This window comes from Hibiscus syriacus, unplaced genomic scaffold (genome assembly GCF_006381635.1).
Source record: "Hibiscus syriacus cultivar Baekdansim isolate YM2019G1 unplaced genomic scaffold, ASM638163v2 tig00110411_pilon, whole genome shotgun sequence".
Lineage (NCBI taxonomy): Eukaryota > Viridiplantae > Streptophyta > Magnoliopsida > Malvales > Malvaceae > Hibiscus > Hibiscus syriacus.
In genome coordinates, this window is record NW_024062727.1 from 12,785 (window position 1) to 84,873 (window position 72,089).

At 34.3% G+C, this 72,089-nt stretch overlaps 2 protein-coding genes and 1 pseudogene across 2 annotated transcripts; all 3 read right to left on the reverse strand.

Moving 5' to 3' along the window:
• Nucleotides 1–2,268: 2,268 nt before the first annotated feature.
• Nucleotides 2,269–2,965, reverse strand: LOC120124088. The gene is made up of 2 exons (XM_039142840.1): nucleotides 2,692–2,965; nucleotides 2,269–2,604 (listed from the first exon to the last, which is right to left on the reverse strand). The coding sequence occupies exons 1-2, from the start codon at nucleotides 2,917–2,919 to the stop codon at nucleotides 2,470–2,472; spliced, it is 363 nt and encodes a 120-aa protein (XP_038998771.1). The 5' UTR covers nucleotides 2,920–2,965; the 3' UTR covers nucleotides 2,269–2,469.
• A 4,117-nt stretch (nucleotides 2,966–7,082) lies between these two features.
• LOC120124087 (polyubiquitin-like) lies at nucleotides 7,083–7,930 on the reverse strand. Its single transcript, XM_039142839.1, has 2 exons — nucleotides 7,396–7,930; nucleotides 7,083–7,206 (listed from the first exon to the last, which is right to left on the reverse strand). Exons 1-2 carry the CDS (start codon nucleotides 7,843–7,845, stop codon nucleotides 7,153–7,155), a joined length of 504 nt encoding a protein of 167 aa, XP_038998770.1. The 5' UTR covers nucleotides 7,846–7,930; the 3' UTR covers nucleotides 7,083–7,152.
• Nucleotides 7,931–8,727: 797 nt separating this feature from the next.
• On the reverse strand, nucleotides 8,728–23,257 carry LOC120124086 (annotated as a pseudogene).
• Nucleotides 23,258–72,089: the final 48,832 nt, after the last annotated feature.

Here is a 72,089-nt window from a genome sequence, read left to right on the forward strand (position 1 = left end):
AACTTTTTTTTCAAAAATATTAACCGAACCGAATAAATTTCGGTTAATTAGGTTAATTTTCGAATTAACTGAAATTTTTTAAAATTTTCTAATTTATATAAAAATTAAATATTTTTTAATTTAAAAAACAGTTTCTAATTAATTTAAATATATATAATTATAAAATAAAAATTTTATATAAAATTTTTAATTAATTAATATTGATTTAGGTTTAAAAGTTATTAGATCTTAAATTATTAATTGAGTTTTAAATGATTTAGGCTGAGCCCATATGTTATATAATATATTTAATATTTTTTAATTTAAAAAAGTTTATAATTAATTTAAATATATAATTATAAAATAAAAATTTTATACAAAAATTTAATTAATTCATATTGATTTAGGTTTAAAAGTTATTGGATCTTAAATTATTAATTGAGTTTTAAATGGTTTGGGCTGAGCCCATATGTTATATATAATATATTTAAAATTTAAAATTTAATTTTGGTTAATTCGGTTAATTAACCGTTTTCGAACCGAATTAACCGTTAACCGAATTCTAAAAATTTTCTTAATCGTTAACCTACCTAACTAATTCGGTTCGGTCGATTAACCGAATTAGTTCGAAAATTTGAACACCCCTAATTATAGGAAATTGTCCTAATTATATGTTTAATTTACGATTATGATTATAAATCTTCATTTTAATTCGTGATATTTCATGTTTTGAATAAAATTAATGGATTCTATAAAAAATAAAAATTATCAAAAAATTATCGACAATATTAAAAAATAATTTAAAAAGTGAGAGTAGTAATTAAATAAATTTTAATGGATGCTAATCTAAAATTTGGAAGACACATAATTCCTCCTTATTTAAAAAAAAAACTCCAACTGCTTTCTTTTTCCTCCCCTCTTTTTACTTATTTAATTTTGTTTAACCGACGGCGGTGTCAGTTTGAATGCTGGTTGTCGCCACCAGTTATCTTTTTTTTTTCTTAATTTTTTAATAAGAATAATTATGTCTTTGTGACATGTTTTTCTTTGTCTTTTTAGTAGCTTATGATTTTTTGCTGTTGTTTACGATTTTTTACCGTTATTTTTGTTTTTCTTTTTTTCTAGGGTTGGATTTGATATCACCACGATTGATCAAGATGACGCTTATTTGTTATCATGATGATCTTCTCTGCTTTGAATCATCGGATTGATTTGAATATGTGTTTTGTGTTTGTGGATAGTTTACTCACGTCGCTTGACTCTGATTTGCGATTTATCGGTGATCTTTCAGTAACTTTATCCCCTTTTATGGTTTGCTTACCGATGAAGTCAGATTTGTTCATATCTTTATTTTATTAGAGTTTTTTTGTTATATTTTTTAACTTTTTCATTCTTTGGTCCTTATGTGATCTAAGTGACTAATTTTTATCTCAATGGTAAATGAAAAATGTCATAATTATATTTTAGGTTTACAATTATACTTGTAAATATTCATTATAATTTTAGATATCTTATATTTTTAATAAAACTAAAGATTTTCTATCAATTTTTTTTAATTGATGCCAACCATAGTGGTGCATAACACTAGTAAGTCCACAAATGCAAGTTGTCCCGTACAAGCATTGGTCGGTAGACCAAACTAAACAAAAAATCATGCCCATTCCCATGCCAAAACATGCGACTGTTTTTCATAGCTAGCATGGGACGCCATGATTAAACGTGACAAAAGAAAACAACAACTTTATTAAAAATAGTAATGAAACAGATCATGTACCAAACAAACCCCGTTTTCCTGCCCGATTTGATATGTTAAAACATGTGATTCCGACTGATTTGATTTGTCAAAAAACATGAACAAAACTGAAGATGGGAACACAGAAACCGAGTGGACTCAGGTCATTTGTGTGCTGTTACAACTTACAACCCATCTTTTTTGTCATTCTGTCTTTTACCCACAACTTGGTAGGACCGTCCTCAAAATGCCTTATCTCTTCGCATTTCTAAAGATCCTGTTTTTCCCAGTTCAAAAATGGTGACAAAAAGAGCCTTTGGCTCGTCTTTATTTATAAACTCTCTCATTACAGTTTTTTTAACAGTTTCATCAGCTAGTTAGGTTTAATTTACTCTTAGCATTCTTGCTGTACTACGTACGCAACAGTTTGAGCCCAACACTTGAGATGTTTCTTCATATCAGCAGCTGCAGTCACCCTTGGTAATTTCAGATTCAGCAATGGTGAATCGGGTCTTTAATCAGCCAAGCCTCTGATAAATACGGTCTCATAATATCATCGTTACGCAGTTCATGATCGGCACCGGGATTCGATTCGGTTTCGAAAAATCCGAGCCTGAGCAAGCCGGGGACGACGTTAATCATTCTTGAATCTAAATGTTCTTTCTTGAATATGAAACCCAGATCCATGAACCCTTTTACTTCTTCCAGTTCTAAATCTTTCAAGCTCTTACAACTCGTGGATTTCTTCAGTTTACCCCCTAGTGCACATGAAGTTGAATGCCTGTGAATGTGATTCCTTTGATTCTTTTGAGCTGATGGGGATGAAGAATGTGAAAGGCTTCTGGAGCTAACACTCCCTCTTCTAGCTCTTTCCTCCACTTTTCTTCTTCTTCCTAAAATGAATCACCATGAAAAAAAACCCATGAAAGCCTAAACTTTGAGAAACATATTTAAACAGTGTCGAGGATCTTTATTATTACCGATGGAGTTAATGGTTCAGGGTCAGGGACGGGGCAAAAAGAGGCTGGTATATTCTTTTCTGCAAGAGATGATTCCGATCGGCTTGATAATGGAGATTCCGAGTAGGGCTGCTGTGGCTTAAGGGTTTTATTGGGAAATAGTGAAAAGGGTTGTGAGTGAAGAATAGTTTGGTGAAACCAAAGACGATCCATGGCTCCTATTATACACGAGGAGAAGTTGTCGGCCATTGCTAGACTCTAGAGAGTGTATGGGGAAGGGGGGGAGAGAGGGAGAGGGAGAGAGTGTGTGTGAATGAGCCAGAGTTATTTAATATGAACAAAATGAGTGGATACAATTGTTTATATATTATTTTGGATTTCGGTTATTTAAATTATAATAAATTTCTTATATGATTTATAATATTTATAATAATTTTTTGTGAATTTGTTTAAAAATATTTAATCTTTAAAAATAATGTATACACTCAATTGCTCGTCGAGACGTTAAAAAAACACTTTTTAAAGAGTAAACTAGAAAAATGGTTAATTTCGTTTGAGTTTTATAAACTTTTTCTCGTTGAATTCATAAAAATATAAGATTTGATCAATTTTGTTTCGTTTTAATTAAGTTGTGGTCACTAAAGGCTAACGGTCGTTAAGCCTTTAACGATTTACTGACGTGATACGATATATATATAAAATTAAAACTACATCACAATACATAGATTAAGTTTTGGTCATTTTCCTTTCATATTTGAACACTTTTGCTCAATTATCGTTTTATTAAGTTTCGGTCACTTACGTTATCTTTTTATTTAGTTTTGGTCACTTGGAAATGAGATACTTGGAGGCCAACATTGTGGCAGTAGTGAGACAGATCATGTAAAATGCAGGGGTTAATGGTGATTCATAAGGATCTAGAATCGAAAAATTATTTGATCATAAGCAAAAATAAAGATTCGATGTTGAAGATCATGGATTTTGTGTTGAGTTTAGTGGATGAATTCACGGTTCCAATTATCGGGTTGTTGGATTTGGCATTCTACAATCTCAATCTTTGGAAATTGCATTCTAGTTTGTATAACTGAGATTACCTAGCTTCATTTTATCTCTAGATGCCTGCCTACCCTCTCATTTTTCTTTGAACTTGTGGTGTTATATTTGTTATTAGAAGTTGAAATTTTTCATTATTCTTGAAATGTAGCACGAGTCCTTGAAAGAATGTAAACGAAGCAATTGAGCAATAGAGCAGAGATGTTATAAGAAGAAGCATGGAGAAGATGAACAAAAATGGGATTGGGAAGAAAACCTATTAAAAATGGATAAATTGAAATATTGTCCCTAAGCTAATTTAAATTTACAAAAAGACTCATAATCAATTTTGTCTAAAGTGTAGGGGTTAAAACAAAAATTAAATCATTTTACTAACATATCACGTAATCAAACTAATGTCGTTCAATGTCCAAGTGGTCAAAACTTAATAAAACGATAACGTAAGTGGCCAAAAGTGCACAAATATGAAAGGAAAGTGGCCAAAACTTATCCCGCATACTATCGACGTGAAAATGATATAATTTTAATTTTATATATTTACCATGCCACGTTATCGAACCGTTAAATGTTTAACGACCATTAACCTTTAGTGATCAAATCTTAATTAAAACGAAACGTAAGTGACCAAATCTTAATTAAAACTAAATGAAAGTGGCCAAATCGTTTGTTTTTTGAATTTAGTGAAGAAAATTTATAAAACTCAAACGAAAGTGACCATTTATGTAATTTACCCTATTTTTCACTAAGATCATTGAATGGTTTGAATTATAATTTTTATAATCATCTAAAACTAAATTAAATTTAAAATTAAATTAGTAAATGCAAATTTTAAATTTGGGTTAAACTTATAAGTTATCAACATAATTGTAGGAGGTGGAAAAAGAACAAGATAAAAGAAGATGCAAAGGAATATAGCATAAAAAGTAGAAGTGATGGAGAAGGAGGATATGGATTCCCCCAACTCCACATCTTCCACAAGCTAAATTAGAGGGAGCATCGGTCCCATGTTTTGATGTGGATACTATTGGTTATATTCGTATAACTCAATTCCAAGGTCATACTCAACCATAGGGTAGTGTCAATAATAGTGGACCCTAAACCAAAGCAGACAAAATCAAATTAAGAACAACCAGGTGTTGTAACATGATATCTCTCTCTCCAAATCTATAAATCAATTTATCCAGATCGGGTACTGTAGGCAAGGACGACCCTCCCAACCCAGTTTGCTCTATTTGCAATCGCCAGGATTCAAACCCCCTAATATTACTTAAGAGATCTAGTGTCTTATCCCACTAGACTAACTGATTGTTGGTGTAACATGAACTCTCTTAATCCTTCTGAGGAGATCAAATGGTCAAATCGACATATGTGTCATATACGTGTGTGTGTTTTTTTTCTTTTTATTATATCTTCGGAGATAAATTTTGAAAAATTTCAAATCTCCTTTAGATTAAATTCATTAAAATTACGTGTTTTCACTAACTAAAGTCTTCATATAAATTTCTTTATCCTCCAAAGCTTTCGACTAATTTACATTCTTAGAATACATACTTCTAGTCAACTACATTATAAAGACAAAACTTCTGACATGTCTGTATGATATGTTAAAAAAAAATTTAAAGTCTAAAAATTAGATTTGTCTTGTTAATCTACAAATAGTAATGATGACCCTTGCTAAGGCTAACAACTTACGCACTAAGCATCAATAACTCCAACCAAGATTGGAAAAGAGGCCGAAACCTTTAAAATCTCTATATCATCTCCTTAATTCTCATGGTATTCTCTTTTTCATCCAAACATCGATCAACGGTCGTTTTCTTATTGATTATGGCTCTCCACTCAAATAAAAAAGGATGAATCGTTAATGACCGATGAAATAAATTTATTGTTAATGACTGATGAAATAAATTTATTGTCATGAACACTTTTAATGGAGAAAATGTCATCTCTTAAGGTGAGATGATCAAGTTTCGGAACGGGATTTAAACAAGTGTCTGAAGAAACATTTCTGCTCCAAATCCACAGCCATTGGATTGCTGTTTTGTAATGGAAAGTTGCAGTGCAAGCTAAGGTGACATTTAAGTAGCTTGCAAACGTTGTTAGTCTTGATAATCCGAACCTTTCAAGATGTGTTTATAGTGACACATGATAGTCATGACAGATATAACATATGATATGTGTTTTTGGACCAGAAACATATATTTTATAATTATTCAGTTGATTATGGAAGTAAGGGAATAGAATGATACAAGACCGAGTTGTTGGTACGAGACTCTTAGAACATGTGAAATGGTCTGAGAAGGAAAGAAAAAAAATATTTGGTATTGCAAGCTTTGTTTCACACTTCGGCAGTATCTGATGGCATGTCCCCCAAGGTCATGTTGTAAAGTCAATTTTGAGGGATAAAGGTTTCTACAACCCACGTTCGTTACCAACCCTTTTATTTTTAATTTTTTTCGATATATTTCGTGTACGTGAAATTCTAGATTTAAGTATTTTATTTTTTAATTAAGTGAATATTTTTACTTAATAAAAATGAGAATTATATATATTTATTTCGGATCGGGTTAAGGGTAGAATTTTATCTTATAAGTCATATTGAGTATTGGTTCAAGTGAAGCTTCCCTAAACTTGGATCAAATCGCCCTAAACTCGGATCAAGTCGGGTAATAAGTGAAGAGATGTTATACTCGAATCAAATTCAAGTGAGCTAAACACATGGTTGGACCTTACCCATATTAAATTTGATATAATGACGAATTAGTCTCCCAATGCTAGCACAAATGATTACTTTGACCATATTCTTATTTTTAGAGTATTTAACTCCAATGTTATTTTTTGTTTAAATAATCTCAGTTTGATGAAAACTATTAAATGAGTATAATTAATGAATGTCGTTGATGTGTCATTTTTAACATTTTTAATTATTGATGTAACATATCACATCACTAAAGTAATGATGCAACGTATGTCACGTTACACAAAGTGATGACATAATATGTTATATCACCTAATATAATGATGTGTATGTGTTACGTCACCCAAAGTGACAATACGATATATGTTGCTTCACCTAAAGCGATAACATATTATGTATCAAATTACCTAAAATGATGACATAGTATGTATCATGTAACCTAAAGTGATGATATGTTATGAGTTACATCATCAATTAAACACAAGTGAAAATATTACGTTAGCAATATATGTTAACCGTTAATCAACTGACAATTTTCATCTAACAAGGATTATTTTAATAAAAAATTAAAATGTTGAAGATTAAAATATTAAAAAAAAGTAAAAAATAAAAATGATCATTTCTACGGATATTACGCATGTATACTTCAAAACTGCAATGATGCCTATGTTGGACATTGGTGATATTGGATAGCGGTTTCTTTCCTCCACGCAAGCAATGGTGTTTGCATATTAGATGGTAAAACACTTGTTACGGGCATAGATCATAAAGCGGAGATTGACTGCCTGCAAATAGAAATGTGATGGATGCCATGAATATGATCAACTTTACGGAAAAAGGAAAACCAGATTATATCAGCAGCATGATTTCAAGTTAATATACGCGATGCAAGGAGGAGGGGTTCATATATTTTGAACCAGATTATAACAGTGGGCAATGAAACAACACAAGAGAAAAGAAAATTTACTGCCCACCACGGAGACGAAGAACGAGGTGAAGGGTGGACTCTTTCTGAAATTATAATCAGCCAAAGTCCGGCCATCTTCCAATTGTTTACCAGCAAAGATAAGCCTTTTCTGATCAGGTCGGATCCCTTCCTTGCCCTGAATCTTAGCCTTAACATTATCAATCGTATCCGAGCTTTCAACTTCCAAGGTAATCGTTTTCCCGGTCAAGGTCTTGACAAAAATCTGCATCCCACCACGCAGCCTCAACACAAGGTGAAGGGTCGATTCCTTTTGGATGTTATAATCGGCCAACGTCCTTCCGTCTTCCAGCTGTTTTCCGGCGAAGATGAGACGCTGTTGGTCGGGTGGGATGCCTTCCTTGTCTTGGATCTTCGCCTTGACGTTGTCGATGGTGTCGGATCTCTCGACCTCGAGAGTTATGGTCTTGCCGTTGAGGGTTTTCACGAAGATTTGCATCTTTAAAGCTGGGATTTTTTTTTCGCAACGATTTTCGATTAGAGATTATATGAATTTGTATGGATTTGGTTTGAAGGTCCGGAATATACGAGAAAGTTGCGCTCAGTTAATTTTGGCCGTTCCTTTATTGTTCTTCATTAGTTAATAAATGGAGTCAATTATTATAATTTTCTAACTTATTCATCAAATTATTTTGCCTATAAATTTTATCATTGAAGTTGAATTCTTTTATTTATAGTTAAATTTCTTTTAGAAAATTAATAAAAATGAATATATGGAATAATATAATGATAGTTTTAATCATTAAAATTTATATATTATATTAAATGAGTTCTAGTTCAAAATTAATTTATTAAATTAAATTTTCATATTTATAAATAATTTAATTTTTTTTTTGATTTTAACAACTCTAATATTCAAATAAGACAATAACACATGTCGTCATTCTATTAGAAGAAAAAAAAATTCAAGAAAACAAGAATGAATTTAAAGGGGATTAAACATCTATATTTTCTCATTCTTTAAGTATTATTTTTCTTTTTTGCAAACGGATTCAAGCACCAATAAAATATTTTTGATTGATTTTTATTTTTTGAATTTTATAGTATCATATAATTGACTCTTATCATAAATAATCAAATGATAAAAAAAACAGTTATTAGAATAGGTGGGTGGCTAACTACATAATTTACCCTAAAATGTATTCTGGACCCAAATAATGCCCCAAGCAAAAGCAACTTCCAATGATTAACCTAATGGGTGAGGCAACTTCGTGCATTTTATTTTTTTTCTAGCACATATGATATGTTAATCCAACGTTAGGCTCTAAATAATTGAAATAGAAACCAAACAAATGGATTGAGAATTAATGTTAATCTAACATTACAAATTGCCCTAAACAATGTTTGTGATTCTGTTTGAACAAGTCTAGCATATAGTGGCAGACCTATGTGGCCTAGGAGGTAGTTACATACTTATTTTCCTTAAAAAATACTTACACTAAATATATTATATCAAGACTTAAAAATTCTGCACATTATTTATTTTGACTTTTCTACACACTTTGTTTTGAAATTTGTGCTCAAATTACTTCGATAGGTCAAAAGTTTAAGGAATACGAAAATAATATTCACGAAACTCTTTCTGACGACTAACATATGGGTCTTCCCATGTAGATGCAATGTCACTTTTATATGTGATCCAAAGTGGCTCTGATTGTGGTGGACTGGACCAAAGCGGGAAAATCGTAATACAACCTCCGACGTTTCCTCCATTAGCTAGACTTATAACAACTCTATTGTATGCAAAAGCAATAATCAATCCCATGTTTGGCATTTCCATCCATTTTCTGGCTAATTGTACAGTTTTATAGTTTTTTTATAACCTGTCGTTCCAAATATATACTTATACTTTTGATGGTAAACATCTAACTCCCGCACCAAGTCTAACCGAATTCGAAGCCATTGATCCTCAGATAGACCAAGAGCGGCAACGACTGATCGAAATCCTCAATTTCTGTTCTTAGCAGCATAAAGGTTAATTTTTGCCTTTTAACTTCAAATTCTCATGTTCTAGGGCTTGAAAGATTGGGGGTTTTTGGGTTTTGATTTGGAAGTCAAGCTTTCTGTTCTTGGAATTGTTTTATTTTCTACTTTTGATGTTTTGGATGACTTGATTTGGAAGTCAATCTTCATTTGATAAACTATATTTACATGTTAAATTAATTTATTTTAAATAATAATATTTTTTTATAAATGAATCTTAAAAAATTAAATTAATTTATTTTGTTTAACCAATTTTTAATACATAGAAATGACACGATGAAATGTCCACCCTATAACTGTGTTTTTAGGAGTACTTAAACTGACACTGAAACATTAGTCAGATCATCTAACGGTTAATAACACGATGGCCAAAAATCAATGGATGAGATGGAATTGCGCACGCCAAGCTCAGACCAATGTGCGCCACCATATCTGACCTACTTAACTTTAAAAAATTTAGTAGTGCCCTAGCAACTCCAATAAAAGATTCCATTATAAATATTTTTGGGTTAACTTGGTATAGTGCCCATTTTTTTTATTGTTTGACTTGGTATATTTAGTAAAAGTTGGTAGATTTAGTAGTGCCCTTAAAAAATTATTGATTAAAATAATATATATCATTTTTAATCATTCATTTCACTAAAGCTTCTGTTTTGTGTTTTAATTCAAACCCACACAGGCCTCAACCCCACTGCTACTCAACTGTCGGTCTCTTGTTTGAGCCTAAACCAATTGTCACGACGTCGTTTACCGACAATTTTTCGGTGAACTTCCTCAATCAAGTTGCCTGTAAGTTGTTGTACATTTCTTTTCCTTAGATAGTTAGGTTCTTCACTCATTCTTTTACCCTCTTAAATATAGTTAAATTTATATTTGAGTTTTTAGGTTTTGAAATTTATTTTTTAATTTTAGTGAGTTGAAATTAAGAGATAAAATTAAATTTTGAATCAATTTAATAGATTTTAGTGATTTTATGAAGAATATTTTAATGTTAAATTGTGATATGTAAAATTAATTATATGTATTTTTGAGAAGGAGAAAAAAATGGTATACTAAATTTGTGTAATTTAAGTAGAAGCAATTTAGATATTTTAATTTTTAAGTTGAATCCATTAAAATTATTTAATTAGTAATTAAGATCTTACTTCTTTGATAATAAATATAATTACTAATAGTGAATTATAATCAATAATTAAGGTGATTTGTAAATTTTGTAATTGTAGTAGTAAGAAGATGAATGATGAAAAGATGAACTCTCAATGAAAGAATAATAATGAAACGTTGGATTGGTTTGTTCGACAGTCCAAAAAGAATTATGCAAGTTCTTCCCAAGTGCCAATTTGTGTCTCATCACCGACTCAACCTTCAACAACTCAAGTCGAACAAGAATTTTCTTTCCCTTCAAATAATATGCCCCAAACTCAAGAAACCAGAATGAGATCTACATGTATTACACAAGATGATAGTACAACATTTGCATCAAGAGAGATGGAAAGCCAAGTTAATGACATCTCCATTCCACAGGATTCGGCTAAAAGGGAAAAAATATTGATTATCATCCAATGGATCGAGAAGCAGCGAAGAAAGAATACATACAAAGAGGTTCTTATCAACCAAAGAAGCACAAATTTCCTCAAACGGACTTCGGAGGAGGTACATTACATCGATTTAATAAATCTTGGTTTAATAAGTATTCTTGGCTTGAGTATAGTGTTTCAAAAGATTCTGCATTTTGCTTTGTTTATTACTTGTTTAAGAATGAAACTACCAAAACTGTAGGAGGAGATGCATTTTTTGTTAATGGGTTTAGAGGTTGGAATAGACCAATTCGGTTTAGAAAACATGTTGGTGGAATTAATAGTGCTCATAATCAAGCTTTTCAAAAGTTCGAGAATTTAAAGAACTTTAAGTCATCCTTGAAAGTTTCTAAAGACCAACAAATCGAGCAAGCTAAAAGTGACTACCGAATCCGCTTGACTACTTCTCTTCATTGTTTGAGATTTCTTTTACATCAAGAATTGGCATTTCGTGGTCATGATTAATGTGATGAATCAAGTAACAAGGGATATTTTCTTGAACTTTTGAATTGGATTGCGGAAAAGAATGATGATGTGAGAAATGTTGTTTTGAAAAATGCACCTAAAAATAATCAAATGATTGCACCTTCGATTCAAAAAGAGCTTATCAATTGTTGTGCAAAAGAAACTACCAAGACAATTGTGGAAGATCTTGGTAAGGATTATTTTAGAATACTAGTAGACGAGTCAAGTGATGTGTCTCAAAAAGAACAAATGGCTTTGTGTGTCTGTTATGTTGATAAAAAGGGAATGATAAAGGAACGGTTTCTTAGAATTATTCATGTTGGAGATACTAAATCTTGGTCTCTTAAAGAAGTTATCTTTTCTTTGCTTGATGTGTATTCTTTGAGTTTTTCAAGAATTCGTGGGCAAGAGTAAGATGGAGCTAGTAATATGAAGGGTGAACTTAATGGTCTCAAAACTCTAATCATGAGAGAAAATCTGCATACTAAATACATTGTTTTGCTCACCAACTTCAATTAACTCTTGTTGTCGTTTCTAAGAAAAATTAAGATTGTGGTTGGCTTTTTGATACATTTGGAAATTCGTTGAATGTTGTTGGATCATCATGTAGGCAAAAAGATTTGCTTAAAGGAAAACAAGCCAAAAAAAATTGAAAAAGCCTTTGAAAATGGTGAAATTGTGACTGGAAAAGGTTTAAACCAAGAGCTAATTGGTTTAAGTAGGCTGGGTAATACACGTTGGGGGTCTCATTATAAGTTGATTTTTAATGTGATTAATTTGTATTCTACAATACGTGAGGTGCTTGATTTGATTGGTAACGATGCTCAAAATGGTGATGATGCTCGAAAAGCCGATAATGTGAGTTTTGCAATAGAGTCATTTGATTTTATTTTCATGATTCACTTGATGAAGAGAATATTTGGGATTATGAATGAATTAAACAAAGCTTTACAGAGAAAAGATCAAGATATTGTCAATGTTATGTCACTTGTTACTTTAACTAAAGAAAGAATGCAAAATATGAGAGAAAACGAGTGGTAGTTTTTTTTGTTGCTACAATCACTTAATTTTGTAACAAGAATGACATTGATATTCTTAATATGGATGTTGTGTATACTCCTCCAGGAAGAAAGAAACGTTGTCGTTTTGATACTACTAATATTCATCATTTTCGAATTCAAGTGTTCTTGAGAGTTGTTGATCTTCAGCTTCAAGAGTTAAACAACTGATTTGATGAGGTTAGTATAGAGTTATTGACTTGTATGGCTTCTTTGAGTCCACTTGATAAATTTTCTTCTTTCGATAAACAAAAGATACTTAGATTTGCTGAATTATATCCCGATGAATTTACAAGTGTTGATGGACTAGCCCTTGATGATCAACTTGATAATTATATTGTTGATATGCGGAGGAATGATAGATTTTGAGTATTGAAAGATATGAGTGAACTTTCCATGAAGATTGTCCAAACAAAGAAGTATCAAGTGTACCAACAAATTTATTTGCTCATAAAGTTGGTATTGATTCTCCCCATAGCGACCGCAAGTATGAAAAGATCATTTTCTAAAATGAACATTTGAAGAATAAGTTGTGAAATAACATGGGTGATCAATTTCTAAATGATTATTTGGTCACTTATATAGAAAGAGATGTTCTTGTCCAAATCGATGATGAAAAAATCTTGAAACGATTTCAAGGAATGAAAACTCGTCGAGAACAATTGTAATTGTTAATGTATAGTAATTTTTTGTGCTTTTTGATTGAATTGTTATTTTGGATTTTTAATTATGTAATTTTTTTATTAATGAATATTATAATATTTATTTTGGACCCCCATTTTTTAATTCCTAGATCCGCCATTACTAGCATGTATATACAAGAATGACAAATGATGAACCATAACCAGTCATTATTTCTCCCTCGTATCATCGGCCACAACCGAAGCTTTGCAGATCGGACATGTATTCTTCATCGACAACCACTTTTTGATACAAGGGGCATGGTATTTATGACCACAAGTCTTCAATGCCCCAATTTCATCCATGTCCTTGTAGTCTTCCTGTATATTACCAAAATCAAAGTTTTTAGGTGATACAGTTTGGACAAATGATATCATTGAATAGTAGTAGCGAACCATAACCAACGTGTGCTCATCCGCTCTCGATAGTTCTTCGTTGAAACATAATACAGAGATATTAACGCTTCAAATGGAATAAAATTCTTACCAGGCAGATCACACAAGAGCTCTCATCCTGGTATTGATCTGAACAGTGGTAAATTGTTTCGGCTAAGCACTTAGATATTGAGTCTTCTGACAAGCCTGTATTAACACTCCCTATCCTTTCCCCTAATGCAAGTAGTTCCTGCTCGAGAATTCTCCAAGGTTATTTAAAAGAAAATACTAAGAATGTAGTAATATCATAATAAAGTGAAATGGGTACATGCCTCGTAAGTCATGTTGTCTATGTTTAATCTCATATCCCTATGCTGATCAAACATATTTCTGGATCCATAAAAAGCGGCATTGTCCGCAATCATAGAACCCTGCAGAGTGAAAAATAAATTATAAAATACGGCTAATATGCAAGAATTTTCCCAGCATCTCATTGGCAAAACACTTGGAAGTAACGGAGTAAAAAAAGTCCAAGATAAAAAATACAACACCCTCGAAATACAACATGCTGAAAGTTATTGTCAAATGGGTTTCCAATACATGTAAGTCCACCTCAAGTGATGATATGAAAGAACGTAATTCCTTCATAAGCAGCAAATACCTGAGAAGAAAATCGACCATGGAAAGCTGCATCATCAGCTAGAGACCGGTATCTATCGTGAGATATCCTTGTCCTCCCATTCCGCTCATTATTACGCCATGTCAGAGCTGACGATGACTGAGGGTGCCTGGATGAATAACTTTCAGATACAACCTGCATCCCTTCTTCTGAGGGTGCTGCATGTCCCAAGTGCACGCTGCTGGAAGAAGCCCTGAAAGTTGGGCCAGATCTCTGAGAATAGTTTGTTCGAACACCGCTTACAGATTGTTGAGTTTCCATAGAAACCCTGGGGAAGAACAGGATTTCTACCAGAAATGAAATCATGCTGCGGTGCACCGACCTCAAGAGAAGCATTTGTAGCACTACCACCTGGAAAGCGGTTTATATCATTATTAAAATCATTTGAATCTGCAATTCCACCAGCAACGGACTCATAAATAATGGGAGATCAAAATCAAGAACCACAGAAAGGTTAAACTAACCTTCAGGTAGAATCCTTCCATGAGTAGGAGACGTTCTCAAATGGCCCCCCTCCCTTGAAATTGCATTAGAGCTCTGACCTGAGATATCCACTGAGCTAGAATGTTCAACTGGGTGGCTCGTAGGATAAAAAGTATGAGAACTATAGCTTGATAAATGGGTCCTAACATGGTTGGAATCAAGATCAAGTGCTGGACGGCTTCTCACATTCCTCATAGAACCCTCACCCCTAATTGAGAAACCATTGCCTCTACAACTCGGGGGAAAGCCAACATGATCCCAAAGCTTGTGCTGAGGATCTAGATTAGGTTTCTCTTGCCAAACAGAAGGTACAGGAATATCAGATGAACTTCCAGCACTAGCATATCTGCTTGACCTCCCCTCTCACAGACTGAAGGAACTCCCGGGCTTTTTCTCTTGTGAGGTCCTCTACCGCTGCTCTGTTGGAAGCGTAGATGGGCTCTCGGTAATTTATAACACTCGAACTTTTATTGATACGAAACAAAATACGTTACAACGACACTACCTCAATATTACAATACTAGCTGCTGCTAGTTTACAATCACCTTATAGCTTTGCTAAGCTCTCTCTCAATTCTCTCTAATATTTTTTTTCACTCGTATTTTTCATGCTCATGCTGCTACAAATTACATATATATATATATATATAACTAGTAAACCAAAATATTTGAAGACTCAAGATGCTTCTCAATTATTGTCTTGCTTGCCGTAAACAAATTTGTGCTGCCACGTTTCAAACAATTCCAAAATATCTTTGCCGACATACACTTGTGGTTTAGTGTACTGCCACATAATTCCATAGCATTTCCACTTTGCTTTGTTTTACTTGTGAATACATCTCCATTTGCCACGTTTTGATTCTTCATAATTGAGTTTGACTTCCAACATGATACATGGGAGCTAACAAGGCAACCAGAAGGTCATAACCCAATTGGAGTAAAATGGGTTTACAAGACTAAGACCAATAAAGAAGGAAAGGTTAAGAAGCACAAAGCGAGGCTAGTTGTCAAAGGCTATAAGCAAGGACAAGGAATAGACTATGATGAAGTATTTGCTCCAGTAGCAAGGATCGAGACCATCAGACTTCTCACAGCAGTTGCAGTACAAAAAAGGATGAAAAATTTATCAAATGGATGTGAAGTCAACATTTCTAAATGGCTACCTAGAAGAAGTTTATATTGAGCAACCACCTTGATACATTAAAAAGGGACATGAAGACAAAGTTTATCGATTGAAGAAAGCACTATATAGTCTGAAGCAAGCCCCGAAAGCATGGAACACGAGAATTGATGAATATTTCCAGAAAAATGAGTTCATGAAGAGTCCATACGAGTATGCCTTATACACAAAGAAAAATGAAGACGGTAATATCATGATCGTGTGCTTATATGTGGACGACATGATTTTCACAGGAAATAATCCAGATATATTCAATGATTTTAAGAAAGCTTTGACTAAAGAATTTGAAATTACAGATATTGGAGAAATGTCATACTTCCTTGGAGTTGAAGTGAAGCAAATGCAAGAAGGAATATTTATATCACAAAAGAAGTATGCAGAAGTAATTTTAAGAAAATTTAGAATGGAAGATTGCAAGCCGATAGCTACTCCAGCAGATCCAGGAATCAAATTAAGTATAAATTCAATAAGAGAAAAAGTGAATCCGACGTTGTTTAAAAGCATAGTTGGAAGTCTAAGGTATCTGACTATCACACGACCAGACATAACATACGTTGTGGGATTGGTAAGTAGATTCATGGAGAATCCGAAACTAGATCATTGGATTGCAGCAAAAAGAATCCTTAGACATGTCAAAGGTACAACAGATTATGGTTTGTTCTACACGCAATCAGAAAATTCGAAGCTGGTTGGTTATTCTGATAGTAATTATGGGGGAGACTTAGACGATCGAAAAAACACAACTGGATATCTATTTCATATCGGCTCTACAACATTTTCATGGTCATCAAAGAAGCAACAAACGATAGCTCTTTCAACATGTGAAGCAGAATACATAGCCGTAGCAGCATGCACTTGCCAAGCAATGTGGTTAAAGAATATTTTGAACGAGCTAAATTTGGCACAAGAAGAACCAACTACAATTTATGTCGACAACAAGTCTACAATTTCTCTTGCCGAGAATCCAGTCTCCTATAGCTGAAGCAAGCATATTGATACAAAGTATAACTTTATACGAGAACAGGTGAAAAACAAAAATGTGGAGCTAATTTATTGCAGAACTGAAGATCAACTAGCAGATATTTTCACAAAACCATTGAGAGCAGATATATTCAACCGACTCAAAGAAAAGCTTGGAATGGAAAGTCGAGTTTGAGGGGGAGTGTTGGAAGTCAAACTCAATTATGAAGAATCAAAATGTGACAAATAGAGATGAATTCACAAGTAAAACAAAGCAAAGTAGAAATGCTATAGAATTATGTGGTAGTACACTAAACCACAAGTGTGTGTTGACAAAGATATTTTGGAATTGTTTGAAACGTGGCAGTACAAATTTGTTTACGGCAAGCAAGGCAATAATTGACAGAAATTGAGAAGCATCTTGAGTCTTCAAATATGTCGGTTTACTAGCTATATATATATGTGTAATTTGTAGCAGCATGAGCATGAAAAATATTAATGAAGAAAAATATGAGAGAATTGAGAGAGCTTAGCAAAGCTATAAGGTGATTGTAAACTAGCAGCAACTAGTATTGTAATATTGAGGTAGTGTCGTTGTAATGTATTTTGTTTCGTATCAATAAAAGTTCGAGTGTTATAAATTACCGAGAACCCATCTACGCTTCCAACATGCTCATTGTGAGATCAACAAAGCCACCCTCAATTCCATGGAAAGTCTGCCTATCACAATCGGAAGAAGATGCACTATGCATGTAGTTCTCAGGGGCAGCACCAAGTGTTCCAGGCGCCGATGGATGCAGAAAAAAAATCATGAGATGGTCCTGAAGTGTCAGGTTGGTAGCGTGGAGCTTCAACACTGTGGCTTGAGGTGGCAAAACTACTTGACATGGGCACAGGATTCCAGTGGGAGGAATAACGCACTGCATCAACTGACATTTTCTACCGGAAAGAAGGAACCATGTACTGTAGTGCTTGACCTAGCTGCAGGAAAAAAAAAGCAGTAATAACCATTAGAACAATAGCTTCAGAAGAAACCCCAAAACCTAGGTCCAACTCTCTAGATAGAAGAATATGATGAGTTCAAATCTAAACCACTTTGGGAACATGTTTTCATACTGTAAATCAATATATATTTTTCATCAACATCAAGCTTTTCCCCTTAAATAAAATGTAAAAGTAAAGGCAATAAAATAATAATACTTAGATTTGGATAAGGTTGTTCCTCATGCATATGATTCCACCCCTGCTCATGTTCATTCTGAAACATTTGGGATGAGCCAAATAAATGTCTATGCCCCATAACGAAGCCACTTAAGAGCAAAAGATAAATGTCTCAGGTGAAGAGTCAACCTGTAAAAATAAAATAAAAAATCAAATATGTAGAAGAGAATGGAATTATTAAGAACATTTAACTCTCAATCACTTTAAATAATTAAAACAAAGGATGAATTCACTGTTCCATGACATTTTTACAAGTAAAACACACTGATTATACAACATTCCATTCCTTATCAAGAACTTCCACAAGTTTGGCACAAATACTATCATGTTTTGGATCTCATATATCTACAGAAAAATGAAGAAAAATGCAACACTAAGAATTGCATTCTTTATTAGAGTCCTATAAATTAGTTGCTAATGGACAGAGAAATACTCGATATAAAGTTATACTCGTTGTGTTTCTACTCAGAACTGTTTAATCCATTTAAAAGAGTAGACAGTTTTGTCATGCTAGTAAAACCCTAATAGGATGAAATGGAAAACACTACAAAGAACTGGAATACACATACAACCTTATATATTTCAATCTTCTGAAATCAAATAATAGTAAAACTATACAATTAAAATTTATAAATACATCATGCAGGCCATTCCAGCAGAATTAAGGTCAGCCACCGCACAGGCACAGGCACTAGCACAGCACTAGCACAAACTGATAAGTGAAAGGGCCATCTAGACTAGATTTTTATGCAGCTACAGAAAAAATTACTTTGGACCACTAAAACAAAATTGTGCATCAAGAACAGTACTCACATGTGAGTTGTTCTTGGGAGTAGGACAAAATGAGCTGCAACAAAAGCGTTTAGGGTGCTTTTTGCCTTAGGCTTTTGCACAGGAAGTAGACAACCCTAATACAAGTGCAAAAATATGGTCTTCTTATAAACTGACATGTCAGCCATAGTCCTGCGTCTTGTAATTATCTGCTTATACATTGCTCTCCATTCCATAAAATTGGAGAGAGCATCCTTCATATTATGAGGCAAGAATAAGTGAAGGCAAGATATAGAATACTAGATTGTAATTTTTTTTTGGATAAAAATGGGAGGACTCTGTAAAAACCTCCTTCATAACCATCAAGCTACGAAAATAGCTTAACGGACATTGGAAAGAGGAAAAGAGTGATTCAAAACTTTATTACTTAAATACCAAGTACACCAAGAGTACATTACAACCAAACACAACCAGAACACATCCACAAAATGACCATAACAATCTGCAGACAACACAACAAAAACCTATCCCTAACTTTGCAATACTTGCCCGTCCTTACAAAATAACCTAGACATCCTATACACAGCAGAACAGTAGGCTACACTACAAACTAATACCCAATTCCCGACTTTGCAAGCTTATCAGCCTTCCAATTACAACATCTCTGAACATGCCTTACAATTACACTTTTATCCACCACCACAACACAAATTTCCTTAACCAAAGATTCGAACAAAGCTGGGCATGAACCAGGATTTTCGATCCACTCCAAAGCCTTCAAATAATCTGATTCCAAAATCAACCCCCTTTATGTTCCCACTCCTTCTCAAAGAAGAAACGTAATCTTGTTTTAATTGCAAGCAATTCTGCCAAAATAGGGGGGCCAAGCCCCACCTTATCCGAGAAGGATCCCAACAACTTACCATTTAAGTCATGAACAAGACCACCTATTCCACCTCTATGCCACTCCATCTCCACTGCCCCATCAACATTTATCTTCAAAAAACCGAAGGGAGGAGGGGGACCAAGCAGCTGAAGAGGATATCACCTTCTTGGCATTCCAATGAATATCTGCTAGCGATGGGTCACTCACCAAGCAATCAAACTGCAAATTAGCACTAGGAAAATTTGCAACAAACCATGAAACCAATCTAAATCTGATGAGGATGACAGTTGAACTGAATCAAATAAACCCTTCTTAAAAACAATTTCATTCCTACACTTCCACACAGACCACTTAATAGCACCTGGTATGAACATCCAAATGTGAGAGTTTTGAACTAAGTCCATCCAAGCCACTACTAAATTAGCAGGATTACATGGCAGCACCGCTGTAACTTTCCAAAAAACGCAGAAAAATACACCAAACATCCCACACAAAAACTTACAAGATACCATAAGATGCGAAACAGTTTCGGGTTCGAGTCGACAAAGAGGACACAAAACATCTTCCAAGCCATAGACGCCTCGTTTAGCAAGCTCCGATTTCACTGCCAACTTCTGATGGATTACTTGCCATACAAAGATTTCCACTCTCAGGGGTGCCACCCCGAGCCACACTTGCTTCATCCAAACTGAATTTATAGGCTGTCGCTCATACATTAACCTAACACATGACCTTACTGAATAAGTACCTTCCCCATTCCCAAACCATATGTAGCCATTGTTTTTCTCCTCTTCACAAGGAAGATTCTGCAGCAAAGAAATTAGATTTAACCATTGCTCTACCTCAAATGTCCACGCTACCATAACCCCAATGCAGGAGTACCTCAGATTTAGGCTAGAGGAAGCACAAGAAGCAGGATTACTCATCAGAACATCACCCGTAATTGATTTATAACTCAGCAGACGTGAAGGATGAAAATGGTAATAACTTAACCGAGAATGGATATAAAGCTTGTGAAGTCACAGTAACAGCAGAAGAATAAGGCCTCCTATTCCAGTGATGAAATTAGTAACCGAATGAATATAGAGAAGCCCAGTCCCTCTTTGGTTCAGTAAAAGAAAATAAATCAATTTGCATATAGGTAACCTTAATTTGTAATATTGGACTTCTGATCTGTAAGAGAGGACAATAACCTATCTAATTTGAAGACACGTTAGAAGAATACAAAAACATTACGATAGTAAAGAAATGAAGATTTCAAATTTAGAGTATGCTGTAAACTTTTAAGGGGTTACAAGTTGATAAACACTGGCAGTAAGATGTAACAGAAGCAAGCATCCTAAAAGAACTTGAAGAGGAAAAATACAAAACAGACTACAATCTTGAAACCATCCATCTTCATATGGAACTTAGTAAAATACCATGTGGAAGTATAAATTGTTTATTAGACACAAGGGAAAGTAAAGTAATTAGGCCATATGTTAATATACATAAAAAAGAGCACAAAGTTCCACCATCTCTAAGAGAGTACAGCCTGCTGTGATTACAGATGGTTACTTTCACCAACAAAACAAAATAGTGTAAACTTCACCAAAATAAAGTAGAAGTATCACTTAAACCCCGTAATTATATTTTCTTGATAAAATGACCAAAAAGAAAGGAAATAAGAAGAAAATATGAATGTTTATAATTTAATTAAAAAGTAGGTGACGGTCACCATACCCAATGTAACATTTCTCTGCACCGAAAATAGTTCTTGCTTCAACATGAAAGGTCTAGAGAGATTCCTACATTACCTTCTTATCATGCAACATTTGAATTAGAGATGAAGGGGTTACATAATTGTATCTTTTATATTGTGCGTCACAACGTCTGTCGGAAATCTTTCAAGTTCACACAATTAGGTAAGTATTAACAAATAAAATATAAACTATATATTATGTAAATTCATTAAAGAAATCTGCCATCAAATCAAGAGCTTGTTCAACAATTGTGAAATGATTCACCGGGAAGCTTTAGCAATAAAAATCAAGGGAAAGATATTACGAGATATAGAAAACCTTAAGATGTTACTCACGAAATAAAAAAATCTTCAAAATGTGTGAATAAACTCCCCAGAAAGAGGCATGTGTAAGAAAACCCAATAAGAAATCAGCAAAATCTTACAAAACCCAACTCCAGTCCAGAAGGTTTAATGCCTTGAATATTCAGAGTAATATTCGTAAGTTTTGGCTTAAACTAAGCCACTACATCCAAGTACAAATGAGCCGTCCGCCTCAATAAAAAATGGGAACCAATATTTACAGAATTATCCATCCTCCGAGGCAACAAGTCTCCAAAAGCACGATTTCAAGGGAAAATTCAAGATGCACTGGAGAATAAAATGCCAATAACTAACCTGCCTAAGGAAACATCTAAACCTAGTTGCTGCTAAGGCAAAGCAAGAGAAAACTATGTCCAATCCTATCCAGTATAGCATCTTGTCCAACAAGCAGTTAGTTACTGATCTTTAATAGAAGGTACAACAAGTCAGTCAACTAAGATTAAAAGTCAATTTTCTACCCTACAGCAGCCCAAGGGACACTTTATGATAATTATATTCTATTTCTTTCCATAAAGTAAATCTTCAAACTAACATTGACAGTGTCAATGTGCTGGACAAAAAATGAAATGTCAAGCTTAACACAGATATAGTGCAAGGAAACATTTGAGATTCAAAATCAGGAAAATTAGTAACGCGCAAATCGCAATACAGAGTATAATATGCCAAAAATCCAAATTCTGTTCCCTTGATTTGCTGCAATGAACTCATTTCAGGACATTAGAAAAAAGAATGCCCATTGACATATTGGCTAACAGCTTCGTATGTCAAAGCATTTCCATTTAACATATGAAAACTAACTCTGTCTGCGTTTCAAAATTCTTATAATCACAATTCTCGGAACAAAAGCCAGAAAAATGCTCAGTTAAGTCTACGAAGACCGAACTTGTAATTACTTCCTACAAATAGAATTTAACTACGATAACACCATTAGAAAACTCTTTCCTTAAGCTACGACAAGTACAATCACGTCAAATTTAGAAGCAACCGATTATCCTTTAAATCAAGCCCAATAGCCAGTGATCAAAAACTAAATATCCCAGCTGATGATATGGCCATTGACACAATTACGAGTTCGAAACTAGGAAACTAATTTGAACGGCAATTTTTTCTTCAACATCTAAAACCAATACAATATTTTAAGAGAATCTAAGAATTTAAAAAAAAAAAAAGAAGAAGCAGAAACCATTACAGATTAATATGAACAATCAAGATAAATTATTAGATTAACGAAACTAATCAAATGAACAATAATCATACCTTCGATAAACAAAGTTTTCAGGATCAAAGTAGGTTCAAAATTTATAACCAAAATAAATGAAAAGGAAAACCCACCTCGATTTTTTAGGATGAAATTCTGAGAGAAATACTAAAATGATGGCTTACGGAAGAAAAGGGAGAAAATGGTGAAAGATTAAGTCGGGGAGAAGGAAGAAAGCCAAAGGAAATAAAGCGTGAGTGCGTTTGTCTGGCCTTGTTCAGCATATTAGGCGAAAATTACCAGAGATTTTTTTAAAAAGTAATTTGCGTAATTTTTATTCATAAAATAATTGAAAATTATAATGATACAAAATTTAATTTTAATTTATTAGTCTAATTATTAAGTATAAAAAAATAATAGAAAAAATATATAATACTAAGTAAAACAAATAAAAAATAAAGATATATATGATATTAAGAAAAAAATTATAGAAAAAATAAAATAAAGTAAAAATATAATATATATAAATAAATAAAAACAAAAATAGAATATTAAGAAAATATATATAAAAACGTATAAAATATAATATTAAGAAAAAATATATACATAGTAAATGAAGAAAAATTAATATATATATATATATATAATGATATAAGATATATATAATAAAAATAATATAATATAAATAAAAAAAGCGGAATATAATAAATAAATAAATAAATATAATTAAAAATATATATATAGGGGACAAAATTAATATAAAAGTAAAATTAAAGGGTAAATTTCAAGGTAAATTAAAGATTAAGATTGACTTAGGGGGAATATTAAATACTAAAAAAATGAACATGCCTCGGGAGTAGATCTAGGTTCGAAACTCTACCCCTTTTTGGTCATCGGCGCAACCCACGCTTTGTGTTATTCAAACCAAATATCAAGAAAAATAACATGCATATGCGAGAAATGAACGAATCAATGTAAAAAAATATGCTACCTTTTATTTCCTTTTCGAATCGTTTACAATAGCTTTGTCTTTGTATTTTTTCGTGCTTTCCTCTGTATCTTCTATGTAAATCGTGTCTTACAAATGGGGAGGATTACATGTATTTATAGTGAAAAAAACTAACTATTTTTAGAATCCTATTAACAATAGAATCCTAATGCAACTAGACTCCTTGCTCGATTATTGCACGTTTGTTGGTGTGGTTGTTGCTTTAAAAGATATGGTGGTGGAAGAGTTCTCTTAGGAGAGAAACTCTTGCTAGTTCTATCTTTTAAGAAAATGGGTGTCTACAGTTGCCCCTCTTTGTCATTTTTCGTAGAACGAAAAATAGGACAAAGATAAAAAGACACAAATTTTCATTCAGTGGAGTTGAAGAATAACTCCTTGTCGAATTGAATTGCGGATAGCTCCTCCGTAGCGAAGTCGAGTCCATCTTGAAATGATTTGAATCAGAATGTGGCTTCTCGTTGTAGTCCACTTTGGTCTTCCTCTCGATTTAAAGACCTTGGCTAAAAATTCGATTAGAAAGTAATATCTTGACTCCATAATGTGGTTGATATGCCCTCGAGCTAAATGAAACCGAACTCGAAAAGTCTTCGTTGACAGATAGCTTTTCTCGACTTAAGCTATGTTGACGGAAAAAAGGCTTCTGCTACTAAGGCATGGCTAACCCATACCTTCTTCTCGGCTTGAAAAACCTCGATTGCAGCCGGACAATAGTGTGATTGAGGTGTTATCGAGCTGAATGGAATCGAACTCGACAATTTTATTGACAGATAACCCTTCTTGCCTTGAGCTATACTGTAAATGATGTGCCTTAAAGCTGAGCATAGTCGAACTCGAAGGTCTTTTGGTAACAGATAACCCTTCTAGCCTTAAGTTATGTTGTAAATGATGTGCCCTCGAAGCTGAGTGTAATCGAACTCGAGGGTTTGGTGTTTCAAGAGAAACATTTTCAAAGGTTTTTTTTTATGTTTCAAGAGAAACAATTTCAAAGGTTTTTTGTGTTTCAAGAGAAACTGTATTCAAAGATTGAAGTTTCAAGGGAAACTGTCTCAAGAGAGACAAAATTTGTTTCAAGAGAAACTGTCTCAAGAGAGACAAAAACTTCCAAAAGAAACTGTCTCAAGGGTGATGAGATTTGTTTAACGTAAAACATATTCAAAGATTTTGTTTCAAAGGAAACTGTTTTCAAAGTTTATGTTTCAAGAGAAACTGTCTCAAGGGAGACAAAATTTGTTTCAAGTGAAACTATCTCATGAGTGATAAAATTCATTTCAAGGGAAATGTTTTCAATGTTTATGTTTCAAGAGAAACTGTCTCAAGGGAGACAAAATTTTGTTTCAAGGGAACCTATCTCAAGAGAGACAAAATTCATCTCAAGGGAAATGTTTTAAATGTTTATGTTTCAAGAGAAACTATCTCAAAAGAGAAAAAACTTAGTTCCAAAAGAAAATGTCTCAAGGGAGACGAAATTTGTTTCAAGGGAAACAGATTCAAAGATTTTGTTTCAAGAGAAACTATCTCAAGAGAGACAAAATTCATTTCAAGAGAAATATTTTCAATGTTTATGTTTCAAGAGAAACTATCTCAAGAGAGACAAAACTTAGTTCCAAAAGAAAATATCTCAAGGGAGACGAAATTTGTTTCAATGGAAACAGATTCAAAGATTTTGTTTCAAGAGAAACTATCTCAAGAGAGACAAAACTCATTTCAAGGGAAATGTTTTCAATGTTTATGTTTCAAGAGAAACTGTCTCAAGGGAGACAAAATTTAGTTCCAAAAGAAAATGTCTCAAGGGAGACGAAATTAGTTTCAATGAAAACAGATTTAAATATTTTGTTTCAAGGGAAACTTGGAAACTGTCTCAAGAGAGACAATGGTGAGCACGATTCCCTTCGTCGTGAAGTTGAAATCGTGGATGACCCCTTAGTTGTGAATTTGAGCCTTGGAATTAGATATCATTCGTCATGAAGTTGAAATCCAAGTAAGTTGTATTGTTCCGAGTCCAATTTCCTCCGTCGTGAAGTTAAAATTGGCTCTGGAACTAAGAAATTGTTTGTTGACAGCTAGCCGCCCCTTTGCTGTAAAGTGGAGCTTGTGCTGTCTCAAGTCCAATATCATTCGCTGTGAAGTTGAAATTGGCTCCGAAATTGGGAAATTGTTTGTTGACAACCAGTCGTCCCTTCGTTGTGAAGTTGAACTTGTGTTGTCTCGAGTCCAATATCCTTCGTTGTGAAGTTGAAATTCGCTCTGAAATTGGGAAATTGTTTGTTGACAACCAGTCGTCCCTTCGTTGTGGAGTTGAACTTGTGTTGTTTCGAGTGGCACGATATCCTCCGTCGTGGAGTTGAAATCGCAGGTGGCCCTTTCGTCGTGAAGTTGAGCCTTGACTTGGATATCCTTCGTTGTGAAGTTGAAATCCAAGTATTGTATGTTGCGGGTGGACACGATTCCCTTCGCCGTGAAGTCGAAACCGTGGATGACCCCTTTATTGTGAAGTTTGACTTCGAGCTAGATATCTTTCGTCGTGAAGTTGAAATCTACTCTCGAGTGAATTGTGTCGCTTTGAGTTCAATATCCTTCGCCGTGAAGTTAAAATTGACTCTGACTGAAACTGAAAAGTTGTTTTGTTGTCAGACAGTCGCCCCTTCGCTGTGAGGTAGAGCAACCACCATGTGCTTTTGAATCGAGCATCCTTCATCCTGTAGTTGAAACTTGACTCTAAAAGCTGTAAAAACTTATGTATACAAAAAATGATAAATGCGATACTCTTGAGTATGTCTAAGATGCATGTATCATGAATTAGTTCCGTTTTATCCCCTAAATGAAGTCTCGTGCTTTGTGTGCTTGTTCATGCATATGGAGGAAATGCCTTCAAAAGGTCTGATAATTTGCATCAGGATGTTGAATTCCCAAAGATGCCCCAATATTTGATGTTGAATCTCAAAAAATGCCCCAACATTTAATGTTAAATCTAAAAAAATGTCCCAACATTTGATGTTGAATCTTCAAAGATGCCCTCATTGTTCCTGATTTCTTACTTCAACATTGATTCTAAGCATGAGTTTTGTGTTTGAGAGCCACATGTCATTTACCAAGATCCACTCTAGAGAGATTGTCTTGTTTTGAAAAAAAAATGTTTTTCTTTCTCTTTTATTTTCAAAGTTATGAAAATATCAAAAAAGAGTTTCAAAAAATGTTTAATCAAAAGTTTTGAAAATTATGCCCCTTTCACGGTTTTACAATTGAGACAAATCATAAAACTAGAGTTCAATGGATATCAAAGAATTAATTACATTATTAATCCTTCAATAAATTATAGTTATTTGACACATGCCAAGATCAAATCTATTTTTGGGAAATGGTTAAGTAAGGAAAGGATAAAAAAGTCTCAAGTTATTGTTTTGGTCAAATGTTTGGCATTTTTGTTTATTTGATGCTCAAAGGTTTGATGGGGTAGCTTGGATGCTCCTCTATTGGAAGTGTTCTCCGATTCCTAGCTTTCATAGTCACGCTCGGATTATGCGATGCCTTATCAAGGAATTTGTCCTATCGCCTCAGCTGCCCAAATTTTTATTCGAGTCGCCTTTTCAGGTTTTCAACTCGAATCCTCCTTTGGTTTCAAGACATCATTCAATAATCTACGTCTTGAACCCCCATTTGTTATTTTTCTCTATCATATATTAATTACACTATTTTTTACAAATAAAGATTAATCATGATGGGCGAGATGAAATCTGAAGATAGTCTCTTTTGTTTAGAAATCCATGTATGATTAGAAGGGACTTTTAAGGCACGTAACGTAGGTCATGGTTCTTGGTTATGAAAGAAAGGGATAAAAGGCCCAAACAAGTGTTTAAGGGTGATTGAACCAATGATCAATTCATTCTGATGTCTTCAATCATATATTGCTCAATTTGAATCTGCTCGTATGTGTCTCTCTCTTGATGCTCTATGATCTTCGAGTGGAGTGATTCAGAAATGATTATGCTTGATCAATCTCATAGTTTGAATCTCGATGCATCGTTTGAATCAAGAGAATCTTTGCATATGCATATTGTCTTCAATTTTCCTTTGATTTTTTCTCTTTTTATTTTCTCTTTGCTTTTTCTTTTTATTTTCTCTTTTTGTTCTTGATTGAATATTCACACTTGGCATTTGGTTCACCTTTCGGTATCTCATCTGAATCAATGTCTTCACTCATGCGAGGAGCTTTTCTCCACCTTGCCCCCCCAGTGTGGAGGGTGATCCTTGGTTAGGGTTAAATCAGAAGAAAAATACTATAGGCTCAAAATGGGACACAAGGGATATATATTTTCTCCTGTTGTGAAGGGGTAAAGAAAGAAAGTCGTTCATCATTTCATACATGGAAGCTTTCACAAAAGAGGTATCCCCAGGGGGATAGATTTTCAGGATTAATTTTATTCACATAAAAACAATGTAATTAATGCATGATAGAATTATTTCGAGTGAATTCTTCTTTCTGCTTCTTGCCCCCAACATGTCTCAATGTTCAGGCTCCCTGCGAGATGCCCCAAGTTGTGTCTTAGAAGAATGCTCATGTTCAAATGAACAACTCAATGCCTTGAGTTTTAATGGTATAAAAATGTCAATTTTGAGTCTAAAAAGACTATGGTGTGACTTTATTTGACTTAAAGAAAGGTATGAGTGTATCAAAAGATAAAGGCAATGTTCAAAAGTTTCAAAGGGAGGTAATGTCAAAATTTGGTCTTTTTGGTAATGACCATGAGTTATTTTGGGTAAAGAATCAAGGTATTTTATTTTGGGGTTTAAGACAGGATAAGAAAAGTCTAATCTTGCCATATGTCAAAAATCTATAATTCTTGAAGAATTAAAAGAATCCTTAATTCATTTAATATTCAAAGAACTAAAGATTAAAATTTGTTCAATTGCTCCACCTTAGAAAGTAGCATAAATTCAATTGTTTAAACGATTAAGCAAACATGAAAGATCAAAGACGTGTTCAAACAAAACAATCCTCTAAGTGCAAATGATATATGCAATGTCCCCTTCTTCGGCTGTCCATGCCCCTAAAGCCATCAGGTTTTGGATCTTGCGCTTCAGTGCCTTACAGTTCTTAGAGGAATGTTTGGGGGTTCCTATGTGGTAACCGCAAACAGCTTCAATATCGTAGCCCTTAGGAGATGGGGACTCTTTTCTCAGATCATCCTGGCAGGCTTAGTCCTACAATCAACTGATCAAGCTCCCACTGTACTGATTTCAGTTTTTTCTTTAATTTTTAAAATCTTGCTTCCATGTGGTGTTATGTGGTTAAGACCACTTCATCGAATCCTCCATGAAGAAATTTCATGTTTATGAAATGTTTAAAAATGAAATGTAGATGCAAAAATGCATGAAATGTTCGAGGCATTGATCCAAAAACATGTCTGTTATTATAAATAATCTTTATTGGGACAAAAGTGTTTTATCTTTTAAGAGACAATAAACATATTTAAAGGTACATCCAGACTAAATCCTCTAGACCCAGAACACGTTGACTAGTCATTTGTCTTCGTCTTTCGCCGGTTGAATAACCTGTTGAACCGCTCTGACCTCTCTGGATAAACCGTGAAAATGTTGAATTGTTTTTTGTGATGGTTCCCAAAAGTATCGAATGACTGCATCTTTGGATTACATCCTTTGCTGAATCGGAAACTCCATCAAAGGGATTATCCGAAGTTCATTTGCTTGTTTCTTGAATTTGTCGACAATGACTTGCCATCTTGTTCTTGTTGTCTTTGAATGGATTCTCGAGGTTAGTAATCTTTTTCTCATCTTGCCCCTACCACATTTGTCAACCCATTTTTGAAAAGTCAACTTTTGATGTATTTGATGGTGGGCACCACGTCTTCTTGATCGAATGTGACACATAGTTGCCTTTTATTTCTGAGTCTTTTTTGACCATAGTCGGACCCCTTCTCTTGTATTACAACCTCTATCCATTAATGCAAATTATTTATGGTTAATAAACATGTTTTTTGGTGGATCAACACCTCTTTTGAATGATACATATGATTGAAATAAAAATAAAAGAGAGAAAAAATGAAAAAAGTTTGTAAGGTAAAGATAATAATCAAAACAATCATGAAAATAAAAGTCATACCCTACATGATATCTACCCCACATGCTTATTATTCCTACCCGGACATGATCTCTATCCCGCAAGTTGATTTTGAACAAGCCCTAACCGCATAAATTTCTAGTTCACATGCTTTGAACAGAAAGTAAAGCATAAAACAAAACAACCTAGGGTTTGGAATGAGGTTTTGGGGTGGGCTCTAATTCTCCATAGCCTCTCGATTTAGGTTCTAAAAAATGGTACCCGAGTTTTCCTTGCCGGTGCCCTTGGGCTTACCAGACCCTTAGTCTTAAGCCCATTACAAGCTCGTGTGGACTAAGTTAAACTCGAGAGGAAACATTCTCTTATGCCCATACGGAGAATAAATTCACACGAAGACATAAGGTATATGAATCTCGAAGGTTACTTACTAGGCCCATACGGAGAATAAATTCCCACAAAGACGTCGCTTTCGCCCCCACTTAAAAGGGTTCGGAGCTCGGGTATAGAGCTTGAGATGAAAATTTTGAAAAATCTAAAATCATTAAAAAACGTCAGTACAACTATTTATTTGAAAAATAATCAAAGATAAACAATTAGAATCGAATAAATAAATTAAAATTTAAACTTGTAATTTTCGCTAAAAAAGACAACCAAAAATTAATTTCGGTCTGACTCACTTACCTCTCCCCAACGGAGTCGCCAAACTGTCGTAACCGTCTTTCGGTTGGGCACTAGAATTGAGCTTCGACTTGAAAAATGTGGATTGGAGTCACCACCGACCATTTTAAAATGAATTTAGGTGGGTCGGACACCATCTTACATGATCTGCGTTTTTACCAGAAATGTGTCGGATTCGGGAGTCAGTTACGGTCAAGGAATGATTAGCACCCTTGAACCGCCCTTTCGGTACCAATTAATTTGCCGGTTGTCTTAGTTGCGAAAATTCAAAATTTAAATTAAAATTTAACAGACCCGATTCAAATTACTTACAATTGATTGATTTGAATACCCTTAAAAGATAAAAATGTTATATTCGTAGCAGAGTATAAAATCGAATTAGAATAACAAGTGTGCAAACATGAGAATAATAAATAAAACAAGAAAAAATGGAAAATAACAAAACACGTTAAAAAAAACAAAATGAATAAAATATTAAAAAACAATGACACAGATAAAGGGAAAAAAATTAATGGAGTAAAAAAATAAAAAAAGGTAAAAGAAATTAAAAATGAATAAAAATAATGTGTACATATAAAGTAGTATTTACTAAAACAAATAAAAATAATAAATATATAATACTAAGTAAAACAAATAAAAAATAAAGATATACACGATATTAAGAAAAAAAATTAAAAAATTAAATAAAATAAAGTAAAAATATAATATAATATATATATAAATAAATAAATAAAAATAAAAATAGAATATTAAGAAAATATATATAAAAACGTATATAATATAATATTAAGAAAAAATATATACATAGTAAATGGAGAAAAATTAATACGTCTATACATATATATATATATATGATATAAGATATATATAATAAAAATAATATAATATAAAAAAAGAGGAATATAGTAAATAAATAAAAAAATATAATTAAAAATATATATATAGGGAACGAAATTAATATAAAAGTAAAATTAAAGGGTAAATTTCAAGGTAAATTAAAGATTAAGATTGACTTAGGGGGAATATTAAATACTAAAAAAATGAACATGCCTCGGGAGTAGATCTAGGTTCGAAACTTCGAAACTCCACCCCTTTTTGGTCATCGGCGCAACCCACGCTTTGTGTTATTCAAACCAAATTTCAAGAAAAATAACATGCACATGCGAGAAATGAACGAATCAATGTAAAAAAAGATGTTACCTTTTATTTCCTTTTCGAATTGTTTACAATAGCTTTGCCTTTGTATTTTGTCGTGCTTTCCTCTGTATCTTCTATGTAAATCGTATCTTACAAATTGGGAGGATTACATGTATTTATAGTGAAAAAAACTAACTATTTTTAGAATCCTATTAACAATAGAATCCTAATGCAACTAGACTCCTTGCTTGGTTGTTGCACGTTTGTTGGTGTGGTTGTTGCTTTAAAAGATATAGTGGTGGAAGAGTTCTCTTAGGAGAGAAACTCTTGCTAGTTCTATCTTTTAAGAAAATGGGTATCTACAATTTTATTTAAAACTGATTTCTTTATACGGACACAAACCAAACGATCTCGGTAGTAAAAGAATTATTATTATTTCTTTAGTTATGAGTTCGAGCATCATAAATGCTCTATGTATACAACCACAGTTTACCAATGGTTCAACAAAAACACAAAATCTAATCCATGAAAAAAAAAACGACGGGATAAGCCATCTTGCGTTTAGATAATTACTTCAGTTTAATACTCCCGAGTTCTCTTTTTCTCCAAGATGAACACAGAGAACGAACAAGAAGAACTGAGAGCCACGAAGAAAGTAAAGAATCGAGAAAGAATAATGAAGGATAATGAAACAAGTCATCCATTGAATATCATGCAAATAGAAGATGAATCCCAAGATGATGATGATGAGGCTAAAGAACGTCCCAAGAGACCTGAGAAGATCTCATATGTTGTCATGGCTGCCAGTGGTTCGGCTATGAACAAAAACCCCCTGTAAAGATGCTTGAAGAAGATATAGTCCTCCAAGAAAGAGATGTTACCATGGATATTTATGGAGATTATCCTAAAATAAGTTTCTCTAACCGTATACACGACTTGATTGATCGAAACATGAAACAAGTTATTATCACTAGACTGTTGGGAAAGAAGATAGGTTATAAAGCGTTGATAAACATGATCCATGCTTTATGGAAACCAATAGGCAATTTTAATTTGATTGATCTTGATAATGACTACTTCTTAGTGAAATTTGAAAATCTTGAGGATTACACGAGAGTTCTCACTGATAGCCCTTGGATGATTTATGGAAGTTACCTGAGAGTCCAACCATGGTCAAGAAACTTTACTACCTCTGAAAAGCATCATTCTCATGTTATTACTTGGGTGCGCCTACCTGGTTTACCCTACAGGTATTACAATATTGTTCTAATTAGGACAATTTCAAATACGATTGGAAGAGTTATCAAAATAGACTACAATACCAAAGTTGGAGAAAGAGGAAAATTTACTAGAATTGTAGTTGTTATTGACCTGAACAAACCTCTTACTCCATGCGTGGGAATAGATGACTTCATCCAAAAGATTAAATATGAAGGACTGCAATAAATTTTCTTCAAATGTGGTACCTATGGGCATGCAAGAGAAACCTTCCAAATTAACCAGGAAGAAAAGCAGATGGAGATCACTAATACTGACAATGTTATTGAAGAACAATCAAATACTGATAACAACAAAGATAGCCCCTTTGGCCTTTGGATGGTTGTTCAATCAAGAGGAAGAAGCAGTAGAACTCAAAGTAAAAGAAGAGAAGCAGAAGAAAAGTCAAACCAAGGCTTCAGATTTGCCCCTCTCTGTGAAGATCCATTGGAGGAAGGTCCCAGTGATAAAAATAAAGAGAACCAACATATAAATGGAGCCGTTATATAAAAACATGCTATAAAAACAAATACCCCAGTGATCCAGACAAAAAACAGGATGAGGGACAGAGAAAAAACGAGAAACCAAGGCATATTAATCCAGACAGAAGAGCTTACAGACCAAACCCAAATGATAGATACCCCATCAACCCTGAAATTATTAATACCAGTTTAATTGATGTTCCCATTTTTTATGGAGGAACGATAGCAGATAAAGATCATCCTAAGGATCTAAATATATGAGGAATTCAGATCATGGCTAAGGAAGATGCCCAAATCAGAGAACACAAATTAACTGTGGGAAATGACTCACATAAAACTATAACCATTCAAGAGGACAACTACAATTGAAATCCTACTTCTAGATGGAATTTTAACAGGAAGCCAAACCTGATCTCTATTATTACAAAAAAAGGCCTTAAAGTCAGGAAGCCCAAAACCTCTATCAATCCTAACGTTCATTTACTCTCGGAATGGATCCAAGAAAACACCATGAACTTTGAGAATTTGGCCCTTCCTGACAACAACGCTCCTACAACCAAACAAATCCAAATGACATATCATTTTGATCAAAGCCAGATACAAGAAACAAAACAGAAGAAGAAGGAGCTGTCACAAAGTAACTGCCCCTAGCTCATTTTCTATGAATTTATTATTTTGGAACACCCAAGGGGTTGTGAAGCCTACTTTTAGAAGACATTTTAAGGAATGTGTGAATATGCACAAGCCTAAAATTATTTCTATGATGGATACACACATAAGTGGCAAAAGAGCTGATAGAATTATAAACAATATGTGTTTTAATAACTCTTTCAGAATTGAAGCTCAGGGTCATAGCGGAGGCATCTGTGTGCTTTGGGATAACTCGATAAAAGTGAAGATTTTAAGTGTCTCCAATCAGTATGTTCATACCCATTTCAAATGCCTCAACAGTAACAATTAGATCTATTTTACAGTAGTTTATGCTAACCCCAACTCTAATTTTCGATGTAAATTATGGGATTTCCTGGATAAACTCAAGCCTTGTAATGATGAACCATGGATCCTAGGTGGGGATTTCAATTGCATTCTAAGATCTGAAGAGAGAATTGGAGGTAGTATTCGGTACAGAGGAGGGAGTAAGCATTTCCAGGATTTCATATTCAATAATGAACTGCTAGAAGTTAACTACCAAGGGGATGACTTTACGTGGCGTCGAGGTAACCTGTGGCAATGACTTGATAGGTGCATTATAAATATGAAGTGGCTTGAGCTCTACCTTGACACCAAAGTTCATCATCTTAACAAAATTGGTTCTGACCATTATCCTATTCTCCTGCATACTATGAACAACCTCAATGGGAATAAAAATAAACCATTTAGATTTCTAGCAGCTTGAATGGATCATCCTGATTTTGGGCATTTTCATAAATAATAATTGGTTAAGAAGGACAACCTAATGGACAACCTCAACCAATTCAAGCAAAGCATTAAAAGTTGGAATAGTGAAATTTTTGGTAGCATCAATCAAAAGAAGAAAAGAATTATTGCTAGACTGAAACGTATAGATAAAGCTCTTCGCAGATACAGTTCAAACAAATTGGCAGCCCTTGAGTCTTACCTCAAAACTAAACTTGACACTATTTTGAGACAAGAAGAACTGCTTTGGGCTCAAAGGGCCAGGTGCAAATGGATTAATCATGGCGACAAAAATACCAAATACTTACATTCATGTGCGATCACTAAAGGTAAAAGAAAGCTGATAACAACCCTCAAAACAGAATCGGACACATGGTGTGAGGATCATGATATGCTTAAAAATCATGTCAAGGATTACTATGAGAAGCTTTTCACTAGCGACCCTTTGATCAGACAATCTCTTGAAATAGTAGGTTGTTTCCTAACTTAAATCGGGATCAATGGAATTGGCTTGATAAATCGTTTGAGAATAATAAGATCAAAGAAGCCCTTTTCAGTATGGGTTCTCTCAAAGCGCCTGGAGTTGATGGCTTCTATGCTAATTCTTTCAAAAAAATTGGGACATAGTTGGAGAAAAAGTTTGCTCACCAGTCAAGCATTGCCTAAAGGTGGACAGATTGGGGAAGTCTTAAATAGAATGATTCTGGTTTTACTCCCCAAGGTGGTTAACCATGAGAGAATTAACCAGTTTAGACCTATAATTCTTTGCCACGTGACCTACAAAATCATTACTAAAGTTATTGCCAACCGTCTTAAGCCTATTCTCCCTACTATGATTTCCAACAGTCAAACAAGTTTTATTCCGGGCATTGTCATTTCTGACAATATTATCCTAGCACAAGAAGTGATCCATTCGATCAAAGTTATCAAAGGCTCAAGGCGTATCGAGGCGCAAAAGTGTCCTGGAGCCTTGAGGCGCGAGGCGCATGAAAGGCGCGGGATTCACAAAGGCGAGGCGCATGATATCAAAAAAAATGTACTACATGTATATATTAACGCAATCAAACTCAAATATCATAGATACCCAATATTAGGCTTCAATAGAGTTCATTCTCAAACTCAAAATACAAACCTAACATCATAAAAGCTATCAACAAGCATAATCAAGTCGCTAAAAATGATGTTTAACGTCGTATTCGTCAGTCGAAGAAAATGAGGAAGCGATCGATCAATAGGTTAGTATATGTGAATTAGAAGGTCGATTGACATTAGATTAAGGGTTTTAGGGGGTCCTAAAAGGTTACATCTTCACTATGTTACCTTGAAAATGATATAACATAAAAAAACTTAATGTATAAAGTTTAATGAATATATTAAATAAACAAAATATACAGTAAATAGAATAATAAAGAAAGTAAAATTCAATAATCAGATATTATTTGATTATTTCATTGTTTGGGCCATAAAAATCTGGGCCACAAAAATAAAGTTATCTGCAGCAGTAATAATGTATGGATGATATAGATCAAAGCTTGTCTCAACTATACCAGACTAAATATCCAAAATTTTGTCAACCAATGGTGGGGTTTTGGTGAAATTCTTAGAACTGAAAATTAAAGTAGTATTTTGCTAATAATGGTGGTAATGGAGATCACACATGTCAGTATTCGATTCACAGACCCAGATTTCGTTGGATGAGAGATTCAATCAACTTTCCATCGCCTATAACTCAAACACCTTCCCCTTCAACATCCTAGCTTCTGTCTTCACCATCTCCACCAAAATGGCAACTGAAATGGCACTCGTAAAGCCTATCTCCAAGTTCAGTTCAACCACTCCAATCTTCACCAACTCACGTTATGTGAAGTTCACCACCATCAGGATGTCATCCACTTAGCAGCCAATAACAAAGACCACCGTCAAGGGCGCTAAGAAAGCCGCCAAAACAACAATCAAAGAGACCATTCTGACGTCGAGGTTATACTCCATCGACTTCGACGAGATGGAGACCCTTTTTAACACCGAAATCAATAAAAACCTCAACCAGTCTGAGTTTGAGGTGCTGCTTCAAGAGTTCAAGACGGATTATAACCAGACACTTCGTAAGGAACAGGGAGTTCAAGGAGGCTGCTAATGCCAGTAATAATTATAAGGTTTTAAGCCCACATCGTGCCTCAATTGCGCCTGACTGAGCCTCGCACCTCAGAGCTTCGCTGTGCCTCGCTGTGCCTAGGCTATATGCCTCGCTTCAGTGTTGAAAAAACCCCGTTCAGTGAGCCTCTGCGTTTTTGCGCCTCAGGCGCGCTTTTTACAACTATGCATTTGATGAAAAAGAAGAAAGGAAAAAAAGGGTGGTTAGCCATCAAACTAGACCTTGAAAAAGCCTAAGATATATTAAAATGGTCGTTTATTAAAGATATCATCGAAAAGATGGGGCTGCCTAATAAAATTATTGTGGCCATTATGAACTGCATTACCTCCATGACAATTCAAATTAATTGGAATGGAGAACTTACTGAACCTTTTCAACCATATAGGGGTATTAGACAGGGAGACCTACTTTCGCCTTATTTGTTTGTCATATGCATAGAAAGATTAGCACAGGAAATTGCTTTAATAGTGAACCAAGGAAGGTGGAAACCTATTAAATTATCTAGAAATGGACCTGACATATCTCACCTCTTCTTTGCAGATGATCTCATCCTATTTACGGAAACGAACAACACTCAAATTGGAATTATTCAGAACACACTCAACAAATTCTGTAATAACTCGGGACAGAAAGTTAGCCTCGAAAAATCCAATATATACTACTCCAACAATGTCAATACCCATACCAGAACCATTATTACTAACTTAATTGACATTAAAGAGATTGAGAACCTTGAAAATTACCTGGGAGTCCCTCTACTGCACAACAGAATCAATAAAAGAAACCTACAACAACATCACCCAAAGAGTGAAGGACATACTCACAGGGTGGAAAGCTAAATCATTATCGCTAGCTGGAAGAATCATCATTGCCAAAGTTGTTCTCAATTCAATCTCTGCATACACCATGCAATCGATTTTAATTCTCAAAGGAACATGCAATGAACTTGAAAGACTTACAAGAAATTTCATTTGGGGAAACACTAATGAAGGCTTTCATTTTTAAACTAACTTACAAACTTACTAATCAAACTGATCTTTTATGGGTGCAGGTGATGAGAAGCAAATACAAAATGAATGAAATTCTACCTGAAGAGCTTCAAAAAAGGGGAGGATCGCCTTTATGGAATCACATATGCTCCTTGTGGACAAAATTCAAGCAGAACATATGTTGGAATGTTGCAAAATAGTAAACATATTCGTTTCTGGCATGATATATGGCTAGATAACAAAGGCCCTCTATCCAGATTGAGCAATCAACCTTTGGAAGTAGAAAATGACAAGTCAAAAGTCAAGGATATGATAAACCAAAATGGAAATTGGGATTGGAACAAACTTACAACGCTGTCGCAAGCCTAAGCCATTAATATGTTGATAGCCATACTTCCTCCAGTGGAAGAAAATATTGAAGACTCTCCAGACTGGATTCCCTCAGAGAAAAGGGTTTTCACAGTTAAATATGCATACAAGTGGATTGCTAACATTAATAATGCTATGGAAGATAATATTTGGGGCATCATAGCCAAGCATAACAACATTCCCAGAGTCAAAACTTTCCTATGGCTAATTGGAAGAAATAGAGTTCTGACCAACTCGGAAAGAGCGCGAAGACATGTGACAATGGATGTAAGTGCCCTATGTGCAATTATGAATCAGAAGACATTAATCACTTGCTGAGGTTCTACCCTAACTCATTATCAATATAGACTGACTTGATTGACCCACAGAAGATATACAACTTTATGAACTGCAACCTTAAGGATTGGATCATTGAGAACCTTGAAGCAACTCAGTCCTCGTCACCAAGAATCGCGAACTGGCCAAATTTCTTCAGCTCGGTAATCTGGTACATATGCAAGAGAAGAAATCAAATGATTTTCGACCCAGAGATGATTGAAAGGGATTCGGTTATCCAACAAGCTACTAGACTTACCTAAGAATTGCAGAGCTTGGATTATACTAATTCTGGCAGTACACAAACCAGAGATAATATCCGATGCAAATGGCAAAAACCAACAATTAATTACTGTAAAATAAACACAGATGGAACCAAACGACATATCAATGGAGAAGCTATGTGTAGAGTTGTTGCAAGAGATTACAATGGTAATTGGCGCTCGGGTTTTGGGGAAAAAATAGGGATATGTTCTATTTTGGAAGCAGAGTTGTAGGGCATCCATAAGGGCTTAAGAATTACTTAGATGAGGGGAGAAAGGAGCGTGATTCTAGAATTTGATAATAGAGAAGCTATCAGCCTAATTAAGAATAGATCGACCGATTACATGAAGTTTACTATTCTGCAACACATCGAGAGAATGCTTAAGAGAAATTGGTTAGTAGAACTGAATCACATACCTAGAGAGGCCAATCGCGTCACCGATTTCGTCGCCAAACAGATGTGGAAACACCACGAAGATATCAATTTTCTGAAAGATTGCCCTAAAGAAGCTGAGGAACTGCTGCTAGTGGATAGAACAGGAAGCTAGGCGGCCCCTTTTACCTATTTCAACAAAACAAAAAAAATGCTACATGTATGAACATTCAATGTCAAATAATGGAGAGTTATCTATAAATAAATATTGCCTTATACTTATTCTAAATTAATAAAAATAAATAAATGGTTTCATCACACGGATAAAAGTCTTTTTTAGAAAACAATTCAATTTTAAAATGTAAAATTTAGTTTAATTTTTTAAAAAATGATTTTTGAAAAGTGAAAATAGAATTATATAAGATCAAATATATTTTAAAACGTGTTTTAATAATATAGTGTATTTGTATGGATATATAATTATTACTCAAATAATTACATTTACCTATAATTGTAAAGAATTTATAATCTTTAATAATAAAGATTATAATTATACAATCGCATGATTTTAAATCTTAGATAATAGTAATTATAAAATTAAAAAAAAATAATTACAATGTAGAATAATAAAGTACAACTACATAACATCTAGGGTTTATGCTCTTTCTAACGGATACCTTAGTTGAGTCGTCGGTCATGAATCTTCATGAAAACCACAGTGGGAGACCAACAAAATCCACTCCGTTGATCCATGAGATCCCGACTAGAGAGCACCCAACTTCTCTTAACCAATTAGATGTTCAGCGGTTGATGAAAAGGGGAAGAAACGATGTTCTTATTGACGGGAATTTTGAGGTCTTTGCGATGGATGTTGAAGAAGGGTCCGTTACTACTCAATCTAAGACTATTGGGATGGAACCAGCGAACGATTCGTCCAGGACGGATGAGCCTAAATAGCTTGAAGAGGAGAAAACGTCCTATGCAAGTAAAGTGGCTAGATCCATAGACATACACAGAGAAAATTCTAGGGTTTCTTGTTGCTTACATGATGAGGTGCAAATCTTGGTCGAGGATATTATCATGGATAGTACTGGACTGATCCCTTCCATTCAGTTCTCGGATAGTGTCCATGACCAAATGGACAACAATATACGTAATGCGATTTGTCGTAACCGGTTTTCGTCCGGATACGAATTTTTACTTGGCGGGAAAAGTGATGTAAATAAATGGTTTTTTAAAAATAATTTGGAAGTCGCCATCGGCCTTTTGGGTCAGGTAGGTCGAATACCTAAAAATTATATTTTAAAATAGTTTTTAAGAAAACATTAGTTAAAAAATAAACTGGTCTGCGTTTTAGCCAAATATTCGTTCTTTTTAATAATAAAAAGGGATTAGTGGTCGATTACGTTTGGATAATGATTAACACCCCACAACGCCCAAAATTGGTACTCATTAATTATAAATTGTCTCTATTATTGAAAATTTAAAAATTTAAAAATATATTTAATTCATAATCTTTTTATTTTAAATTTATTAATATAATTTTAAGAAAATATATTAATATATATATATATATATATATATTTATAAATAAGATATTTATTTACTTAGAAATATCATAAAAGGACTTCTAGGTGCTTTAAGACAGCCCATTTCTTAATATTAAAAAATAAATAAATATTAATAAAACATTTTTCTAAAAATAATTAAAATAAATTAATATATAATTTATAAAAATAGGATATTTATTTATTTAAGAATATCAGAAGATGACTTCTAGGTGCTTTAAGACAACCCATTTCTACATATTAAAAAATAAATAAATATTAAAATATGATTATTTTTCTTAAAAGTAATTTATAAAATTAAATTTATAAATAGGATTTTTTTAATATATAAAAATAAGTAAATAAATATTATTTATTATATATGTTTATATGACTACATAATAATAATAACAATAATAATTAAATATATTAAACATATAAAATTAAAATATAAGTAAACAATGACTAAAATAAATAAAATTAAAAAGTAATAAAACTTGTAAAATAAATGAAAGTATTAAAATTAGTGACTAAATTATAATGTATTAAAATTAAGAAACCCTAATTCATAATTAATTATTTAAAATTACAGTGGCTAAACATGCTATTTTACCAATTTATTAATTTAGGGACTAAAATAAACTTATATCAAATTTGAACATGTTGTTTGTGATTAAAATATTAATTAATAAAGTTACAAGGGCTAAATCGGTTATTTGCCTAAAATATATATTTTATGCTAAGGACTAAATTATAAATTAAATAAAATTCATAGACTGAATTAAAAGAATCTAAAATTTGATTCGGTGACTAAAATAGAAATTTACAAAACTAGGATGGCTATACGCGTGATTCTTCCCAGATGGAAATTACACAGACACTATCCCCAAAATGGCGTCGTTTGGGGAGGGATTTAAATACCCTTAAATCGACCATTTTAGGCCAAATTTCCATTTCTTTTTTTTTCTTTCTCTCTCTAGGAGAGATTTCCTCTCCTTTCTCTCTTAGTTTCCCTCGCCGGAGGGAAACCAGACACTGGCTGACCGCCTTGCTCCTGCGCCGGCACCCATGGTGGCCGAAATTTGGAAAACTAGCACAAATCGAAGCTTAGCTTCCCCTAAAGCCGGAACCGAGATTTGTTTACCTTAAAAATTATCCAATCGTCCTAGATCTGATGTCGTGACTTCGGCGATTCGACTCTCGAAAATGGAGATTCCAACGGTTGGGGTAAGTTCTCTTGATCTCTTCTCTTTTCCTTTGGTTTGTTGTCTTGTTGTCGTGGTTGCTTGGTGTTGCTCCCGTATCTCTCTCTCTATGTCCTTTGATGGCTGTTGTTCTTGTCTTCTGCTCTCCGTCGTTGTCCTCTCTCTTCTCTGTTTGTAGGTGGTCGACTTTTATAGTATCCACCGAGGATGTTCTCAGACCAGTCCAAAGGATTGAACCTCGGTGAGTCACCATAGCTATGGTGGTGACTCACCATAGCTTGACGTGTAGAGGGGCAGTTGGCTTCTAAAAGCTTCGGCGATGAGGTGGCATGGCATTGGAGTGTCGGCAATGGCTGGATGAGGCATCTGGCAGAGGTGGCGTCGCGTGGATGTTCTGGAAGCTTGGAAGCGGCGGATGGAGCTAGGGTTAGAAAACCCTAGCTAAAACCCTAAATGAGTTTAGGGTTTTCATCTGGTCTAGGTCGATTCTGGGTCCTTGTTGGGCTTCGGGTTGTTGGGATTGTAATTATTTTTTAATAATAATAATAATATATATTATTATTATTATTAATTTTAATAATAATAATAATAATAATAAAACGAAATGAAGAAAATTAGTGTTTACAGTTGCCCCTCTTTGCTCATTCTTGTGTTAACAAGAATAGAGCAAAGACTAAAAAAAATAATTTTTTCATTTGGCTTCTTTTGAGTATGATGGAAAGGTTGAAAACATTCTGCCCAGAGGTCTTATGAATGTCCCCGAGGTCTTATCATCTTGTATTGTAGGTCTTACTGATGACCCGAAGGATTTAAAATCAAGAAACCTTTAAAAATCAGTTTCTTAAAATCTCATTTGAAAATATCCTGCACTATAGGTCTTATGGATGGCCCTGAGGTCTTATCATCTTGCACTGTAGGTCTTACAGATGACCTGGAGGCTTTAAAAACATCAAAAAGCTCCCAAAGGCTTTTTGAAAACATCCTGCACTGTAGGTCTTATGGATGACCCGGGGGATTTAAGATCATCAAAAAGCTCCCGAAGGCTTTTTGAAAACATCCTGCACTGTAGGTCTTATGGATGACCCAGAGGCTTTAAGGAAACATCATGCACTGTAGGTCTTACAGATGACCCGGAGGCTTTAAAAACATCATGCACTGTAGGTCTTATGGATGACCCGGAGGCTTTAAAAATATCATGCACTGTAGGTCTTATGGATGGCCCTGAGGTCTTATCATCTTGCAATGTAGGTCTTACAGATGACCCGGAGGCTTTAAAAACATCAAAAAGCTCCCAAAGAATTTTTAAAAACATCATGCACTGTAGGTCTTATAGATGACCCGGAGGATTTAAGATTATCAAAAAGCTCTCGAAGGCTTTTTGAAAACATCCTGCACTGTAGGTCTTATGGATGACCCGGAGGCTTTAAAAACATCATGCACTGTAGGTCTTATAGATTTGGGAAATAGTTTACTAAGTAAGAAACTATGGAAATCGTTTTCTTACTATTCAACAATTTCATTTTTAGAAAAGATTAAATGAGAAATTTTAAAAATCGTTTTCTCATTGAAATAACTTGTTGATTGGGTAACATGCCCCTTTTTAAATTAATGTTTCTTCTGTGGATTGCGTCCATCTATTCTTCAAATGTTTGCCTCTCCTGATGTGATTTGAATTCTAACTTCCCTTTGTAAGGTATTTTCCATCATGAATCTTCTTTTTTCATACGAAAATCTGTAAAACTTCATATTTGAATGCAATCATATGTATCAATGTAATGCATTGTCTATTGTGCAATGATGTTCTTATGAATGCATGAATGTTGATGCAATCTTCATTTGACTTCAATGTGGTGAAATTGGTCTTCCTTCACTTGATCATTTATTTCCAGGGTTACCTTTGGAGTGTAGCAACTTATGCTATATTTCTGAAGAACCATTTGATCAACTTGTATCTTTGTGTCTTCTTTGTTTCATGAAAATCTCAGAAGAAATGTTTCACTTATAGAACTCTTGCCATAATCAGAATTATGACCTTGATTCCCTATTTGTGTCTTTGATAACATCGGCTTTCTTTGCTTGGACTTGTGTAAAAATCAAATAAAGCTTTCATCTTTGAAAAGAAAATCTATCATCTTTGAAGAGTGTAGATATAGATATGTCTGACTCAGTAAATTAATTAGGAGATCAGCGTCTATTCTGATTTGACTCTTGAAACACATCATAAGGAGGATTTATCCTAATTCCTTTTATGTCTCCATATTTAATTGGATCTCGAACAAAGGCAACTTGGACCATATCATATCGAGATGCTTAACAACAACCTTCGTTCAACCTTAGTTGGCTCCACTAGTTTCTTGTTGTTAAAATTTCAGCTTCCCTTCTATGGAAATAAATCTTTATCATATCTCACTTCTAACCTTGGGGTTGAAGAAGTCAAACATTATCTCAGATTAATAAATGAAAATACCATATGATAGCAATATTGGTTCAACACCATAATAATTGGTTCGTAAAACATGTGACAATTCATCTTTTCTCGTGGCTTCTGCCTGGATTTTCGTAAAGCTTTTGATAACACGTTCATCCTTTCTTGTGGCTTCTGGAAAGATGTTCGTAAAGCATTTGACAACACCTTCATCTTTTCATGTGACTTCTGCCCAGATGTTTGTAAAAATATTTGACAACATATTCATCCTTTTCTGTGGTTTCTGCTAAAATGTTTCGTAAACATTTGACAACATATTCATCCTTTCATGTGGCTTATGCTCAGATGTTCAATTATTGAAGCCCTTTTCATATTGTTCAAAGTTTTTGTATGATGTTACAAGACCACTTGAGAACAAAATTCAGTGGGAATACAAGTGAGATGTTGGCGTGTTTCATGACCAAAAAGTTGGTCAAATTCACAAAATATGCTAGTGCTGAATTAAATAAGAGACACTAATTGATCTTGATATCATCTCGGGCAAGGCAAGTGTGATACCGATCACGTTTTCTTCCTTAATGAGCATTATAGGAAGTAGAAACACATCAGTTATATGATCCGTGTACTGAGGGAGGTTCATGGAATTCTTGTTGCTGTAGATGAAACGCATATGATAAACCAAATAGATGAAAACTCGGTTCACCCTGGCTGGCAATGATAACCCCAGTAACAACGGGAAAGGGCAATATACGTAAGCTGAGCCTCTTTATTCAATGTCATCAAGTAAAAAAAATGACGTGAAAAAAGCTTCGTAACCTCAACAGTATGGTTGAAACTTACTGCCAGGAATCTCAAAGAAATATTTCCAATCATCATCGACACATAAAATACAAAATTCAAAGCCGAGATTTTGATGAACTAAACCCTGGATCGAGTAGTCTGCCTGGGGACCATCTTTATCCATGCAACCGTGATGTAGTTTAGCAAAGAACACGCTGTCAGGTGACACATGGTTAAGAAGATTGGGTATTTGAAACCATACTTGCTGAGTAGATATTTGTTCAACACCAGGATCCTGATGTAACTGCTTGATGAACGAATCAATTATGTATAGTCAGTTTCACTGTCATTATTTCACCATTTTCATTCTTCATTCTTTTCTGTCTTATTGGAAATATTTGCTCAAAGTAATGATCTTTAACACATAATGATGTGGGCCTTCAGCATGCCCCAACGTTTACTAATACGAACATTCAAAATTGGTCAACTTCCTGATTCTGATTGAAATGAGCTTTCAGTATGCCCCAATATTTGCTTCTTGTTGATGAGCCTCCAAGAATGCTAAAATATTCATATTTCTATGAGCCTTCAGAATGCCCTACATGGATCTCTCTGAATTGGGCCTTTAAAAATGCCTCAACATGTGCAGATACAGATGTTAAAAATGCGTTCAACATTACTTCTTGCTAAGATGAGCCTCCAAGAATGTCAAAATATTCATATTGCTATGAGCCTTTAAAATTCCTCACTTGGATCATTTCTGTCTGCAATGGGCTTTCGAGATGCCCCAATATTCTATTTCTGGTTCACTCTCAACATATGTTTGACTTGAATATCATGATTCCCACGAGGTCCAATTTTGACAATGCACCGTGGTGGGTACTTGTGGCTTTATTCTCGCCCCAAATCTGTTTATTTTGAATACCCTCATTCTGGTGTCATTAAACAACAGTTGTCAAGTAACTTGAGGAATGTTGTCACAAACTTAAGAAGTAATCAATCATTCTGACATAAACGTCTGAGATATGTGCCTCTTCTTAATGAGCTGCCCATTTTTTTTGATCTGGAGGGATCTAGTCAGACAGAGTGGTATAAATCGCTTGGTAATTCATTCCAGGCTGACACAGTGAACCTTGTTTTTAGTGAAGGCTATTTCTGGAATATACTTTTTTGTGATTATGAAGCGATCTTTTAGGATGATTTTACAGATATTAATAGTTCTTCATATACCGAGGAAATCCTGAATTCTGATTCTAATGAGGAGAATAAACTGTTATACTTGACGAAAATGGGGTACTCAGAGGCTGAGGATTCAATAGCCATGGAGAGATGTGGTCCGGATTCATCAATTACAGAGTGGACAGATTTTATATGTGTTGCTCAAATGGCTAAGGCTGCTGGCACACTTCTTCCGGTAGAAGATAGGAAGCCATTATACAATGATCCCAATTACATGAAAAGGCGAAACTCAACTATGATTTTTGAAAAAGGAAGAAGCAGAGGAAGCTTGAAAAGAAGCTTCTTAATGAAGACGATCATGCAGTTCATCTTCTAAACTAATGATTAGTTTTGGGGTTCCTACTGAACCAAATCAGATAACTCAAAGAAAACTTCCAGAAGATGCTATTAGGCCTCCTTATTTCTATTATGAGAATATTGCACTTGCTCCAATTAGTGTTTGGACCGAAATGCCACAGTACTTATACGATGTAGAGCCAGAATTTGTAGATTCGAAGTATTTTTGTGCTGCTGTACGGAAAAGGGGCTATATTCATAATCTGCCAATTGAGAACATATTTCCTCTTATTCCTCTTCCTCCACACACCATACATGATGCTTTTCCATTGATAAAAAACTAGTGGCCTTCATGGGATCCAAGAACAAAGTTGAACTATTTACAAATATTTACAGGAAGTACCAAATTGACAGAAAGAATTTGTAAGGTTTTTGAAGCTTATGATGATGAGTCACCTTCAAATGTCCAGAAGTATGTTCTTGATGAGTGCCGAAAATGGAATCTGGTTTGGGTTGGAAGGAATAAAGTTGTTCCACTTGAACCTGATGAGGTGGAAATGCTTCTGGGTTTCCCTAAAACCCATACATGAGGAGGAGGATCTGCTAGAGACATGTTCCCCGGTGGTATCAATGTCATGTCTCTTTTCTCTGGGATTAGTGATGCAGAGGTTTCCTTCTACTGTCTTGGCATACCGGAAGAAATAAACATCATCGGGATGAACTAGAAGATTTTTTTGGTGCATTTTCTTGCAATGGCTGCTACAATAACTTTATTTTCTGTAACCCCAAGATACACACTGCCATATCTCACTCTTCTCGAAACATGGAAAGGTTTAGTTGATAGCAAAACTTGGTTATCTCTATTTTTGGAATCTTGTAACCAAGGTAATCCAATATGAAAGATCTATAAGTGTAGAATTTGTTCCAATGTCTTATTATGTGCCATAAGTTCTCAAATTCAAGTTCAACAATCTTCTGAATGACATAATGGATATAATCCTAACAAAGAAAATGATCGACATGAAAGAGGCAATAATGATGCATCAAGATCTGAACTAGTATCACGGTATAACCAGAGTGCAAGTGGTGACTTGTTCATTCCCATAATACACCTTAATGAGACTTATGACTCTGTGATTGGAGAATCTGCTAGAGACATGGATTGATGGCTGGGGAAAATAATTTGTCTGGTGATGCTTATCGCCCTTAGCATGAGATAAGTAATAATCTTTCTTGATAGATTGCTAATGATGTCACAGGAGAGCCTCATAAGTTCAATTCTCCAAACTTTCTGGCTTCTTGGACCACTTACTTTCAAGAAAGTGAAATGCTTCATCATTCTGGCCTCGTTTATTCTTTTTCTTCAATAGAGGTAGAATAAGCCACAACTTGCTTCAAGGACCTTCCTCCTTTGAGACTGTCCTGTTTGAAAATGTTTTTCCTCCTTTCTTTATCGAAGAATGAAAGAATTTGTAAAGTGTTGTCTATCACAGATTCACAATAGAATCAAATCATATGCATGAATTTAATAAATATCAAATAAATCAATTACACTTTTAAATCAAAAAATCATAGTCCTAAGGCAAGTGTCAAAATTATTGATTGATTTAAGGTGTAGGTTAATTATGGTAAAGTAAGGTATTTCAAGTTGATCCAGTATATATGTCTCTTTGAGCTTCTATTATCTTGAAGAAAGGGTTGTTATGCTCATCTCATAGAGATACTTCTTAGTTCCAGAATCTCATGAACATCTTTAGGATATGAGGTGCTTCATCAAGAGCTTAAGATCGTGTCTTATGTCGTTGTTGCACCATTCAATATTCAAGCCACCTTTTTAGGTTTTCGACTTGAATCCTCTTTTGGTTCTAAGATGTTATTTAAAAATTTACATCTTGAACCCCCCTTTTATCATTTTTCATATCATACATTAAAGATTTAAAAAAAATAATTTTTACAAATAAAAATCAATCCTGAGAGGCAGAATGAAATCTGAAGATAGTCTCTTTCACATAAAAAATCCATATATGATTAGAATGGACTTTTCAGGTACGTAACGTAGGCCAAGGCTCAGGGTTATGAAAGAAAGGGATAAAAAAAGACCAAACAAGTGTTTAAGGGTAATTGAATCAAGGATCAATTTATTCTTATGCCTTCAATCTTGCCTTGCCTGACTTGGATTTGCTTTGCTGGGAATTTTTCCATAAGATTCATTTATCTCCAGCATTTCTTGTGCTTCTTATTGAATATGAATCTTTGAACTTATTGCACTTGATCAACCTTGTAACTTGAGGCTCAATAAGTCACCCATCTTGATTCAATTTTTCTTTTTTCCCTTTTTTTTGAGTATTGGACTTCAATTGCTTTGAGAACCTCCTTTTCCTCTTGCATTTAGTAAATTTTTCATTATTCTTGACTGGATTAATCTTCAAGCACTTTGTATTTGATCTACTTTGTAGTTCAAAACTCTCTTCATTTCATGAAGATTTGCCTTTGTAATTGACAATCTTTATTCCTGTGAGCAAATATCCTTCTTCTTGCCCCCCAATGTGGAGGGTGATCCTTGGTTAAGGTTGAATCAGAAGAAAATATTATAGGCTCAAAAGGGGACGACAAGGGATATATATATATATACATATATTTGAAATGATAAATGAAATAATGATGTTCGTCATCTCATACACAGAAGCCTTTGTTAAAGAGGTATCCCCAGGGGGTTGAATATTCAAGATTAACTTTATTTACATGAAAACAATGCATGATATATTTATCTTAATCAATCTTTCTTCTTCTTCTTTGAGTATGCCCCAATCACTTGAAATTATCTTCGATAAGTTGATCCATGATGCCTCATCTCGTCTCTTCGTATAGGAAGATTCACGGATAATTTTGAAAGTTTGGTTCTTTTTAGGTCTTTTGGTTCATGATGGTTTGGTATTTGGAAAGACAAATGTGTGACTTTTGAAGTCGTTTATATAGTGGAGGGTAATGAACCAATCAACTCTACCCAAGAAGGTAAACATCTGGATTTGGTGTCTCAAAAACAAGTAGAGGCATTATTCTTGAGTCTTAGATAAATGTATGGTCAAGATTTGATTTTGGTGAGGATCAAGTAATTGGCATTGAATGAAAGGTATAATTTTATCATTTGCCAAAGATCTATAATTCTTGAAAAAGAATATTTAATCTACTTGATACTAAAAAATTTCAAGATTAAAATTTAATTCTTTTCTCATAACCATAAAAGCAACACAAGTTTATATATTTCAACAAGACATAGAAAGGAACAAAAGACAATTTCAAACAAGATGCTGAAAATAGAAAGTACTATAGTGGTAGATAACACTTCCACTTGTTTATGCATTATTACTCCTCTAATGTTGGGTGTGTAATAGGATCAGGGTCATTCTCCTCAGTTGCCCCCCATTTCTTGATCATTTCTCTTATTTGGGCTTGTTTGGATGATTCCTCAGACATACCAACCTCTACTTTTTTTCTTGCCAGTTTTGTGGTCAGATTTTATCTCATCGTTTATCAGTTGGAAATTGGGCTCAAAACAATTCTTATTGGTGACAATAGCTTTGTCCTAGTTCTGAAGACATATTGCAGCTGTGATTGGCGTTGTATTTGTCATGCTCTCTAAACTGCCCAAAGCCCCACTTGTCCTCGGGAAGTCTGATATGGGTGTTTGAGATGTTTTCAAGGTTGCATCTTCCCAGTTTATTTTTAGACCTATGGGCCAATCTCGGATTACATTCATGGAAGCCCTTTTGCTTTGATTTCCTTTCTCATTTTCTTGCGCCCGATATTCTTCACAGGATTTAGTCACATTAGTCTCTGTTGAGGCAACGATTTCTGAGCATTGAACCTTAACCCCCTCTTTTACCTTGTATTTTTGAATTGTTTTCTCTAAAGGATCTTGGAAATTTACCTCAAGGTTACCAGGAACCTTAGCTAAACAATTTGGAATTCCAGTCTGGTTTATCCAAGGAATCTCCTTATAGGTCCAATTCTCATTTGGAGGCCACTATGGCTGAACAAGTCGTGGAGTATTTAATCTGGCTGAGAGCATTTTTTAATGCAATTTTTCACCTGAAAAGTGGAAGGGAGGAAATTGAAAACCCTGCACATTCTTTTTCTTCTTGATCAACCTTTGACCCTTTTCTATGCCCATTTTCTTTGGGTAAAGCTTATTTCTGACAACGAAACTTTTTTCTTTCATTGATTCTTCATTCACCATTAATTCACCAATGCCTCTTGGGACCAAATCTTGAAGTTGTCTTGAATTACCATACTCACTAATAGGTTCTTGATCATCAGACACTATCACGTCGAACTCATCATTATTTAGAACCTCATTCATAGCCTTCACAGCTGGATCCTCTAAGGATTTCTCTCCATAGATCATATCATTCATCATGTCCATTAACGTGGTCATTTGTTCTTTTGAATCAGCCTGGAAATTTTTTGCATCATCAATCATTTCTTGTTGAGTCATTATAAGTTGCTCTTGCAGTTTCTCGATTCTACCAACCCTTGCTAAAATCTCATTCATGGCTCTTATCCTTCTTTAGGAAGACCGAGTTAGCCCCAATTTGATTTTAAAAATTATGTCATGGAATCCTCCACGAATTATTCCCATATTGTAATGATTAAATGCATGTAAAATAGTTTGAAATAAAATGTAATTATGCAAAGATGTAAATGCAAAAATGAAAATTTAAATACAAACGTGAAAATGCAAAAATGCAAAATGTAAATGTAAATATGTGAATATAACAATAAGAATGCAAATTGTGCAATGCAAAGATGTAAACATAAAAGTATGAATACAAAAAAAATGCAAAGATGTGAAATGCAAATGCATGTATGAAAAGTTGGTACTCAAGAGTGACCATCTTAGAACAGATTTCATTGAACACAAAAGTTTATGTGCATCAAACAAAACTTTTACATGTAGGGGACAACTTTCAGTCCTAACTTCAACAAAACTTTATATATAGGGGATAATTTCCCTCCTAACTTCTCTAAAGCCAAGTTAGTTTCCATTCATGCTCAAAATTTGAGTTATCAATCTTCTTTAATTCCTTGTAAAGTCAGCTAAGTCTATCAGCTTATTGACCGTATTGCTTGTCTGGACTGCGTCTTCTTCCATGACATTCTCTTTTTCCTCCATCTTCTGTATCAAGCTTCGGAGTTGTAGGTAATGTTGCTCATTCTCCTTTGTAAGAGAACCTTTGTGTCCAAGAAGTTCATGGATAAGATCTTCATATATGTTGCAGTTCTTTTTCAGTTTGGTGACCCCTGTTATCCATTCTTCTGGGGTGTTTCCTATGCTAGCATTTTAAAAGGCTTGACTGACCTTCTGAAAATCTTCCTGCATGGTTTCCATTTTGGTGCTCAATTTCTCACTTTTTAATCTTTAAATGATGTATTTGAGCCTCACACCTCAGCAAATCTTTTTCCTTCTGGACACCCCTACTGATACTTTTACCTTTGAAGACTTTTGGTATTAATCTAGTAGAACCTTCAGTTAATAAACTAGGTCGATCATTTATCATATATTGTAAGGTTCCATGATTCAAAAGACTTTGGACTCTACGTTTGAATGCAAGACAATTCTCAATGGTATGTCCTTGAGCTTCGGCATGATATTCACAATAAACGTTTATGTCATACCAATTAGGATACGACAGTTGAAACGATTTTTTGTAGTATGGAGCCACTTGTCTCGCTTCAAGTAGCTTCTCATATAACTCTTTATATGATATAGGGATAACATCAAAATGAGAACCGCCTTTTTTTTATTGGATTGAACCTGAGTTTTAGACGTCGGGATCAGACTAAACTTTGACGATTTCAGATTACGTGATTTTTTCTTATCTCTGGGAGCTTTTACAGTTGTCACCATTTCTTTGGTATCTCCAGACGATTTGTGAATACGAATGCTGACTGTCTGTAATTTCTCAAATTGGTTAAGATCCGACGTTCCTTATATATCTGAGATTGCATGGTTATGTTCATTGAGCTCTCTCTCTTTTTGTGCAGGAATCTCTTTTCCTTTGTCCAAAACAGATATTCTACCCATCATCTTGGATATCTGCTCTCTTATTTCTCATATCTCCTTTTGCTCTTCAATGGGCATACGATCTTTGGGTGCATAACTCTCCTCTATCCTTAAAGTTCCCTCAGGATGCCATTCCATGGTAGCGTCATATTTTGTTCGATCATAAAACTTTTTGTCCATTTATGAATTCTTTCCAATTTGATGAACAGTCTTTCAAGTCAACACCTTTTGGTTATGCCATGATCATGCAATGCAAACAAAAGAAATCAATATAAACATGTTAGAGCAAAACAAAATGTATGAAAAATAAAACTGAGAAAGGAAAAAATAAATTGGTTAATACTAATTAATGGAAAGAAAAGATTCTATCTATCAAGGTATAAATCCTAACCTCATGCTTTCTAGTTCCATGCTTTGTTTGGAAAAATTAACCTAACTGCATGATTTCTTGTTCGCATGTATTTATTCAGAAAAAATAAAATAAATTAAAAACTAGAGCTTATTTCTCCTTTGTGTACACCTATGGACAGGGTTTCAGTATTATCTTAGATCAGGAGAATTTTTAGGGTTTATTATATGTAGGGTTTCAGTTCTAGGAGTAAAGGTACTCGAACTGTCCTTGTTGGTGCCTCCTTAGGCTGCCAAACCCTCAATCCTAGTCCATTACAGACTTAAGCGGATCGAGTTCAATTCGAGGGGACACATTTCCCTATGCTTGACAGGGAGAATAAATTCTCACGAAGACATAGGATATATGAATCCCGAAAGTTACTTGCTAGGTCTGACACGGAGAATAAATTCTCACAAAGACGTCGCTTTCACTCCCACTTAAAAGGGACAAGCTTGATCATAAAGCTTATGTTATGCAATGCAAGTGTTGTGTGTGACGAGAAATATTCAAACCTCTGACAAACAAATAAACAATGAAATTTAATACATGAAAATAAAATAAAAACAGTAATAAAGAAGAATATATAAAATATTATGAAAATAATAAGTATATATATAAAAATTTGAAAGGAAAGAATTATAAATTAAATATATGAATTTTTAATTTCTAATTAATAGAGACAATTTATAATTGATTTTAAAGCTTGACCAGTCCCCAGTGGAGTCGCCAAGCTGTCGTAACTGGTTTTCGCCTGGGTACGAATTTTTACTTGGCGGGAAAAGTGATGTGAATAAATGGTTTTTTTAAAATATTTTGGGAGTCGCCATCGGCCTTTTAGGTCAGGTAGGTCGAATACCTAAAAATTATCTTTTAAAATAGTTTTTAAGAAAACATCAGTTAAAAGATAAACTGGTATGTGTTTTAGCCAAAAATTCGTTCTTTTTAATAATAAAAAGGGATTCGTGGTCGATTACATTTGGGGAAGGATTAACACCCCACAATGCCCAAAATTGATACTCATTAATTATATATTGTCTCTATTATTGGAAATTTAAAAATATATTTAATTCATAATCCTTTTATTTCAAATTTATTAATATAATTTTAAGAAAATATATTAATATATATATATATATATATATATATATTTATAAATAAGATATTTATTTACTTAGAAATATCAGAAAATGACTTATAGGTGCTTTAAGACAGCTCATTTCTTAATATTAAAAAATAAATAAATATTAACAAAACATTTCTCTAAATATAATTAAAATAAATTAATATATAATTTATAAAAATAGGATATTTATTTATTTAAGAATATCAGAAAATGACTTCTAGGTTCTTTAAGACAGTCCATTTCTTAATATTAAAAAATAAATAAATATTAAAATATGATTATTTTTCTTAAAAGTAATTTATAAAATTAAATTTATAAATAGGATTTTTATTTAATATATAAAAAATAAGTAAATAAATATGATTTATTATATATGTTTATATGACTACATTATACTAATAACAATAATAATTAAATATATAAACATATAAAATTAAAATATAAATAAACAATGACTAAAATAAATAAAATTAAAAAGTAATAAAACTTGTAAAATAAATGAAAGTATTAAAATTAGTGACTAAATCATAACGTATTAAAATTAAGAAACCCTAATTTATAATTAATTATTTAAAATTACAATGGCTAAACATGGTATTTTACCAATTTATTAATGTAGGGAATATAAAAAAACTTATATCAAATTCGAATATTAAATTAAAACAAATTAAAACCTGCTATTTGTGATTAAAATATTAATTAATAAAGTTACAAGGTCTAAATCGGTTATTTGCCTAAAATATATATTTTATGCTAAAGACTAAATTATAAATTATATAAAATTCATAGACCGAATTAAAAGAATCTAAAATTTGATTCGGTGACTAAAATAGAAATTTACAAAACTAGGATGGCTATACGCGTGATTCTTCCCAGATGGAAATTACACAGACACCATCTCCAAAACGGCGTCGTTTGGGGAGGGATTTAAATACCCTTAAACCGGCCATTATAGGCCAAATTTCCATTTCTTTTTTTTCTTTCTCTCTAGGAGAGATTTCCTCTCATTTCTCTCTTAGTTTCCCTCACCGGAGGGAAAGCAGACACCGGCAGCCACTGCCGACAACCGTGAACGTTGATCGGAATTTGGAAAACTAGCACAAATCGAAGCTTAGCTTCCCTTAAAGCCGAAACCGAGAGTTGTTTACCTTAAAAATTCTCCAATCGTCCTAGATATGAGGTCATGACTTCGGCAATTCGACTCTCGAAAATGGAGATTTCAACGGTTGGGATAATTTCTCTTGATCTTTTCTCTTTTCCTTTGGTTTGTTGTCTTGTTGTTGTGGTTGCTTGGTGTTGCTCCCGTATCTCTCTCTCTGTGTCCTTTGATGGTTGTCGTTCTTATCTTCTACTCTCCGTCGTTGTCCTCTCCCTTCTCTGTTTGCAGGTGGTCGGCTTTTGTAGTATCCACCGAGGATGTTCTCGGACCAGTCCAAAGGGTGGAGCCTCGGTGAGTCACCATAGCTATGGTGGTGACTCACCATAGCTTGACTTGTGGAGGGGTAGCTGGCTTCTAGAAGCTTCGGCGGTGAGGTGGCGTGGCACTAGAGTGTCGGCAACGGCTGGATGAGGCATCTGGTAAAGGCGTCGCCGCGTGGATGTTCTGGAAGCTTGGAGGCGGCGGATGGAGCTAGGGTTAGAAAACCCTAGTTGAAACCCTAAATGAGTTTAGGGTTTTTATCTGGTCTGGGCCGGTTCTGGGTCACTGTTGGGCTTCGGGTTGTAAATGGGCTTCGGGTTGTTGGGATTGTAATTATTTTTTAATAATAATAATAATATATATAATATATAATATTAATAATAATAATAATAATAATAATTTTAATAATAATAATAATAATAAAACGAAATGAAAAAAATTAGTGTTTACACGATTTATTGTGAGACTGCTTGAGCGGACAATAGGGTATAAGACTCTCATCAATCGTGCTCAGGATCTTTGGAAACCTATGGGTGAATTGTATTTTATAGACTTCGATATTAATTATTTTTCAGGTTTGATTCTCAAATGTCAATGATTATACAAAAGTGCTAACGGAAGGATTGTGGACTATTTACGGGAGTTATTTGACCGTTCAACCTTGGAGTAGAGGATTTATGACGTCAGAAAAACACCATTCTCATGTGATTATTCGGGTCAGACTTTCAGGGCTTCTATAGCAGTATTATACTGAAGTTGTGTTCACTACAACAAAAGTGTTCTGTAGCGGCGTTTTTAGCGGCGTTTTAAGGGAAAACGCCATAAAATTTAAGCTTATCGTGGCGTTTACAATCCAAACGCCACAAAATAATACTTTAGCGGCGTTTTTTAAACAAACGCCACAATAGAGACGTTTATAGTGGTGTTTTTTTAATAATCGCCACAATAGAGTGGTAAAGCGGCGTTTTTACACAAACGTCGTTATAGTGTTATTTATAGTGGTGTTTATAGAGAAGTAATTTAGCGGCGTTTATCAAACAAACGCCGCAATAGTATTGTTTATAGTGGAGTTTGTGCAAAAAATGGCGTAATAGAGTAATAATATAGCGGCGTTTGTAAACGCCGTAAAAATATGCACTACAGTGGCGTTTTTTTTTTAAAAAAAACACCGTAAAAGGGTCAATATATGCTCCACACTTTTCTCCTGCTCAATCCCTAAAATCATTTTAGCGATGCTTCCCTAAAAGAGATTTCTCTGGTACAACAATGACCCTCACACGATTGTAGCCGATGTCGTCTTTTGTATGTCCCGACGACCAAATTTGCCCTCTCACTAGTGAACAATTATATCACGATTACACGATTTGATCCCTTCTCTCACTACTGAACTTTTTCATTTATTTTTTGTTGGTATTATGAAAATGGGGAAAACCCAGAAAGCTAATGTAATGGAGAAATATAATAGCTTTCGAATAGGAAAAGAATATCTATACATATTGTTTTACTGGTTTACGTCTTGGGATCCAGAAGTGTTTTTTTTCTTTCGAATAGAAAAATAATTGCTTTTGAAAACATGAACAAATGATTGTGGTATAAAGAGCAGGTGTTGCATTCAGTAAGAGAAATTAATGTCAGAATGTCCACGTGGCGTCTTTTCTCTGACGATGGATCAAATTATCGTTGGGAGGCTATCAGTCTGAACTTGCCGTCCAAACTCGACGATGACCCGAAAGGCCCTTCTATTGCAAAACACCCTTCCATGTCTGATCTCCTAAATGAAGGTAATAATTAATCGCTCAAAGTTTGTGACTCTAAAATTTTTTTTTACTATAAAATTTCATAGATCTCATGCATGTAGGATGTTCAAAGCTTATTGAGAACGTTGATAGAGGAGTTGATAAATACTCGATGTTTATAACCGAATTTGGTTACTCTGTGGCGTTGAAAGAATCTACAATTGTAAAAGCAATATATATCCTCAATGAAGAAGACATTGCCTCTACTGTTACTCCAAGTAAACCTTTATATCATCTATTTTAATTTTTTTAATGTTTGATTATGTTTCCAAGCCACCTCCAATCAAGTTTCAAATTTTAGGTGGAAGGTCGTTATCTGTTTCAAGTGAAGCACTAAAGAGTGCAGGGAGTCTTCTTGGTGAACCGGAGGTAGGAGATTTATTTGGTGAAATGGATGAAGAGTTTCTCCATATAGAGTTTTCACGGAGGAAAAACTTAACAATGCGTCGTCAAACAAGGAAAACAACTTTCTTACGTCCTTTCCCCACGAAGGAGCAATGAAGACTAAATTCTAGTGAACACTATTGTTAAGACTGTTTATGCATAACTTTAATGTTGGAGTGGATTTTAATGTATTTTGTTGTTAAGTGATTGTATGCATAACATGTGTCTTAATTAAAATATATGGTTGTTGTTAATTACATTAAGCGTTATGATAGTAAATTAAGTTTATGTAGAGAATAAATGAAATATTTAAAATCAATTAATCTTATATAAATAAAGGTAATTAGCGGCGTTTGTATCAAAAACGCCGCCATAGCCCTAACTTTTACTGTGTGTGTATCAAAAAACGCCGCAATATGTTCATCTATAGTGGCGTTTTCCCAACAAACGCCATTCAAGGATAATGATTTAGCGGCGTTTTTATATAAACGTCGCAATATAATAGAACTTTAGCAGCGTTGTTATTAAAATGCCGCTATAGAGGGTTACTTTAGTGGCGTTTTAAACAAAAATGCTGCTAAATATTTTGACATTAGTGGCATTTTTATACAAACATGGCAATAGATTTAATATTTAGTGGCACTTTTTAATAAACGCCGCAATATAATAGAACTTTAGCGGTATTTTTAAGAAAACGCCGCTATAGAGGCTTACGTTAGTGGCGTTTTGAAACACAATTGCCGCTAAATATTTGGACAGTAGTGGCGTTTTTTAAGTAAACGCAGAGATAGAATGAAACTATAGCAGCGTTTGGATTACAAACGCCGCAACTTTCTATAAAACCCCCAAATTTTGCGATTGAGCCCTAACCCTATTCTCTTCATCGTATTATTCCCCAATCTCTAGCTCAGTTTCCTCCATCAACCCTCACATCGGTCTTCCACCATCGACGACAGTCACAAAGGTAAGAACATCTTCCTCCACCATCGATTTTCTATTCTGATTTCTTCCTTTGGTTTCTTCCCAGCATTTTGTTTTGATTCATTTTGATAGCACTTAATTTCTATTCTGATTTTCTGCTTATTTCTTCATTTTGATTCAATAGGCCAATTCCTTTAATGCATTTTTAGAACCCATGTCCCGAAAAGTTGAATAATTTGTCCATTGTTAAAAATATTTTCTACAATTCGTCTTTATTGCAGAGGAATTGCTCTACATTGCCACTGAAGAGTTTGGTAAAATCAGTGTTAATCAGGGTTGGACATTCTTCAAGGGTACATTCATTATCACTCTGCGTTTTTTTTTTTTTTTTACTTTTTTTGTACATTCATATGTGTTTTGAGTTAAATGTGTTTTACTAATAGTATCATTAATCTAATTCAATAAGAGCAGGAGAATATTACCTTGATGAAAATTGAATAGAACAATATCGTCTTGTTCAGCCATAGATAAGAGAATTTTCAGAAATAAGTTTGAGTTGATTATAAGTTTATATTAGAAAATCATAGAAACATTTTTAATACTTGCAAGAGGTGTGTGTATCGGGATAATAATAAACAAATATGTTAACTTCTAGGATGGTGGTTCCTACAAATCCTCCTTGGTAGCTATTATAATTGAAATGATAGAACATGTGTTGCTACTGATTTTTAGCCAAATAATATGTTCTTAATGTCGTGAGTTTGAAGAGTTCATTTTAGTAAACTTAGCTTTCATGTAATGCAGGAGGTACATTATTTGATGCATCACAATATGTTTTTTTTTGGAAATGATGTTCTCGAGGAAGTTGAATTGGGTGGGATAGATAATGATGAGGAAGATTTACCCGCAATTGAACTTGATGAAGAGGAATTTTTGTTTGATCGAGAGGAGGTTAATATTCTTATTTCTTTTGGTTCTATTTTTCCTGTTTCAATAGCTGAAGTCTGAGAATGCATGTGTCACTAACAAATGGAAATTAGGCTCATATCTTCCCCTCCTCGTTATCTCCTTGGAATTTTGAACATAAAATCCTTGCTAACATAGTTAAAAGGTAACGTTTTAATCAAGAATTTTCATCAATCTAAATGTTTCTTTTGGCAGACCTAACTAATTTTCAAGGGAATTAATTTTATAGCTGATTTTACTAGACTGCCCATGTTCCAGATGCCTCATCTAACAACTCTTCATGTTTGCAGGGTGGAGTTTTGAGATCCTTATCAGACATAGATGACCTTGAAAGTACATTTTCAAAGGTTAGCCTGCTACATAATTACTGTATTTTGCAACTAGTAAGATCATTAAAGATCTTTTCCCTTAAGGATTGGCGTCTAATATAATTTGTTAACAAAGTTATTGCTTTTCATATTTAGAGGTTCTGTTGAGTATTCAATCATTTAGAGGTTGGTGAAAATGTCCTGGAATCACATTTACCATTGGCTTTAGACCTGATTTGCATAAGATACACTAGAAATGTCAACGTTTCATCAAATCACCCCAATTTTTAGTGCGTGCGTATCTGATTTCTTAAGATACACTAGAAATGTTTTACCAGCTTCGTCTCGAACTCCTCGAACAGTGTTATAAGATGATTGATCCTCCAAACTTTTATTTTAACTCTGTCAAGTAAGGACACTACTATTAATCTACTTTTAGAATGAACCTTAAAATGACAAAGGATAAAATTCCTGCTTGTTAGTGCTTATTTGAAATCTTTGGTCTAAAAGAGAGACATAAAGGATAAAATTCCTATCCTTTTCTTTAGTATTTCTTAAAATGACGATTAACCATTGGTATTTACCGGAGATGTATGTTTCTTGGTGGCTAATTCTGGTTAAGCATTAGCGGTGGGGTGTTTGCTGATGGCAGCTTGTGATTTTGTTGCAGTTGAACACAGCTGTTAGTAGACCAAGAGGCTCGGGGATAATTGGTGATAGGGGATCCCAAGAAAGTGAGTTTTTTTATCTTGTTACTTCTATTAGGTGGTGATGATTGATGTTATTGAGATCCGATTGTTTGTGGGTTTGTTTATTGTAGAAGCTTTTGATGTGTTTTATTTAGTATCAATGCTGGTTGTTGACCCTTGACATGAGCATCTCTTTGCCTGTCTGAATGTGGAGTGTACCTGCATACTTCCAGTGCTTTAATGGAGAAGTATGTTCAACTTCAGGAAAACTATCAAGTGATTTGATAAGAAATTAAGATATGGAATATATATCAACGATCTAATTGACTTAACAGTTCCCGTTTTTGGTGGTTAATGATTTCATGGCTAAAGAAAAGAAATTATAAAAAAAAAAGCTAAAGAAAAGAAATGACAGAACATAGTTTAACTGTAACTGGATATAATTGACTTATTTGGTGGAATTTTATTGTTTGTAACATTTGATAAGACTCATACAAGACTGTTAAGAGTATAAATGCTTAGGTGCGGTGGACATGCCTTCACTGTGCTACAGCTGCAAGTAGTGCATTAAACTTACTTTGTTTTTCCCCTGCTGTCTGTATTTTCTTTTACTGTTTTTCTTGTGATAATTAAATCGGGAAATTTTGCATGAATTTAACATTAAGCATGTAGATGTGAATTTCATTGATATCTTTAAAGTTCTGAATATCCTTTGTGCCATGTCATGAAGTTGTTCTTGTTTTACGAGACAGAATAATTGGTCAAGTTCAATGAAGCAAAACATTTTGTTGTTTTAATAGCATATCTTGTTACATAACTTGTGGAAATCCATTATTATGATGCTTACCACCATTGTAATTCATTTTGATGACACTTACCTTAGTCAAGCTGTTGAACTTAGATTCACCATTGTTTTGGAATTTATTATATGTTTCATCTACCCTTTCATAACATTTCTGTATCTCTAGTTGATTATTAATGGTTTTGGAAGGATTTCTGTATATAATTAGGCTTTTACTAGAAGTTAATATTAGCTGACAAGTTTAGTTATTAGTTATTTGCCTTCATCACCTCATTTTTCAAGTCGAAAAGAAAGACCCCTAGAAATTACTAAATAGAATTGGCCCATGACTTGAAACAAAAATATTTGTTTGAACATTGATGTGTACTTAAAATAAAATTGAATTTCTTAACTTCCATACAGATTTGCTTGTAGATTCTAAAAATTTCATGAATGGTAGCTTTTGTTTTAGCTTAATCGATCTGTGTAACCATTAGTTAAGGATTACTTTATTAGGTTTAACCTCGAACTTGATAGTTTTTTCTAACTTGATAGTTTGTAATATAATATCATATAATCTACAATATTCTCATTTAAATTATCTTTATATGTTAATAAGTTAATACTGTTAATTAATTTTATTAAAATGCTACTGTAATCTTTTTTTCTTCTTAAAAGTACTAATTTTAATATAAATTATATGATAATATAATGAATTAGGTTGATATGTAATGGATGGAATGATAATGATAATTGTGTGTATTGGTGACAGTTATTTTTTTATTTTTGATGATCAAAAGAATTCAATTTCTGATCGAAAGAGGAGGATACAAGGAAAAAACGCTAACCTAAACCTAAGTTGTCCCCTTCTTTTGAAAATATTAATATGCAAATATTAGGAGTGATTAGTTCTATACTATGCTAATATTATTATGCACTAAATCTGATGGTTAATGCTTCTGTTTAGGTTATAAATTTATCAATAAAATTAGCAATTAACATTTGAAATTGAAACTCTAGAAATACGAAATGGATAAGAGTTGGATGGATTTCTCAAGGGTAAGCGTTGAATATCGAAATGGAGTCGAAAACTTTCTAAATTTAGCTTTTCTGAATGAAAGCCAAGAGAATATGATTCTTTGCCCTTGTAAGAATTGTGTGAACATTAATTGGCACATTCGTGAAGTTGTGTACGAGCATCTAGTTGTTTTTGGATTTGTTCGGTGATATAGAAAATAGATATTTCATGGAGAGTTTGTATCAGATAGATCTGCATCCACGAGTTATTCAACTTATCCTGCTCCTTCTCATCATCCAACTTTTAGAGAAGATGACATGGAAGGGATGTTACGAGATGCATTTAATATGCACACTCATCAGCCGTATGTTACAAAAAATTATTGTCAGAATGATGTTAATGATTTCATTGAGATGGGAAGAATTGGAAGTGATGAAGATCCAAATGGAGAAGCGGCAAAGTTTTACAAGTTGCTAAATGAAATGAATGAACAACTTTATGAGGGATCAAAGTTTTCAAAGCTTTCCTTCTGCATTCGTCTTTTCCACTTAAAATGTTTGGGAGGATGGACTAGTAACTCCTTTATGCAATTGTTGGAGTTACTAAGAGAAGTGTTTCCTTTTGCAAAAATCCCTCAATCATGCAAAGATATGAAGAAAATGATAAAAGATTTGGGTATTGGATATGAAAAAATTCATAGTTTTCCAAATGATTGTATATTGTATTGGGGTGATCGAAAAAATTAGGACTCTTATCATGTATGCGAAAAATCTCGATGGATGATTAGGGAGGCAGAAAATTTTATTGAGGATGAAGCTCAAGCACGATCAAGAAAGAAACCGGTCAAGATTCTGCGATATTTTCCTCTCATACGTAGGCTACAAAGATTGTGTATGTCCTCCAAGACTGCTGAGTCTATGAGGTGGCATCATGATGGCAGAATCGATGATGAATTATTACGGCATCCTTTCCAAATGATTGTATATTGTATTGGGGTGATCGAAAAAATAGGACTCTTATCATGTATGCGAAAAATCTCGATGGATGATTAGGGAGGCAGAAATTTTATTGAGGATGAAGCTCAAGCACGATCAAGAAAGAAACCGGTCAAGATTCTGCGATATTTTCCTCTCATACGTAGGCTACAAAGATTGTGTATGTCCTCCAAGACTGCTGAGTCTATGAGGTGGCATCATGATGGCAGAATCGATGATGAATTATTACGGCATCCTGCAAACTCTTTAGCTTGGAAGTCATTTGATAACAAGTATCCAACTTTTGCGAGAGATCCTCGAAATGCCAGGCTCGGTCTTGCAACTGATGGGTTTAATCCATTCAAAATCATGAGTACTTCGTATAGTACTTGGCATGTTATCCTTGTTCCATACAATTTGCCTCCCTGGATTTGCATGAAACAATCATCTTTCATCTTATCCATGATAATCCCCAGTGAGAAAAGCCCCGGGAATGATATTGATATTTACATGCAGCCATTAATTGTAGAGTTGAAACAGTTATGGGAAGGGTTCGAAACGTACGATGTATTGACGAATGAGAACTTTAATTTACGTGCGACTTTATTATGGACAATTGATGATTTTCCTACGTATGCAAATTTATCTGGTTGGAGTACCAAAGGTCATTATGCTTGTTCTTTTTTTGCTGCACAAACATGTTCGAAGTGGTTGGTTAATGGAAAGAAGTTCTCTTATATGGGACATCATCGGTGGTTACCTGATAATCATATATTTAGATATCAAAAGAATATGTTTGATGGTGATGAAGAGTTTCAAAATGCTCCTGACCAAACAACCGGCTCTGAAATATTCAGAATGTTGAAAAATATCAATTTTACTTATGGAAAGATGAATCAACCAAGTAGTACACGATCAAAGAAAAAGGCAAAGCAAGTCAATGAAGAGGTTGAAGTTGACGAACAAACTGATGAAGAGGATGATCCAAATGAGGTAGACTTGTGGAAAAAAAAGGAGTATATTCTTAGAGTTGCCTTATTGGAAAAAGCAGATTCTGATCACATAATCTTAATGTAATGCATATTGAGAAGAATGTTTGTGAGAATATTATCGGGACCATTCTGAATGATGGCAGAAAATCTAAGGATAATCTTAAGAGTCGACTTGATTTAGTGGAGATGGAAATTTGGCATGATCTTCATCCGCAATTACATCCGAATGGAAGACATTTCTTGCCACCTTCTATTTTTTTTCTCTTTCGAAGAGAGAAAAAGAAGGGTTTTGCACGGTGTTGAAGGATATAAAGGTCCCAAATGGGTATGCATCAAACATTTCTCGATGTGTTAGTTTTAAAGATCGAAGACTTTATGGTTTAAATTCACATGATTATCACATATTAATGCAAGATTTACTGTCAATAGCTGTTCGCGGTTACATGTGAGTAAGGTAACGTTTTGTCTCATTAAACTTTCTAATATAATGAAAGCCATTTGTGGGAAAGTTCTAATGATTGAAGAACTTGATAAACTACAAGATCGAGTCACCTTGACTTTATGCAACTTGGAGAAGATATTTCCGCCTTCATTATTCACAATTATGGTGCATCTGCTAATTCATCTTCCTCACGAAGCAAGAGTTGGTGGACTAGTTTTCTATCGATGGATGTACCCTATAGAGAGGTGTTAATTTAATTACACGTTTCAAATTACTACTGATTATACCTTTTAATAAAATGTATTTACGTAGTATGTTGTTTTGTGTATAGGTTCTTGGGCAAGTTGAAGTCTTATTGTCGTAATAAGCGTTATCCGGAAGGATTAATTGCTGAAGGGTATTTGGCATAGGAATGTGTGACATTTTGCTCTAGATATTTGGAATATGTTGAAACAAGATGGAATAGACCAAATCGAAATGATGTGTTAAGTACTGATGACTTACCTCAAAATTATTTGTTTGGAAGTTATGGTCAACCATTAGGGAAAGTTGAAATTGCACACTTAGATGACACGTCTTGGGTACAAGCACACCGATATGTTCTTTTCTATCACGATTCAATTGATCCCTTTCGCACGTAAGTATTTCGGACCCAAGCTATATGAAATCTCTTAATCTTTTATATATATCAATTTTTAATGGCATAACATACTTTATAGTAAGTTTAAAGAAGTCTTGAGATCTCGTGCACGCTCCCGAATATTAAATCAATGAGAGCTACATAAGTTATTAACAGAAACTTTTCATGAATGATTAGGCCAGACGGTAAGCAACTAAATCTTACAGAATACTTACAAATAATATATGGCTTTCTTTTTATATCGACATCAATGCAAATTAATTCACCATTCATGTGTAATAGGTTTGGTGTGGGAGAGAAGTTAGTGAAGATGTTAAATGGCTTTCTCAAGGTCTGAATAGAATAGTTAAAAGATATAATGCCTTCCTCATTAATGGGTTCAGGTTCCACACAAAATCTCATGAAAGATTAAGGAGGACACAAAATTGTGGAGTAGTAGTGACTTCGTCAACTACAAGTTATGCTACTATCAGGGACAATAATCTGCAGGAGGGAGAGGTCGATTATTATGGAAATCTTACGGACATTATTGAGTTAGATTATTATGGAAAACGAAAGGTTGTGTTGTTTCGGTGTGACTGGGTTGATGTAAATAGATGCATAAAAAGAGATAAATTCAGGTTTACAATGGTGAATTTCTCTCGATTAATTCACACGGGTCAACGTTTGATGGATGAATGATGCAGGGATGATGCTGAGCTGTCAGATTGCACCTTGATGGCGCTGAGATACCATGAATTGGCATATCAGCGCAAAGGCGGGAATTGATTGTGACGTGTTCCTCATTGGGGTCGTTTTGAGTATGTTTCAGTCTTTTGGCCATAACTTTGGCTAAAGGTGTCAGAATCGCACATAAGACCCCAATCCGGAAAGCTCTTTTCGACTCCCACGCTCTCCACATATTTCTCCATGTAGCCTTTTTTTTCAACCTCAAATTCTGCCATTTTCCCCTCTGAATCACTAGATTTAGATATTTTTTACTATTTATGGTAATATTTTGATTTTCAATTAGGAAGTCAATTTAAATCCGATTTAGGCCGGAATTTTTGGAGATTGCTTATTTTATTTCGAATTTCAATTTTGAGTGATTTTCGGGATTTTTCTATTTTTGGAAAAATTCGAATAAAGACAATTTTTGGCTATAATAGTCTGGCTTGTGGACTTATTTTGGGCATTGTTTGATTTTATAATATTTTATTAAACCCTAGAGACTTTTTTTCTCTGGCTTTTTTGGGCGAATTTTATCTTGTGAATCATCTGTTGGAGCGCCTGTAGGATAATCATTATTTTGTCCGGCGTCAATGAACCATATGCATTTTCTTCGCAAGTGAAACAAGTATTTTATTGTCACGATCCAATGGATGACGGTTGGTATGTTGTGCTCCGAAATACTCCCAGAGACTTGATAGACATCGGCGATGGAAATAGAGATGAAATTGAAACAAGATCAGAATGTTTACCTCTACTACCACAAAACTTAGATGAAACTATCATAAATACAACACAATTTCAATGGGTTCGGGAGAACGTTGATGAAGATATTTATGACAACTGACATTACATAAGAATGTCGTATGATTTTATAACTTCATTTATTTATTTGTAATGTTATACCTTTAACATGTTGTCTATCAATATATCATTAATTAATGAGTTTTTTATTGCACATGTTTGTTTATTACAGATATCATGCCAATGAGAAAAATAACTGATTGCTGGTTGTTCGAGCTTCTCAAACCATGAAGAAAGAAATAACGAGGAATCGAATGCACCTGAGTCTTCTGAAGTTCCTAAAACTGTTGAAGAAGAAGTAGAAATTCAAGGTAATATTCGAAACTTATTTACTACTTTGTTAATTTTTAAAACTGACATTTAATAATTTCTTATAGTGGAAAATGTTGGAACTCGCAAGACTCAAGGACGTACAACTTTGAAGGAATTATATCAACTTCCTCCTGGGCATCGTGTCAAAGTTTCAAGAAACGATGTCGGTCAACCTATTGGCCCAGAAGCACGTCTTCTAGCAGGTTACTTAGGCATAGTTGGACGTAATGTGAATCTGTTACCGATCAATTATGAGTCATGGCGCGAAATGCCTAATAGTAACAAAAATCAGGCGTTGGATTTTGTTAAGGTAATAATGTCATTATTAGTATATACTCTATAGAAATTCAATACTAATGTATACTTACGGTGTACACTTATTTGCTGTGTAGGAGAAATTTTTTTTAAAGGTCTCTGACGATTATGTGAAGCAAGCGTTAGGGAAGAGATGGAGGGACCACAAGAGCTCCTTAAAGAATAAATACTTCAAGAATGATCTCAGCCTTGAAGAAAAACTGCAAACAGTCCCACCTGAAATGCTCAGGGACCAATGGGAAGATGCAGTCAGATTTTGGAGTTCACAAAAAGGATAGGTATGATGTATTTTTCAGAAATAATTGTAACGAATTATAAATCATCATTAAAAGTGGTTGTTTGACATTGTAGGATCGAGAGCATGTTGGTGTTGCTAGCAGGCAACAACAAAAGTTTACGCACACGGCTGGATCGAAGAGTTTTGCTTGTATAGCTAATGAGGAGGTATCATAGATTATTGACATTGATTTCCGTATGTCATGTACATATTAACTTATATTAATTATATAGGAAAATACATCCGGTTCTAAAGTTGACCGAATCTAACTATTCGACATGACACATACGAAGAAGGATGGCACACCTATGACTTCTGAAGCTGCAGAAATTATGGTATGTTTATTGGGTAGATGTTTTAAATTTACCTGACTTTATTTATATTTGTACCTTGACATTTTTTATTTTAATGATTTATTCACCTTATTATTAGGAAAAATTAAGGGAGAAAAGGGCGGAGTATCACGCTACTGGTTCGAGTCAAGGTATTGTTAAGGATGATGACATTGAAAACCGAGCTATGAATGACGTTTTGGGTCCTGAAAGATATGGTCGGATACGCTGTCAAGGATCATTTGTTACTCCCACCAAATATTTTGGATCCAGTTCATCACAGTACATGTCATCACAGTCTCAATCTTCCCAATTAGAAGTTAGTCGTTTAAAACAAAAGTTGGCTGATATGGATCAACAAATGGCTAACATGAAAGCAGAAAATGAAGTAATGGAAGTAGCGGCGGCACAAAGAGAAGCATCATATCAGCAGAGACGTGAAGAATTTGAAAAATGACTTATTGATATGATACAGATGATACATAAAACTCAACCTCAAAATCCACCATCATAGTCTCATTTACGTTATCAACATTCTGTTAATGTTACTTAACCGTGTTTAACTGAACTTATATTACGTTAATGAAAACTTTTATTTATTATATTGGATTTGATGTTGTTTGTTATGGATATAGAGTTTGATGTTACTGTTGTCATGTTTGTTGGATAATGGAACATGTAGAAAAAATAGATTTGGGGGTAATCTGCAATAATTTTTTAATTGGTTAAATTCTGTGTTATTTAGCGGCGTTTGAAACAAAAACGCTACAATATGTCATACATTTAGTGTCATTTGTATAAAAAAACGCCGCCAAATATTAACACCTATTGCGACATTTTTATAAAAAACACTGCTATATACCAACCTTTAGCGGTTTGTATCCTAAAAACGCCACTATATACTAGACCTATCGCGACGTTTGTATCCTAAAAACACCGCTATATACCAGACCAATAGCGACGTTTGTATCCTACAAACGCCACTATATAACAGACCTATAGCGGCGTTTGTATCCTACAAATACCGCTACATACCAGACCTTTATCGGCAATTTCATAAAAAAATATCGCTAAATATCAACACTTATTGCGGCGTTTGTGATAAAAACGCCGCTAAATATTAACACCTATTGCGGCGTTTTTAGTTAAAAAAACGCCGCGAAGTTTAGCGACGCTATTTTCAGCGGCGCTTTTTGTAATGCCACAGGTGTTTTTTGCGGCGCTTAAAAACGCCGCTATAGGTAAAAAAAAAGCCCGCAAAAAGCCAGTTTTGTTGTAGTGGTTTCATCATATAGCTTCTTTTTTGAAAGATGGGTACTTTGTATTGGTAAGGATACAAGGTACACCACCCCATGGACTTCATTAAAAAACCCCCCTAAACCTATTGGAGGAAAAAGAGTGAACCATGAGATGGAAAAAACAGAAAGCCAGAAACTAAATCCTGAGATACAACACATCCTGAGATACAGAAGACTTCAAAGAAACATCTATTCTGATGAAAAGAAAATAGCTACAAACGAAATCAGAAACTAGACGAAAAGAACACATATGGAAGAGCAGCAGTAAAACTAGCCACATAACCTCCTGCGGAAAAGCACCAAAGCAGAACTCAACAATTGCAACTAAATAATAGAACAACCTCGTACTTCCAGCTACATCGTGGACATCAAGGGAGCTACACTGGCCATAAAAGATCAACCAAATCTCCAAACTGCAATACGAATGTTAGGGGACGAGGTAAGTTTTCACGTTTGGCGGTCCTTGTTGATTTAAATTAACCTTTATTATCTTGTATTCGCATAGATGGAAGGCTGTAGAAACTTGAGTATCAGGGATTGCACCAGGTTTGTTTTGCTTTTGGAGTTTACGGACGTACTTTAGAGATTTGTGGCTCTAATACGGCTGCTAAGAAAGCTACTAAAGGCACAAGAGATCCTCCTGCTCTGACTGTTCCTCCTGTCACGAGCGAGCCATCGGATTCAAACCTATTTAGACCTTGGATGGTCGTTGCCGATAGATGTCGTAAAGGGGGAGCAAGTTGGCCATGTGATAAAATTACTGTTAAAGATAAGGTGGGGTCACGATTTATGAATCTTGAGATAGAAGTGGTGGAAACGGTGGCTCAACGGGATATTAATGGTGACAAAGGGACTCGTGAAAATGCCATCATTCTAGAGAAGGTCAAGCGAGGAGATAATGCTGGAAAATAAGTTCAAAAAGTGGTATCGAAGAATGCAACATATAAGGAATCGAACCCGTAAAAGAAGGGTAAGTCAAAAAATACTACTTAGCATGTTGAAGTTCTCCCTATGGGTAACTCTGGTGATATCCAAATCATGGAGCATGTTACCATGACTAAGTCTGGTAAGCATCGGGCGATATCAATAGTTGAAAATGACGCGGTAGGGACCTCTAAAATGAGGCGTGGTAACCATCGTAGGAAGTTGATATTGGGCACAGGAAACGCAGATTTTAACCACAAGGTCTCCACGAACCGTAATAATATCAATTCTTATATCAATACCAATATGACAACCACTACTTTAGCATGAAAATCTCTTATGATATGGATTGCACTGCAACATCGAAGATGGTCGTCCTTAGATTCAAACTATGGATCTCCTATGCTATGACAACCACTACTTTAGCATGAAAATCTCTTATGATATGGATTGCACTGCAACATCGAAGATGGTCGTCCTTAGATTCAAACTATGGATCTCCTATGCTTCAATCTTCGGACGATGAAGACTATGAACTCTCTGACTTCCCTGAGGACGAGGAAGTCGCTACCGAACTATAAGGTTCATTTTCCTTTTTCTTCCTTTGTGATGAATATAATGTTTTGGAATTGTCAGGGTGTGGCTAGCACTACATTTCGGGGTTATTTCAGAGCCTTTATCCGTGAGTATCGACCTCCAATTGTAGCATTATTTGAACCGAGGGTCAGTGATCGTACTACTAACGATGTTGTTTCTAAATTAAGCTTCAACCACTCCTTCTGGGTCGAAACTCATGGTTTTAGTAGGGAATTTAGTTGATATGGAATGATAATATAGTGATTGATATTCTTCAGATATCTAATTAGTTTGTTAGTGTAATGGTCTTTGTAGAAGATAATGGAGCGAGTTTCCAACTTACTTATGTGTAGCTAGTCCTTCAAAGGACGAGAGGAAAAACATTTGGAGTCAACTTGCTTCGATTAAGCCTAAAAGGGATATCTCCCAGATTATTGGGGGTGATTTCAATGTTATCCTCTATTATGATAAAAGGCGTGGTGGGGCTAATTCTCATAACTGTGGTAGTTGTTTATTTTTGGATTTTCTCTATTCTCAAGGTCCTTCGGACATGGGTTTTCGTAGGTCGCCTTTCACGTGGTCGAGGGTCAACCTTTATCAAAGGCTTGATCAATGTGTTG

Bases quoted from the DNA above. Each gene is read 5' to 3' on its own strand.
- LOC120124088 (XM_039142840.1), bottom strand. From the start codon at position 2,919: ATGGCCGACAACTTCTCCTCGTGTATAATAGGAGCCATGGATCGTCTT. The intron at 2,605-2,691 runs GTAATAATAAAG...GATTCATTTTAG, and splicing joins CTGAACCATTAACTCCATCG to GAAGAAGAAGAAAAGTGGAG.
- LOC120124087 (XM_039142839.1), bottom strand. From the start codon at position 7,845: ATGCAAATCTTCGTGAAAACCCTCAACGGCAAGACCATAACTCTCGAG. The intron at 7,207-7,395 runs GTGGGCAGTAAA...TTCTATTTGCAG, and splicing joins CCTCGTTCTTCGTCTCCGTG to GCAGTCAATCTCCGCTTTAT.